Source organism: Zingiber officinale, chromosome 5B (genome assembly GCF_018446385.1).
Source record: "Zingiber officinale cultivar Zhangliang chromosome 5B, Zo_v1.1, whole genome shotgun sequence".
NCBI lineage: Eukaryota > Viridiplantae > Streptophyta > Magnoliopsida > Zingiberales > Zingiberaceae > Zingiber > Zingiber officinale.
Genome location: NC_055995.1, coordinates 120,256,407 through 120,328,495, shown reverse-complemented (window position 1 = coordinate 120,328,495; position 72,089 = coordinate 120,256,407). Strand labels below are relative to the sequence as shown.

General features: G+C 36.8%; 5 protein-coding genes across 6 annotated transcripts in view; 2 read left to right on the top strand and 3 right to left on the bottom strand.

Moving 5' to 3' along the window:
• Positions 1 to 24,843: 24,843 nt before the first annotated feature.
• LOC121985621 (transcription factor EGL1-like) lies at positions 24,844 to 28,373 on the top strand. The gene is made up of 10 exons (XM_042539192.1): positions 24,844 to 25,073; positions 25,235 to 25,381; positions 25,621 to 25,875; positions 25,981 to 26,077; positions 26,237 to 26,251; positions 26,352 to 26,408; positions 26,492 to 27,088; positions 27,177 to 27,482; positions 27,611 to 28,003; positions 28,082 to 28,373. The coding sequence occupies exons 2-10, from the start codon at positions 25,242 to 25,244 to the stop codon at positions 28,154 to 28,156; spliced, it is 1,935 nt and encodes a 644-aa protein (XP_042395126.1). The 5' UTR covers positions 24,844 to 25,073; positions 25,235 to 25,241; the 3' UTR covers positions 28,157 to 28,373.
• A 946-nt stretch (positions 28,374 to 29,319) lies between these two features.
• On the top strand, positions 29,320 to 29,786 carry LOC121986991 (actin-depolymerizing factor 1-like). Its single transcript, XM_042540910.1, has 2 exons — positions 29,320 to 29,567; positions 29,636 to 29,786. The coding sequence occupies exons 1-2, from the start codon at positions 29,320 to 29,322 to the stop codon at positions 29,784 to 29,786; spliced, it is 399 nt and encodes a 132-aa protein (XP_042396844.1).
• A 5,864-nt stretch (positions 29,787 to 35,650) lies between these two features.
• LOC121985620 (E3 ubiquitin-protein ligase AIRP2-like) lies at positions 35,651 to 39,087 on the bottom strand. The gene is made up of 5 exons (XM_042539191.1): positions 38,764 to 39,087; positions 38,169 to 38,319; positions 37,991 to 38,057; positions 37,656 to 37,890; positions 35,651 to 36,143 (listed from the first exon to the last, which is right to left on the bottom strand). The coding sequence occupies exons 1-5, from the start codon at positions 38,844 to 38,846 to the stop codon at positions 35,933 to 35,935; spliced, it is 747 nt and encodes a 248-aa protein (XP_042395125.1). The 5' UTR covers positions 38,847 to 39,087; the 3' UTR covers positions 35,651 to 35,932.
• Positions 39,088 to 40,293: 1,206 nt separating this feature from the next.
• On the bottom strand, positions 40,294 to 42,087 carry LOC121985619 (CBS domain-containing protein CBSX5-like). The gene is made up of 2 exons (XM_042539190.1): positions 41,675 to 42,087; positions 40,294 to 41,350 (listed from the first exon to the last, which is right to left on the bottom strand). Exons 1-2 carry the CDS (start codon positions 41,998 to 42,000, stop codon positions 40,522 to 40,524), a joined length of 1,155 nt encoding a protein of 384 aa, XP_042395124.1. The 5' UTR covers positions 42,001 to 42,087; the 3' UTR covers positions 40,294 to 40,521.
• Positions 42,088 to 68,387: 26,300 nt separating this feature from the next.
• Positions 68,388 to 72,089, bottom strand: part of LOC121985618 (mediator of RNA polymerase II transcription subunit 16-like) — a 20,699-nt gene continuing 16,997 nt past the window's right edge. For both annotated transcript variants that reach the window (XM_042539188.1, XM_042539189.1), the window contains exons 14-16: positions 69,399 to 69,575; positions 68,699 to 69,082; positions 68,388 to 68,629 (exon numbers count right to left, since the gene is read on the bottom strand). In XM_042539188.1, coding sequence (XP_042395122.1) covers positions 68,459 to 68,629; positions 68,699 to 69,082; positions 69,399 to 69,575 — 732 coding nt within the window. In that variant the 3' untranslated portion in view covers positions 68,388 to 68,458. The remainder of the gene's footprint in view (positions 68,630 to 68,698; positions 69,083 to 69,398; positions 69,576 to 72,089) is intronic.

Sequence of the window (72,089 nt, the reverse complement as noted above, 5' to 3'; positions counted from 1 at the left end):
GAGCGGGTTAAACCCAGTCAAACAGGTTACGGGGTGGGTCTAAATCCGTTGACCAGGTTTATGAGCAGGTTTGGGGCGGGTTACGAGTTTCAATGAATCCGCCCCGAACCCGTCCAGTATATATATATATATATATATATATATAATGTTTTATATTTAGATTATATAATATAAAAATATACAATAATAATAATTTTTTTTAAGCTTAGCGAGTTGGCGGGTCCAACACGCTATGACTCATCGGGTTTTGAACGGAGTTGGGGTGAGGCGGGTTGAAAAATTAAGTGGAGCGGGTTCGGATTCGGGTCCATTTTTTTCTAGTGGGGCGGATTTTGAGATTGGTCAAACTCGGCTTGAACCCGCCCCGTTGTCATCCCTAACTCTTCGTAAGCCCACATAAACCTTTTCTTTCCCTACTCCCCTTTGATTCTCTCTTTCGAGTCCCATTATGAATGTTCTTGGCATGTGGTACACCTATCTTACCTCGAATTTCAACGAGAAAGATTTGGATTACCTTCAGTTCACTTATGAAATCCCTGATTCTCTGCACATGATTATATCTACTTGTTGGTTCTGTGCGGCCGGCTAGGAGGGTGAATAGCCCTATAATAAAATAGAACAATCTTTTACTTTTTGAACTTAGCAAGTATATAAGTCAGTTATGTACAAGCAATTAATTTTAAAGAAATAATAATAACTTAAAAGAAAAGTGATGCAATAGTTACTTAGTTACAACTTAGGTGGTTGTTAATCCAAGGCGGTTGAAAAATCAAAGAACATCTCCTTTGTTGAAGGTGGAGAAGCCTCTTACACTCTTTGAAAGCTCAGAAATAAACTAGAATTGATTATAGAAGTTGTTGAATTCCTAGGTCTAGAGGTCTTTTATAAGGTCATATGACCTTTTTAAATGAGATGCATAATGAAAAAGTCGTTGGACCAAATGATATTTCAATAGAGGTATGGAAGTGCCTAGGGAAATAAGGTATTTAATGACTTATAACATTATTTAACATGATATTAAAAATATAAAAAATACTTGATTAATAGAGGATAAGTACTCTAGTTCCCTTATATAAGAATAAGGAAGATGTCTGTATAAAATTGTGCAAACTATAGGGGTATTAAACTAATGGATCATACTATGAAACTTTTAAAAAAAAATTAATAGAAAAAAGATTAAGGAAGAAGACTACGGTGACCGAAAATCAATTTGGGTTCATACTTAGAAGGTTGACAATAAAATCTATATATCTTCTTAAACAATTAATTGAAAAATATCAAAAGTAAAAGAAAGTTCTACACATGGTATTCATTAACTTAGAAAAAGCTTATGATAGAGTCCCAAGAGAAATTTTATGGAGAATTCTAGATAAAAGAGGTGTTAGCGTAATATATATTGAACTAATTAAGGATATGTACGATGATGTAACGACTAAAGTAAAGACTGTTGGTTGCTACTCGGAAAGCCTATAGGTTCCACTGTACAAAAATTTTGTACAAAGATCTGAACCTTTTCCTAGCTACCATGTGTTCTTTTAAATTAAATTTTGGATCTCCTGCGGAACTTAACACGTTTGATCCAAAACTTAATCTATTTGTTCTTTTAGGTTTTGACTTGGATCTCCTGCGGAACTTAACACGTTCGACCCAAGTCTCCTTAAGTTATTAATTCCATTAAATATTAATTTCCATAAAAGGTTCCCAGTACTGACGTGGCGAGGCACATGGCCTTCTTGGATATGGGAGCAACCACCACCGACTAGACAAAACCTTTAATAGAAAGCTAATATTTAATTTCCTAAAATAACTTTAGGTTAACCAAAGAGAACAATCAAATCACAAGGAAAAGAAAGAAACAAAAGAACACAACTTCGAAAAAACATATTCGAAATACTAGAACGTAAGCCTCTTGTATTTGGTATTATTTCCATAAATAACTAGCATGATGCGGAAATAGAAATTACTAGTTATACCTTGTAGAAAAAACCTCTTGATCTTCTACCGTATTCCTCTTCTAACCTCGGACGTTGTGTGGGCAACGATCTACCAAGATGAGAAACCACCAACCACCTTCTTCTCCTCCAAGCAAGGTTCGGCCACAAAGGAAGAACTTTACCAAAGAAGAAAATCAAAATACTAACCAAGCTCCAAGAGATGCTAGCTTTCTCTCCTTCTTCTTCTTCTTCTCCAAGTAGTATCCGCCACCACAAGAACTCCAAGAAGATGAAGTATTCGGCCACCACAAGAGGAAGAGAGGGAGAGGGTAATGGCCACACCAAGGAAAAAGGTAGAGAAAACAATAGAGGTTGTATCTCATGAAGGCATCCCTACCCCTTCTTTTATATTCCTTGGCCTAGGCAAATTAGGAAATTTATTTACAATAAAATTTCCTTAATTTCCTTGACATGATTTATTTGAGAAAAATAAAATAAAATTTCCCAAATAAACTCTAATGGCCGGCCACATCAAGAGGAAGCAAATTGGACAAGTTTCAATCAACAATTAAAACTTTCCTTATTTGTTTCCGGAAATTTTAAAAAATAAAATTTCTCTTTAAAAATCTCTTCATGGTTAATAAAAGGAAATATCTATAATTTTAATTTTATTAACATGTGAATAATTTTAAAGAGAAAATAAAACATCTCTCCAATCTACAAATAAGGAAAGAGATCTAATCTCTTTCTTTAATCTTTTGTAAATCTTTTACAAGAGAGATATTTTAATTTTAATTCTCTTTTAAATTAAATCTTCCACATAATAATAAACATTAAAATTAAATTTTCTTTTTAATTAATTATGGCCGGCCCTACTAGCTTGGGTTCAAGCTAGGGCCGGCCACCTTAAACCCAAGCTTAGGCCCTAGCTTGGTTCCCAAGCTAGCTTGGCCGGCCCCCTTTAGGTGGGTATAGAAGGTGGATATATGTGGGTATAGTAGTCTATAAATAAGAGGCGACGAGAGGGACCGAGAGGAGGAATTGGTTTTGGTCTCCGATAAAATTAAGCATCCCATGTTCCCGAACACACAACTTAATTTTATCAATAATAATTCATTCCACTAGAGAACTATCATTGAACTACCGCACCAATCCCAAATTACATTTTTGGGCTCCTTCTTATTATGAGTGTGTTAGTCTCCCTGTGTTTAAGATATCGAATGTCCACTAATTAAGTGAGTTACTGATAACTCATTTAATTAATATCTAAGTCCAAGAGTAGTACCACTCAACCTTATTATCATGTCGGACTAAGTCCACCTGCAGGGTTTAACATGACAATCTTTATGAGCTCCTCTTGAGGACATTATCAACCTAGTATCACTAGGACACAGTTTCCTTCTATAATCAACAACACACACTATGAGTGATATCATTTCCCAATTTATCGGGTTTATTGATTCATCGAACTAAATCTCACCCATTGATAAATTAAAGAAATAAATATCAAACATATGTGCTTGTTATTATATTAGCATTAAGAGCACACACTTCCATAATAACTGAGGTCTTTGTTCCTTTATAAAGTCAGTATAAAAGGAACGACCTCAAATGGTCCTACTCAATACACTCTGAGTGTACTAGTGTAATTATATAGTCAAGATAAACTAATACCTAATTACACTGCGACCTTCTAATGGTTTGTTCCTTTCCATTCTGGTCGTGAGCTACTGTTTATAATTTATAAGGTACTGATAACATCATCTTTTGTATGTGACACCACATACTATGTTATCTACAATATAAATTAAATGAACAACTACAAACAAATGTAGATAATTAGACCAAATGTGAATCTTTATTCATAATGAATGTTTACAAAGCTTAGGCTTCGATATACACTCCAACAATCTCCCACTTATACTAATGACTAAGCCATATCTTCTACCATACATCTGATTCCCATTCCTCCACATGCCGATCGAAAGCTTTGTGGAAGGGCCTTAGTGAAAGGATCGCGGGTTATCCGTGATGCAATCTTGGCGATGACAACTTCTCCTCGCTTCACGATATCTCGTATCGGTGGTACTTGCGCTCTATATGTTTACTCGCCTTATGAGCTCGTGGTTCCTTCGAGTTCAACTGCACGCTATTATCACAATAAATTGTGATGATCTTGGCCAAACGAGGAATCACATCTAAGTCCATTAGAAAGTTCCCGAGCCATACTGCTTCTTTAGCCCTCAGAGGCTTCACATACTCGACTTCCATGGTTGAGTCCGAAGCGCATTTCTTAACACTCCTCCATGAAATGGCTCCACCTCCTAAAGTAAACACATAGCCCGATGTAGACTTACTATTGTCCCTATCGATTGAAAATCAAAATATGTAACCCAGGGAGCAAATCATCGCTTGGTAAACTAGCATATAATCCCTAGTCCTTCTCGGTACTTTAATATATGCTTTACATGATCCAATGTCCTTGTCCAGGTTACTCGATATCTGCTGACCATGCCTACGGCAAAGCAGATATCGGTCTCGTACATAACATTGCATACATTAGGCTTCCCTCAACCGAGCATAAGGAGCTGCTTTCATGTCCTCTATCTCTTTTGATGTCTTTGGAGACATCTCTTTAGATAGAGCTACTCCATGTCTAAAGGTAAGAAACCTTTCTTGGAGTCTTGCATGCTAAAACGAGCAAGGATTGTATCTATATATGAAGCTTGGGATAGACACAACATTCTTTTCTTGCGATCCCTTATAACTTTGATCCCAAGAATGTGTGCACATTCTCCTAAGTCCTTCATATCAAATTGTTTGGACAACCATACCCTTACGTCTGATAATACCTTGACATTGTTGCCAATTAACAAAATATCATCTACGTATAGTACAAGAAATACCACCACGTTTCCGTTACACTTCTTATATACACAAGACTCATCCGGACTTTGAATAAATCCATATGACTGGATTACTTCATTAAACCGGATGTTCCAAGACCTTGAAGCTTGCTTTGATCCATAAATGGACCGATTGATCTTGCACACTAGATGATCTTTGCCTTTTTCAATAAATCCTTCTGGTTGCTTCATATGGATGTTCTCTTCAAGACTTCCATTAAGGAAAGCTGTCTTGACATCCATTTGCCAAATCTCATAATCCATATGAGCAGCGATGGATAAGAGTATCCGGATAGACTTAAGCATGGCTACCGGTGAAAAGGTTTCCTCATAATCGATTCCCTCTTTCTGAGTGTACCCTTTCGCAACAAGCCTAGCTTTGAAGGTTTCTACCTTCCCGTCTGTCCCTCTTTTCCTTTTGTAGATCCACTTGCATCCAACGGCTTTTACACCATCAGGTGGTTCTACAAGCTCCCAGACCTTATTAGAGTACATGGACTCTATTTCAGAATTCATTGCCTTTTGCCAAGATGCTGCATCTATATCTTGGAGTGCTTCGTCATATGACCGGGGATCAGGTTCATGTTTACCCGGGATCAAGTCCGAAGACTCTTCCAAAAACATGAATCTTTCAGGCTGCCTCACAACCCTCCCACTACGACGAGGCACTGTCTGTGGTTGTGTATCATGTGTGACACGCGTTGCAGTCTCTTGTGGTACTTCATCTTGTACTGTTGGTACTGAAGTAGACATGTCCTCTCTAAGTTCTTCTAAAACGACTTTACTACTGGGCTTGTGATCCATTATATAATCTTCTTCTAAAAACTGGGCATTGGTGCTAACAATGACCTTCTGGTCTTTAGGACTATAAAATAAACCACTTTTCATTCCTTTGGGATATCCTACAAACACGCGAACTTCTGTACGAGATTCTAACTTATCAGCATCTGGTTTCAGCACATGTCTTGGACTACCCCAAATCCGAATATGTCTTAGACGGGTTTCGCCCATTCCACAATTCTATGGGAGTAGAAGAAACGATTTAGAAGGTACTAAGTTCGGAACATATCATCTGTTTCCAGAGCATATCCCAAAACGAATTTGGTAATTCGAATAACTCATCATCGATCTAACTATCTCCATAAGAGTCCTATTCCTTCGTTCTGCTACACCACTGTTGGGGTGTTCCGGTGCAGACAATTGGGATTGAATCGCACCTCGATAAGTAATTCCTAAACTCTCCTAAGAGGTATTCGCCACCACGATCAGATCGTAGTGTCTTGATACTTTTACCTAATCGTTTCTCCACATCAGCCTTGTATTCTTTGAACTTGTCAAAGCATTCGGACTTGTGGCGCATTAGGTAAATGTATCCATATCTTGAATAATCGTCTATGAAAGAGACAAAATATTCAAAACCTCCTCTTGCCTGGACAGACATAGGACCACACAAATCAGAGTGAACCAACTCTAACACTTCTTTGGCTCTATACCCCTTGGCCTTGAACGGCCTCTTGGTCATTTTACCTTCTAAGCAAGATTCACAAGTTGGAAAATTTTCCAACTCTAATGAACTTAAAAGTCCATCGGCTATAAGCCTCTGAATCCTACTTAAGTTAATATGACCAAGCCTTAGATGCCAAAGATATGCTTGGTTCATTTCTGAAGGTTCTTTTCTCTTATTAGAATTAGAAGATGAATTATAAATTTCCATGTTTTACTTTGTGGAAGAATTTGGATTTAAAATATACAAATTGCCAACTAATGCACCAGAACAGATAATCACTTTATTTCTTTTAATAACTACATCGTTACTGAAAGAAACTGAATATCCATCTAAAAACAATTTAGAAACTGAAATTAAATTCTTTCTAAAACTGGGTACATAAAGACAATTTCTTAAAACCAAATTTCTATTTCTACTAAAAGATAAGTAGACGTCTCCCACTGCAACAGCTGCCACCTTAGTAGCATTGCCCATGTAGACAGTAATCTCCCCTTCAGATAGTCGTCGGGTTTCTGGAACCCCTGCAAGGAATTGCAGACATGATCGATGGCTCCGTATCTACACACCAGGTGCTGGTAGATAACACTGCTAAACATGTTTCAACAACTAGAGTATGAGATATACCTTTGTTTTGGTTCTTACGAGGACAGTCAGCTTGTCCATCTCCTTGCAGATGAAGCACTTGCCCTTGGCTTCTTCATTCCACTTTAAATCCCGTACTCCGAGATTTATTCACTTTCTTTCCTGAAACAGTTTGTTTCTTCTTCTTCTTACCTTTCGCTTTAGAAGTAGAACCATTTTAGCATAGTGAATTTGAGCATTGTGACGAAATAACCCTTCCGCTGCTTTCAGTAGTTCCCCTAATGAATAAATCCTTTTATTCATATTATAGTTCAGGCGGAACTGCTCAAAACTTCTAGGTAGGGTTTGGAGGATCATATCGATCTGAGTTTCCCCATCAATTTCTCCTCCAAGGATCTGTATTTCGTTCAGATAAGCCATCATGTTTAGGATATGATCCCTTACAGGAGTACCCTCTTGCATGGTGGCTGTCATTATCTTTCTCATAGCTTCTTGTCTAGAAGCCCTATCCTGATGACCAAAGAGTTCCTTGAGATTGTTCATAATATCATAAGCTGTTGGTAAATCTTTATGCTGATGTTGCAATACATTTGACATTGAAGCCAAAATGTAACACCGCGCCATCTCATCTGCTTTTACCCATTTCCTATGATATTCAATCTTCTCTTGGGTAGATTCTGTTAGAGTGTATACTAAAAGCCTAGCTTTTGGTATAAATATTTATCTAGAAATAAGAATCACATTGGTCAAATGTCTACATTTATGATAAATGAAGTTGTTCAATTAATTTATATTGTAGATAACATGGTGTGTGGTGTCACACACAGAGGATCATGTTATCAGTACCTTATAAATTATAAATAGTAGCTCACGACCATAATGGAAAGGAACAAACCATTGGAAGGTCGTAGTGTAATTAGGTATTAGTTTATCTTAACTATATAATTACACTAGTACACTAAGAGTGTATTGAGTAGGACCATTAGAGGTCGTTTCTTTTATACTGACTTTATAAAGAAACAAAGACCTCAGTTATTATGGAAGTGTGTGCTCTTAATCCTAATATAATAACAAGCACATATATTTGATATTTATTTCTTTAATTTATCAATGGGTGAGATTTAGTTCGATAAATCAATAAGCCCGATAAGTTGGGAAATGATATCACTTATAGTGTGTGTTGTTGATTATAGAAGGAAACTGTGTCCTAGTGATCTAGGTTGAGAATGTCCCCAAGAGGAGCTCATAAGGATTGTCATGTTAAACCCTGCAGGTGGACATAGTCCGACATGATGATGAAGTTGAGTGGTACTACTCTTGGAGCTAGATATTAATTAAGTGAGTTGTCAGTAACTTACTTAATTAGTGGACATTTGTTATCTTAAACACAGGGAGACTAACACACTCATAATAAGAAGGAGCCCAAAATGTAATTTGGGATTGGTGCGGTAGTTCAATAATAGTTCTTTAGTGGAATGAATTATTATTGATGAAATTAAGTTGTGTGTTCGGGGCGAACACGGGATGCTTAATTTCATCGGGAGACCAAAACCAATTCCTCCTCTCGGTCCCTATCGTAGCCTCTAGTATATAGAGATTTATACCCACCGCATACCCACCTTCTTACCCATCCAATGGGGTCGGCCAAGCTAGCTTGGAACCCAAGCTAGGGCCGGCCAAGACCAAGTGGATGAGTCAAGTAGGTGGTCGGCCAAAGCTTGGGTCCCAAGCTTAGGTGGCCGGCCACTAGAATATTAAAAGGATTTTTATTAAAATTATTTCTTATGTAGATATCATGATTTTAAAAGAGAGTTTAAAAATTAAAAATTTCCTTTTATAACTTTCTACAAAAGATTAAGAGAAGAGATTAATCTCTTTCCTTATTTGTAGATTAAAAGGATGGTTTTAATTTTTGGTAAAAACTTTCCTTATTTGTAAATCATCTACATGTTTAAAAGAGAGTTTAATATTTGAAATCTTTTCTTATTTGTTGATTAAAGGAGGATTTTAAATTTTAAGAAAACTTTCCTTTTTAACCACGTTCATGATTTAAAAGAAAGTTTAAAAATTAATAATTCTCTTTTATTAGTTTCTACAAAAGATTGAGAAAAGATTTGATATCTTTCCTTATTTGTAGATTAAAAGAGATTTTAATTTTTAGAGATAACTTTCTTTTTATCCACATGTTTAAAAGAAAGATTTTAATTTATTAAATTTCCTTTTTATAAACCAATCATGAAGGGATTAAATTATTGAAGAAATTTTATAAATTTCTGGAGACAAATTAGGAAGTTTTAATTAATTAAAACTCTCCTTGTTTGTAGCTTTGGTGTGGCCGGCCATGTAAATTGAGAAAAGGAAAATTGTTTTAATTAAATAAATTTTTCCTTTTCATGGCAAAAAAATTAAGGAAGTTTTTAATTAAATTTCCTTATTTGCCAAGACCAAGGATTATAAAAGAGGGGGTAGAGAAGGCTTCATGGGGAACAACCTCTATTATTTCTCTCCCTCTTTTCCTTAGTGTTGTGGCCGGCCAACCTCTCTTCCTCTCTTCCTCTTGGTGGTGGCCTAACCTTCTCTATTGGCTTGGAGCTCTTGTGGTGGCCGGATACTACTTGGAGAAGAAGAAGAAGAAGGAGAGAAAGCTTGTATCCCTTGGAGCTTGGATGGTGTTTTGTTCTTCGTCCTTGGTGAAGCTTCTTTGTGTTGGCCGAACCTAGCTAGGAGGAGAAGAAGGTTCTTGGTGGTTTCTCATCTCGGAAGATCGTTGCCCACACAACGTCCGAGGTTAGAAGAGGAATACGGTAGAAGATCAAGAGGTCTTTCTAAAAGGTATAACTAGTAATTTTTCTTTCCGCATCATGCTAGTTATTTATGGAAATAATACCAAATACAAGAGGCTTACGATTCTAGTATTTGAATATGTTTTCGAAGTTGTGTTCTTTTGTTTTATTTTTCCTTGTGATTTGATTGTTCTTTTCGGTTAACCTAAAGTTATTTTAGGAAATTAAATATTAGATTTCTATAAAAGGTTTTGTCTAGTCGGTGGTGGTTGCTCCCATATCCAAGAAGGCCATGTGCCTCGCTACGTCAGTACTGGGAACCAATTATGGAAATTAATATTTAATGGAATTAATAACTTAAGGTGATTTGGGTCGAACGTGTTAAGTTCCGCAGGAGATCCAAGTCAAAACCTAAAAGAACAAATAGATTAAGTTTTGGATCAAACGTGTTAAGTTCCGCAAGCGATCCAAAATTTAATTTAAAAGAACACATGGTAGCTAGGAAAAGGTTCAGACCTTTGTACAAAATTTTTGTACAGTGGAACCTATAGGCTTTCCGAGTAGCAACCAACAGATTCACCAGTGGGTGCATCAGGGCAATGCTCAGTCAGTACAAATTTATAGCTTTCAGCAGTAAGAACAATATCCAGGTTTCTTTTCCAATCTATGTAATTTGGTCCAGTAAGTCTATTTTGTTGAAGTATGATGGACAGTGGGTTGAAAGTCATCCTAAGAATCACAAATAACTTTTGGTCAGAAGTCTAAATTTAGAATAATATTGATTCCTCAAACAATACTATTTTAAATTAACCAACACCTTAAAACACCGTGAATTTTGTATGCCACGTTAGTGTGGACGTATACAAATTCAACATTTGTAAAAGGAGGGTTTTAACCCATTAATTTTATTATCTTGTCAACCTAACTTTTTGACAAATAAAATTAATAGTTGGTATTATTTGGTCACACAAATAATAGCAGTGACTCCGTTGGGGAGGATACTATTAGATGTGTCTAAGTGTACACCATTACTTGACACTAAGTCCATTAATAAGATTATGCCCCTTCCGTTGGGGAAGATCACACGCTCTTAATTAACTTCCTATAGTCATCCAAAATGGAAGTCTATTCTAGTGATCCATAAACAAGCTCATCCGTTATGGAGGAAGGCACTCAGAGCCAACGCGCAAGCTTGTTTGCATCACTTACAAACCAGTAATGGAGACCATGGGATTTACTTAAAAATCCCTCTCCCACTTAGTTATTTATAAATGAGGAATTTTAACTATGCTAGCCTACTAAACTTGTAAACTAACATGCACACACAGCACAATATAAAAGCAATAAATAGAAAATCTAATTTTCAACTATTATGGCTTTTATCTTTAATTGTCCTCCGTGTGTTGTCATCCAAAGCTGCTGCCATATTTGGCCACCGCCACCGGGTCTAACTGTCGCATCCATCTTGCTCCGAGTTTCGCTGCGCCTCTGGTCCTTAGAAGGTTCCACGCTTTGCAAGATTCGATCCGCGACATAAATAGAATTTTACATTTTGATCCTATATTCCATAAAACGAATGTACATGTATCTAGATCAAAAATAAAATCCTAATAAAACTAAATACAGCTCCTGTGTATTTTAATACAATCATGCACACACATATAAATTGCCCTTGACATGTCCAAGGGTCCAATCACACACATAATTAACTAAAAGCCATAATAGTTGGATCCTGCATCCATAGAGTTAGCACATCCTACTATTAACCTGCCTAAATTATGTATGACATGTGCATAATTAAACTAAATACCAAATACAGGAGGCAAAACCCTAGCTCGATACCAATTGTTGGTTGCTACTCGGAAAGCCTATAGGTTCCACATAAAAATTTTGTACAAAGATCTGAACCTTTTCTAGCTACCATGTGTTCTTTTAAATTAAATTTTGGATCTCTTGCGGAACTTAACACGTTTGATCCAAAACTTAATCTATTTGTTCTTTTAGGTTTTGACTTGGATCTCTGAACTTAACACGTTCGACCCAAGTCTCCTTAAGTTATTAATTCCATTAAATATTAATTTCCATAAAAGGTTCCCGATCTGACGTGGCGAGGCACATGGCCTTCTTGGATATGGGAGCAACCACCACCGACTAGACAAAACCTTTAATAGAAAGCTAATATTTAATTTCCTAAAATAACTTTAGGTTAACCAAAGAGAACAATCAAATCACAAGGAAAAGAAAGAAACAAAGAACACAACTTGAAAAACATATTCGAAATACTAGAACGTAAGCCTCTTGTATTTGGTATTATTTCCATAAATAACTAGCATGATGCGGAAATAGAAATTACTAGTTATACCTTGTAGAAAACCTCTTGATCTTCTACCGTATTCCTCTTCTAACCTCGGACGTTGTGTGGGCAGCGATCTACCAAGATGAGAAACCACCAACCACCTTCTTCTCCTCCTAGCAAGGTTCCGCCACAAGGGAAGAACTTTACCAAAGAAGAATGTCAAAATACTACCTAAGCACCAAGAGAGGCTAGCTTTCTCGTCTTCTTCTTCTTCTTCTCCAAGTAGTATCCGCCACCACAAGAACTCCAAGAAAGATGAAGTATTCGGCCACCACAAGAGGAAGAGAGGGAGGGTAATGGCCGGCCACACCAAGGAAAAAGGGAGAGAAAACAATAGAGGTTGTGTCTCATGAAGGCACCCCTAACCCTTCTTTTATATTCCTTGGCCTAGGCAAATTAGGAAATTTATTTACAATAAAATTTCCTTAATTTCCTTGACATGATTTATTTGAGAAAATAAAATAAAATTTCCCAAATAAACTCTAATGGCCGGCCACATCAAGAGGAAGCAAATTGGACAAGTTTCAATCAACAATTAAAACTTTCCTTATTTGTTTCCGGAAATTTTAAAAAATAAAATTTCTCTTAAAAATCTCTTCATGGTTAATAAAAGGAAATATCTATAATTTTAATTTTATTAACATGTGAATAATTTTAAAGAGAAAATAAAACATCTCTCCAATCTACAAATAAGGAAAGAGATCTAATCTCTTTCTTTAATCTTTTGTAAATCTTTTACAAGAGAGATATTTTAATTTTAATTCTCTTTTAAATTAAATCTTCCACATAATAATAAACATTAAAATTAAATTTTCTTTTTAATTAATTATGGCCGGCCCTACTAGCTTGGGTTCAAGCTAGGGCCGACCACCTTAAACCCAAGCTTAGGCCGGCCCTAGCTTGGTTCCCAAGCTAGCTTGGCCGGCCCCCTTTAGGTGGGTATAGAAGGTGGGTATATGTGGGTATAGTACTCTATAAATAAGAGGCTACGATAGGGACCGAGAGGAGGAATTGGTTTTGGTCTCCCGATAAAATTAAGCATCCCATGTTCGCCCCGAACACACAACTTAATTTTATCAATGATAATTCATTCCACTAGAGAACTATCATTGAACTACCGCACCAATCCCAAATTACATTTTGGGCTCCTTCTTATTATGAGTGTGTTAGTCTCCGTGTTTAAGATATCGAATGTCCACTAATTAAGTGAGTTCCGACAACTCATTTAATTAATATCTAAGTCCAAGAGTAGTACCACTCAACCTTATTATCATGTCGGACTAAGTCCACCTGCAGGGTTTAACATGACAATCTTTATGAGCTCCTCTTGAGGACATTATCAACCTAGTATCACTAGGACACAGTTTCCTTCTATAATCAACAACACACACTATGAGTGATATCATTTCCCAATTTATCGGGTTTATTGATTCATCGAACTAAATCTCACCCATTGATAAATTAAAGAAATAAATATCAAACATATGTGCTTGTTATTATATTAGGATTAAGAGCACACTTCCATAATAATCGAGGTCTTTGTTCCTTTATAAAGTCAGTATAAAAGGAACGACCTCAAATGGTCCTACTCAATACACTCTGAGTGTACTAGTGTAATTATATAGTCAAGATAAACTAATACCTAATTACACTACGACCTTCTAATGGTTTGTTCCTTTCCATTCTGGTCGTGAGCTACTGTTTATAATTTATAAGGTATTGATAACATCATCTTTTGTATGTGACACCACATACTATGTTATCTACAATATAAATTAAATGAACAACTACAAACAAATGTAGATAATTAGACCAAATGTGATTCTTTATTCATAATGAATGTTTACAAAGCTTAGGCTTTCAGTATACACTCCAACAAAGACTTCAGGTGGAGTAACTGAAGCATTTACAATAAAGATAGGGTTACATCAATGATTAGCTTTAAGTCCTTATCTTTTTACACTAATTATGGATGAACTTACTGCACACATTCAAAACACAGTACCGTGATATATATTGTTTGCAGATGATATTATTTTGGTAGATGAAACATATGAAGGAGTAAATTCTAAACTAGAATTTTGGTGAAAATACTAGAAGAGAAAGGTTTTATGCTTAGTAGAATAAAGATAGAATATATGAAATTTAAATTTAGTAATATTAGACATAATGAGACAATTGTTAAGATAGGGGATGACAAGTTGCTGAAACTGAGAGTTTTAGATATTTTGGATTATTTTTACAAAATGATGGAGTGATTGAGAAAGATATCTTACACAAAATACAAGTAGGATGGTTGAAATCGAGGAGAACGTCAGGTATTTTTTGTGATCATAAAGTACCTCTAAAACTTAAAGAAAAATTCTATAGAATCGCAGTTAGACCTACTATATTATATAGAGCTGAATGTTGGGTTATGACTCGAGTATATGAGTAGAAGATGAGAGCTGTAGAGATGAAGATGTTAAGATGGATGTATAGACATACGAGAATGGATAGAATAAGAAATGAAAGCATTAGAGAGAAAATTGAAGTTGCATCCATTGAAGGAAAACTTTGAGAGACATGTTTAAGATGGTACGAGCATTTACTTAGACGACTAATAAATACTCCTGTTATGCGATATGAAACTATGACAAACATGCATATCAAACAAGAAAGAGGAAGATCAAAAAAGACTTGGTTAGCAATAATAAAATAAGATAAAATTTATTTTAGTATATATAATGATATAATAGGAGATAGAGTTCAATGATGTCAAAGGATCCATATAGCCGATCCCACCTAGTGGGATAAGACTTGGTTGTTGTTGTTGTTGAATTATTTTTTGAATTCATTCATTGCATACATGATATTATTGACTATTCCAATGAGTGTTACATTTGCAGAAAGAAGTTTTTCTAAATTGAAGTTGTTGAAATCTTGTTTAAGATAATGATGACTCAAACAAGATTGAATGCATTAACTATGATTTCATTTGAGAGTGAGTTTCTACAAAAACTTAATTATGAAATATTGATCGATGACTTTGCATATAAAAATACAAGAACATTAATTTTTCATAGTTAATTGTAATAATTCTTTTTCATTTTCTATGATATAATGATATTAATCATTAGCAATGTGGAATATAATGTTTTTCATTATTATAAATCTCAATTGATGTATTTTGTTAATGAAATTATTTTTGTAGCATCAATTTTATTTTTTTATATAAATAGAGGGTCCATTTTTTTTTTCATCGGACCCTTCAAAATCTAGGACCGGTCTACATATTACCTCTCGATCCACTCAAAACATACCATATCAATGTAATTATTATAATATAATATTGACCCAGATAAACAGTCTAGCAATTACGATACATAATACTGCAACATAATAGTGTGATCAAATAAAGATATTTTTTTTAGAACAATAATGGACTAAGACAAAATGAGATACTACTTTATTTTCTTTGACGATTGTAGTTTTATATAGGGGGTATTTCATCTCAAACAATTTAGTATCTTTTGGTCCATGGTAAAATATAGGTAGATAAATTATAGAAGACATTTTCCCCTAGTGCAATGATCCTTCACATTGGGAAGATCAGACACTCGTAATCAAAGAAAAAAAGATGAATTCTTCTCTTTCTCAGATGCAAATAACTCGATTAGTGTTTCTACATTGATACTTTTTTATTCATCCCTTAGCTCTTTTTCAAAATTTTTAATATCTCTTTCTGTGCAACTTACCCACCTAGGCCCTCTATACTCTATCTCTAATAACCGCATTTGTTGACTAGTTGACACATTGACCTCTGAAAATTGTTAAGTCAATGCTTTCTTTACTACCGAAATATTATGATGTGAGAGTAATAAATGCACCTTTGAAGGAATCGAGAGTGGATGATTATGACTTTTCATGAAATTAGTAACAATCCAATTATGTCTAATTTGTTCCTTAACAAGTAAAATCTTTGACATACAACTAGTTGTAACTTCACCGCGTGTTCTAACACTTGTCCATTGATTACCTTTTGGATATTTATTTCACCGTATTTGATTTGCATGTCATTCTTTAAAACATACAAATATTTTCTAGACAACTTTACTTGTCCTCTAATTTTTCTTACTATTGTTTATCCTTGCCCTAAATTCGACTTCTCATACATATTGGTTATAGAATGGAATGCATCTTCTATTAATGAGAATTCTATTCCAATTTTTAGCTTTCGATCATCTGTAATTTGGGGAATCTATGGCTACCCTTCGCTGCCATTTTCTTCCATTGCTGGGGAATGTCAAATTTTTCAATTATCTGAAGTTCTCAACTAGGTTTTTTTGAACACAAAGATTCAAACTTGTTAAGAAGAGTAGAGGTTCTATTCTAGATTACCAATCTGCTCATTACATGGTAATAGGTAACTCAAAAATAACGTATCTAATATATTGTACAAGTTATCAGAAATTAAAGATATTGCTTAAGCATTATAATTTAAAGAATTTAAAATCTGATCCAATAATTCTTCCAAAAGTAATTTTCTCTAGTAGTATTATAAATGGATATGCTAACCAGAACATTATAGCAGCTACAAAATTGTAGCTGGTATAACGTGGTTAGATCATAACATTGTAGTATCTATAAAATTGTAATTGTTACAATATGGTAGGACCACAAATAAGAACATTGTGTTGGAGCAATCTAGGTGACCTAGGTTTTGATGTTTGGACAAAGGTTTAAGTTAGGTTTATTGTTGTATTTGATATGCATTGTGAGTGTGCAGGATATAGATACAACAAGGAAAGTCCAAGTGTGATCTTGGCAAAGGAGGAAAGTCCAAGGATGAGTCTTGGCGGTGTAAGTTCAAGCATGTAGTCTTGACAACGTAAGTCCAAGTGTGACTTGGCAATGGATGAAGTCCCGGAGGCGCGACCTCTTGGCAAAGGAAGACCCGATAACAATGACAAGGCCGATGAAAGCTCCAGAAGACAAGACGTGAAGGATGGGGAGACATCCGAGGGACGCGAGGCTGATGGAGGAGGCTAGAAGGCTAGGTCTAGGTTGGTCGGGCGAGGACGAGTGCTAAGTGATTGTACTCAGGAGAAAAATCTTATGGTTTTAGGTTTCACTGTAGCAGTACTATAGCGACACTGTAGTAGTAATGTAGGGACACTATAGCAACACTGTTGTGACACTGTAGTAGTACTGTAGCAGTCGACTGATACACCGTAACAGTCAACTGGTAGTCGACCGTTGGGTAACAGTCAGCTTCACTTAAAGGACCAGTCGACTGGTGCATACACCAGTCGACTGGTAGCGGGAAAATAACTTAGTGTTTTCCTCTCGAGCTATATTTAATAGAGCTCGGGGTGCTTGGGTATGGTTGACGAAATAGACTTGGTTAAAGCCTATTAGAGTCTCCCAAGCCTTCATGTGATCGGTGTGCTTGTATTCAAGTGTTTGTGGCGAGATTTCTCCATCGACAAGGAGCTTGAGCTAGCCGGAGGTTTTCCGGGGACTAATCCACCGACGATTGAGGGATCGTCCACCTTACGGACACGCCGTGGAGTATGAGCAAGTTATCTCTGAACCACGTAAACGAACGTGTTAGCGGTTTGCATCTCTTCCTTTGTATTTAGCTTTCATATTTGTATTCGTGGTTGTATTCTTTGTTTTCCGCTGTGCACTGACGAATACGTAGGAAGCGATCGATTTGGGTGAGATGCTATTCACCCCCCCCCCCCTCTAGCTACATTTCGGTCCTAACACATTGTAGTAGCTATGATTTTGTAACTGGTACAACATTGTATCTACTACAAAACTGTAGCATTTGGATAGAGGAAGAGGATGTTTAGGGCATGTACATGTGGGAACACACTGCAAATGAACGGCGGCAGGGAGGCGAGGTGATGCGGCACCGAGGGAGTTGATTGACAAAGATTGTGATTGGCGGTGGGGCGAGGCGAGGCGGTGTCAAAGGAGTTGATCGGTGAAGACTGTTAAATGTTGGGACCTTGATGTCCGCTAGAGCGGGGGTGAATAGCGTCTCATCCAAATCGATCATTTTTTCCTACACTTGTTAGTTACGCAGCGGAAATACAAACAAACAAGTAGAAAGCTAATCTAAATACAAGACAAGAAATGCAAACCAAGCTATACGATCATTTAACGTGGTTCAGAGATTATGGCTCCTACTCCACGGCTATTCGTAAGGTGGACGATCCCGATCCATCAATGGATGACTCCCCGGCAAACTCCGGCTAGCTCATATAGCTCCTTGTGGGTGGAGAAAGCTCACCACAACTCTCACAAGAACACTTGAGACACTAGGGTGCAAGTAGACTACTAATAGGGGTTAACCACCTCTATTTCGTCAACCTCAACCAAGCTCCCAAGTGTTGGTTATATAGGCCACGGGTTGGAAAATTTCGCCTACCAGTTGACTGCCAAAGCCATCAGTCAACTACCCTATGTGGAAATTCGACCGTTACTGCCCAACGGCTTGATACCAGCCCTCTGTTTGCTCCCAGTCGATTGCACCAGTCGACTGCTACAGTAACGCTACATTACTGCTACAGTAACCCCTAATCCTAGGATTTAACCTCCCGAGTACATTCACTCAGCACTCGTCCTCGCCCGACCAACCTAGACCTAGCCTTCTAGCCTCCTCCATCAGCCTTGCGTCTCTCGGATATCTCCCCATCCTTCACGTCTTGCCTTCTGGAGCTTCCATCGACCTTGTCATTATTGTCGGGTCTTCCTTTGCCAAGAGGTCGCGCCTCCAGGACTTCATCCATTGCCAAGTCACACTTGGACTTACGTTGCCAAGACTACGTGGTTGGACTTACACCGCCAAGACTCATCCTTGGACTTTCGTTCTTTGCCAATATCACACTTGGACTTTCTTTGTTGTACATGTATCCTGCACACTCACAATGCATATCAAATACAACAATAAACCTAACTTAAACCTTTGCCCAAACATCAAAACCTAGGGTCACTAGATTGCTCCAATAATCTCACCCTTTTTGATGTTTGGCAACCCGTTTAAGTTAGGGAAACAATATAGCAATAATAATGCAAATAAGCATGCAATCTACACATTCATAAATCATGGAACCTAATCCTAGCTAGGCTCCCCCTTCACCTAAACTCCCCCTTGAGTTAGGATTTCTTGCAAAGGTAAACTTCTCCCCCTTTGCTAATGAGTGAGCAATCGCTCCCCCTTCACCTAAGCTCCCCCTTGAGCTAGGATTTCTTTCAAAAGTGTATAGGTTTCCCACTTAAACCTAAATTTCTCCCCCTTTGCCATACATCAAAAAGAGCTACAACAATATCCCAATTATTGGACTTTTTGACCTCTAATGACCATAAACATCATGTATTAATCCCCCATAAGATTACATATATGTTCACCACTCTTTTGGTCATTTTCTAATGCAAAAAAATATTTTCAGACCATATCAGTCGACTGCTATAAGTCTCAGTTGACTGTCATCGTCAAAATGATCTTACAGAGACATTCTGTGCTCATGAACAGTGTTACCAGTCGACTGGTATAAACCCCAATCGACTGTCATCGTCAAAATGAGCTTACAGAGGTCTTCTATGCTCAAAATTACTGTTACCAGTCAACTGGTAACTGTACCAGTCAACTGGTACTCTATGTTGGCAAAAATCAGCTTTTTGACCCACTTTCAGAAATGCGCCAAAAATTCCACAGACCTCCAAAAAATTCCAAATTTTGTGGAGACGTCTATTTTATCCATGTATACTTGGAAAAAATATATATAAAAATATATTTATCACAGATACCAAGATTGACATAAAATTTAAAACATATCTAAATAGTTTAATTGAACCTTGACCTAAAGTCCTAGTTTTGGCTTCCTCTTGATGTATCTGCCCATACTAAACCATAATGCATCCCTAGCATTAGTTTATATGGCATCTATATATCAAAAACTAATTTTCATGCAATATAAACTCAATTCATATTTCCATGCATGAAACACATCCCAATTGTGTCAACCCACTAGGTTAGAGACTCAAGTTTGTCTCCTAACTACTTTGCACATTTGATAACCCATCTACCATGTGTCCCAAAGGCTCTTCCTAACCTTAGAAATCTTAACCTTAGTCACCTTCCTTGGTGACTCATTTACTATGGCTAGGCCACTTCGGTGCACCTCGGGTGACACTTGACCTACAAAACTCACCTTCTTAACCTTAGGCACCTTGTCTTTGGTTAGTTTCTTCTTGTCCTTAATCTTGGACACCTCATCCTTGCTATAATTATATGTCACCCTAACATATTCCTTTTTATTAGCCTTGGATGACTTTCCCTTGTCCTTGGTCACTCCTCCCTTACCAATGTCATGTGCCACCTTAGTACTTGACCTCCTTTTGGTCTTGGAGGAACCCAATTTGGCATTTTTGGATCTTTGACCGCTCAAATACATGTCAAGTCCTTTAGGTCCAATAATGAACCTCTCTAGGACTTTCTCCATTTCCTCAAGCTTTGCCTTCAAGGCTTGATTTTCTAATTCTAGGGTTCTAACCCTAGAATCAACATGCCCATCATGGACATTCCTAGACCTACCCTTCCTAGGCATGTGCCTCCCCTTCTTGGGATTAATGCTTAGGTTTTCACCCACTTTCCTTCCCTTAGGCAAAGTGGTTTGGGTCTTATTAGGTTTACCCTTAGTGTATGATTTCTTAGGGTTATCTACCATGTTAACCCTATTTCTATCATTATACCTAAATCCATCATTATGCTTAGGTAAATAATCTACATTATTTCTAATAAGCATATAAGAATTAGAGCTTGGATTAAACTTCAAAATAGGGATTACCTTCCCTTTTACCTTTGAAGCTCCCTCTTGACTTGTGCTTTTCTTCTTTTCTCATTTCTTCAAGTGCGCCAATTTCTTGAGCTCTCATCTCCTTGGGCACTTTGTGTGGTAATGACCCCACTCACCACATGTAAAGCACCTAATATGTTTCTTATTCTTCTTCTTCCTACGACTCACATTAGTTTCTAAATTAACTTTAGTGAGTTTAGGGTTTACCTCCTTTACCTTCTTGAGCGAAGGATATCTACTCTTGCAGTGACCCATCTTACCACACTCGAAGCATTTGATGTGGTCCTTTGTGCTCTTCTTGGTAGTTGAGGTGGAGGGTTGAGCTTCCAAGATCTCCTCTTCCTTGGATTGCTCTTCTTCCTCTTCACTTGAAGATGTGGATGGTTCCACATCTTGATACCACTTGCTGGGACCTTGACGTCTGCTAGAGCGGGGGTGAATAACGTCTCACCCAAATCGATCGCTTCTTCCTACACTTGTTAGTTACACAGCGAAAATACAAACAAACAAGTAGAAAGCTAATCTAAATACAAGACAAGAAATGTTAACCAAGCTACACGATCATTTAACGTGGTTCAGAGATTATGGCTCCTACTCCACGACTGTCCGTAAGGTAGACGATCCCGATCCATCGGTGGATGACTCCCCGGCAAACTCCGGCTAGCTCACGTAGCTCCTTGTGGGTGGAGAAACCTCACCACTACTCTCACAAGAACACTTGAGACGCTAGGGCACAGGTAGACTACTAATAGGGGTTAACCACCTCTATTTCGTCAACCTCAACAAGCTCCCAAGTGTTGATTATATAGGCCACGGGTTCGAAAATCTCGCCTACCAGTCGACTGCCAAAACCATCAATCAACTGTCCTATGTGGAAATTCGATCGTTATAGCCCAACGGCTTGATACCAGCCCTCTGTTCGCTCCCAGTCGACTGCACCAGTCGATTGATGAAACCACCAGTCGATTGCTACAGTACTGCTACAGTAACGCTACAGTGCTGCTACGGTGAACCCTAATCCTAGGATTTAACCCCCGAGTACATTCACTCAGCACTCGTCCTCGCCCGACCAACCTAGACCTAGCCTTCTAGCCTCCTCCATCAGCCTTGCGTCCCTCGGATGTCTCCTCATCCTTCACGTCTTGTCTTCTGGAGCTTCTATCGGCCTTGTCATTGTTATCGGGTCTTCCTTTGCCAAGAGGTCGCGCCTCCGGGACTTCATCCATTGCCAAGTCACACTTGGACTTACGTTGTCAAGACTACATGCTTGAACTTACACCGCCAAGACTCATCCTTGGACTTTCCTCCTTTGCCAAGATCACACTTGAACTTTCCTTGTTGTACTTGTATCCTGCACACTCACAATGCATATCAAATACAATAATAAACTTAACTTAAACCTTTGCCCAAACATCAAAACCTAGGGTCACTAGATTGCTCCAACATTAAAATCGGAATGAGGGAGTTCAAATGAGGAGTGCTCGAAATGTTTGAGTTTTTAGAGGGAAATGAGATAGAAGACAAAAGTTTTTTTTTAAAATTCTGATGGGACATTATTACTGTAGAAAAAATTTTTAAAAAAATTAACAAAACACTACTATAGTAAAAATCGTACATAGTCGTGCAGCGAGAGTATATGAGAATATCAACTCTGTTTATATATATATATATATATATATATATACTACTCATCTTATGTACTTCTAATGTATTTTTTTTTTCGCTTCCTAAAAATTAAATACTATAACTTAAATCCTAAGTTAAAAAAAAAATACACTAAATGTGTAAGGATGTGTAATATAAAATGGACATCATAATTCATTTGTGCATGACACTCGTTGATGACTGAATGATCGAGATGTCGTAAAATAATTCGAGCACAGTTACTCGGGATGCCCATATCATTTCCGCATACACCGATCACCCAGTCACCTGTGAACACCATGCACAGATGAGTATTCTGATGGGGACGTACTCAGCCGCACTGTTGATTTTTATCCTTTTTATTTTTCGCTACGAGTATCTTGAATCCGTGAAGTGAGAATCTCACCGCACCTCGTGCAAATAGATAAAATAAAATAAAATATAGAATTCAAATGACAAAAACTGGCAACCTTCATGTTGCTTTTTGAGAAAACAAAAAACAAAAACAAAAAATAAAAAATAAAAAATAAAAAACCAATTGCCCTGTCGTTTCCTTGCTATGGCTACGCTTCACGTTCTGATGTTGGAAAGTAAGTTTTAGCGCGTTAACTGGTTGGTGGATTAATCACTTGTTGGATGGACTGTTATGCACGACGGTTCACATCCTTCATCCTGCAGCGGGTTGTTGGCGGTGGTCCCCTTAATGGAGCTAGCTTTGTTTTATGTTTTCGTTCATAAACTTATTTTTGTCGCGTACCAAATTATTATGAAATCTTTAATTAGATATCGGTCTCTTCATGCCAATCAAAATACGCGACATCATTATTATCGTACACTATTTAAGTTGATTCTAATTTGAATATAGACACTGACACATGGGCATTGGGCAAGTGTGTCAGTTAACTTTAGGTGGCTGTTATGGTTCTTTTCCAAAGTGACATGGAGGAGGAAACTATCCATGAATGGTGAATGAACCTAAAGGAGCCGCGTGTCACTCGGAGAAGCATGGAATAGGTATTGATTTTTATGACATTGTGGAGTATATATTTGTTCAATTGATCCTGTTCCAACCATCAGCACGTGTTCATAGCCTTGCCAGAGATATATCACTGCACTAGCTAGGATATTTACTTTCCTAATGATTGAGGATTAAAATTTAGTATGATTTTTTTATATCTTAGTTATCTTAACTAGTGGATAATAGTTATTTTTTATCTATCTATTCCGTATTGGTTTAAGAACGAGCTGATGAAGATATTAAGATGAGTGAATAGTGATATAGTAAGATCATTCTAAGTCCTCTTAGAGTGGTGTAATAATTGAGACATAGGATATTATTATATGGGATCTTGAGATCAAAACTCGATCCGTCCGAGTATACCTCTCCCCATGCCTCGGTCACTTATATTAATGATTAGTAGTCATCTATAATTTATCTCCTCTATATTAACTTAAGAATGAGTTGATGGAGTGTTAGGAGCGAGCGAATTACTTTTTTGTCACATAAGGTGATTCTAAAAGATCATTATGATGACTATTTTTATCTTTTGATGTAATAAGTGATCTTATTATTATCTCTGGGTGTAATAATTACAGGAACTATGATATTAAGTAATAAGATAGTAAAATATCTTTTTAATTTTTTAAACATTTAATAATCGAATTTCAAATATAAAGAATTAACGAATAATATGTTTTTTTTTTTGGTAAGTTGATATAAAAATGTTGAGCGAGCACTTTCTAATTTAATTTGATGGTTCGTAAAAGAATTTTATAGGACTGAATCGATCATTTTCAATTATTATCATAAAAAATTATATCAATTATTTGTCTATCGAGACATGAGCTCTCATACAATGAGAATTCAAAATGTCCATGGCATTCCACTCACTCATGATACGGGATACTGACCATCTAACACCTGGGGCTATGGTGCATGACAGGATATCTAAGTTCTCATCCAGATATTCACGGTTAGATTTTCAACTATAATAAAAAATTTTCTTTCAAATAAGACACGTAATTAAAAAATATTAGATTTTTTTCCTAATTTACTCTAGTTAGAGTATTCTATAAAATTAAACTGATCATCCTATAGTTAATCAATTAAAATAATTAGATTTATTAGTTTTTTTTAATAATATTGACCATCTATCGAATTTAGGTTGATGGTCGTTAAAAAAACTTACGTCGGACCAAATCAGTTAACAGAATTAATCGAAGAGCTGGTGCTGGGATAACGTTAATTAGCTGTCAAACACTGCGATGTAGATCGTTCCACGACTTTGTTGAAATATTGAAGAACAGAGCCACCTTAATTAGAGTAAGACCACATCACAAGGCTGTGTTCAATGTTCCATGGAGCTTAACAGCTGATGCGGAAAGTTTTCCCTTCTCTATCTTCTCATTGATTGACCCCAGAGCCGCGAGGCCGTCACCCGTGATCAACAAAAAGCACCAGAAAATTCCCCCTCGATTGTGGTCTCTCGTTTGCCGCTGCGCACTTGCCTTGGTACGCTTTCCTTGGCCTTGCAGGACCAACGTCCTTGCTTCTGCACCTTGGACACTCTCTTTCTAGATGTGCAGGGGATTGCTGTGCAGTGATCAATAATAGAGCACCTCAGGAAGATCTGAGTTTTACTATCAGATTAAACTCCCAAGGCCTTTCTTTAGGTTATGTATGTGTCGTGCAATGGAGGCAGACCCCCAGATTCATGGAGAATCCAGAGAGAAGCAGCTCAGGAAGCAGCTCGCTGCCACTGTGAGGAAGATCCAGTGGAGTTACGCAATCTTTTGGTCCATCTCCAGCAGCCAACCAGGGTAGAGTAGCTTCTCCAAGTTTCTCTCATTTTGATCCATCCATTAGCTAAAAAATCTCTCTCTGTGTGTCCTAGCTACTTGTTCATCTTGCTAAAGTTTGTTAGGTATATCAAACAACCATGAACAAGTTTTTACAACCTAGCAGATTTGACTTGTTTTGATTCAGATTCCGACAGTTTGGTTCTGAATGCAAGTTTTGAGGTTATTTAAACTTCCTACTTTGTTGCTTGTTGATTTAGGGTCTTGGCGTGGACTGATGGATACTACAATGGTGAAATCAAGACAAGGAAGACTACGCAGCCCGCCGAGCTAAATTCAGAACATATTGCCCTCCAGAGGAGTGAAGAGTTGAGAGAATTATATGAATCACTTTCGGCGGACGATAGAAATCATCACACAAGAAGGCCTTCAGCTTCATTGTCTCCTGAGGATCTCACTGATACAGAGTGGTATTACTTGGTTTGCATGTCCTTCACCTTCATTGCAGGACAAGGGTGCATTTTCTTACATTTCAGCTTGTTTTCTTTGCTAAAATTCACTTATTTGTCATCTTCATGTCAACCATTCCTCCCTCCATTTTAACTTCTGTTGCTGTTCAGATTGCCAGGCAAAGCCTATGCGAACGATCAGTATGTGTGGTTGAACAATGCTCAATTCACGGATAGCAAGATCTTCTCGCGCTCGCTACTTGCAATGGTGAACAGCATTAGACTACTTACTGATGAAGCTTTTTTTGAAGTTTTAGTTTAGTTAGTTCCATATCCATAGACTACTTGTAAAGTTAATATTTGGTTACTCTTCGATTGCTGATATGCTCTTACTGTTTCTTCGACCGGTCTGTCCTACTCGATCCAGAGTGCATCTATTCAGGTACAACAATACTTCATTCTTTCAAATTTTCACCACATTGATTGAGTTATAACTTCAATCTTTTCTCCAAATTCATTTGCATCTTTGCCTCTTTTTACAGACTGTATTATGCATCCCTTTCATGAATGGTGGGCTGGAGTTTGGCACAACTGAATTGGTGAGTTTCTATTTAGCGTTTCGTTGGATAATTTTGAGCTGATCTTTCCGATCGAATGAGTTCTTTAACACTTTTGCTGAAAGATTTTGGAGGATCCAGCTTTTGCTAAGCAAATCACAAGTCTCTTGTGGGAGCTACCAGTTCCGGTTTGCTCCGAGCAATCTGTATCCACTCCTGAAATGGCTGAAATGGCCGTTAACGATCAAGTGATTCAAAATCAAAATCTCGGTGACGATATAGACAATTCTATGGCCTTGGAGGATGAAACTTGGGACATGGAAAGCCAAAACCTACTGGAGATTAGCCCGGCGCAGTTTCCTTTCACTCTTTGCTCATATGCAGCTACCAAAGACGAGGCAGAGAAGTTCCATTTTGATATCAGCGAAGAACTAAACACTGGTTCTCCCGGTGATGGTTCAAATGAGTGCTTCCAAACTCCACAAGTCGACGATCTGTTAGAAATGAATGGGCTAAATTGCATGTCTCAGGCTGAAAACGAACATTTTGTGCATGATGAACTCAGTAATTGCCTCCATGGTTCTCTAAACTCGAACGAGTGTGCATCATTGTCCTTCGTTGATGCCCAACGGCTTCTCTCTTCGGCGACCAACGGGGTTCAAGATGGCGACGACTTACACTATGCGAGGACACTTGTTAGAGTTTTATGCAACTCAAAACAGGTAAAATCTTGGAGCTAGCCAGCCTCCTTAACATCTCAATGAATGCAAGGAAAATTCATTGTCGATTGCGTTATGGTTATCCAAACAGGTAAAACCAGCCCCATGCTTCTCAAAGCTTTCTAACAAATCGAGTTTTATTGCCTGGAGAAGTGGCTCGAACAACACGAAGCCATTCAACGCCGAGCCACAAAAGCTGTTGAAGAAGATTATAATCAATGGAGAATGGTTGCTCAATGGCTGCTTTCTAAATTGCCAAGAAGAACATGGTTTACCGGAGAATTTGTCAAAGGAAGGATGGCCAGGCGCAACCCGTGCTTTGTCGGAGAGAAAGAGAAGGGAGAAGTTGAACGAGAAATTTGTGGCTTTGCAATCACTGATTCCTTCCATTAGCAAGGTGAATGCCTTACCCAAAGAACATTTATAATCTTCATCAATTTACATTGTCGATGCTAACTGATGAGATTACTCTTGAAGCTCGATATCCTTGAACAATTAAATTGTTACTCCATCTTTCTCCATCAGCTTGACAAGGCATCCATCCTTGGTGACACAATTGATTACCTGAAATATCTCGAGAAAAGAGTGCAGGAGCTGGAATCCTGCAACAAGTCGGACGATCTTGATATAACTGAGAGAACATCCGACAACTATGGCAACAAAGCCATCACCATCGGCAGGAAGGCCTTGGCACACAAGCGCAAAGCTTCAAATTTCCTCGAAGCAGAAGCTGAACATGGCCCGATCGGTGTCAATGTCACCTTCAATGAAAAAGAGGTCAAGGTAGTGATGCATTGCCCGTGGAGAGAATGCCTGTTGCTCAAGATTGTAGAATCTATGGGAAACTTCCATTTGGATCCTGTATCAATGCAGTCTTCAATCGTCGACGATGTTCTTGCACTGACTATAACATCCAAGGTTCGGTCAGTTAAATCATTCGAGCATTTTGTAGTCTTCACTTAGATTACTAATTGTTGCTGTTGGCGTTCAATGCAGTTCAGAGGCACCACTGTGGCCTCACCAGGTATGATAAAGAGATCACTGCAGAGTGTAATTTGTACACGCTTGTGATGGAGCTGCAGTTAGATCTGTAATGGTGAATTGAGTTTTGCAGCATAGCCAAATCTTTGACAGGTTAAATCATTCCATTTGTATTAGCTAGGCATCAGTTTCATCACTAGATTCAATCCGCAATGTAGAGATGTTTGTATAAATGCTGCCTGTGTACATTAATTCCTTGGCTTTTCTGTTAGTTCTTTCTTAATAAAAAAGCTATTTAGGGTTTCAATCCTCACACTTCCATGAATATTATCATGTTTTTTAAAGCTTTATTAACTGGTTTACATACTATTTCTTACACTAGAATATACTTCTTGCTGACTCTATGAACTAGCTAAATTCAATTTATTCATATTAATATTTCCATTTGGTGAAGTTTTATAAATCTTAGAAAAAGAAAATGAGTAAACCTATAATGATGAATTTTCAGATTAAAAAAAAATCATGCAAGGGCGAAGCATTTTAATTTTTCATATTTTTTTTTCAGACAATAGTTTGAAAACGTATTTCATAGTTATTTTCTTTGAAATACATTTCTAAAATATGCAAAGATCAAAATTCCTCTATTTAATTATTTTGTAATATATAAATGACTATACCATATAACATATCATATTAAGTGCACAACATTATATATGATTTAATAATATTATTTCATCATATTTTCCCCATATTCTTCATTTCTATGAAATGAAAAGATATATTACTCATTTATTGGATGTTATTTAACTTTGACTAAATCACATTGAAAGAAATTTATATTTTGTTTTCTTAATCTTAATCTTAATCTTAATCTTGATAAGGAAATAATCAAGCACTTCCAAAACGTGGCACCATGCAAGAAGCATGAACCTCCCTCCCTCCACCAATTCCTCCTACAAATTCTCTCCTCCCTCCTTCCCTTTTCCCTCTTCCCCACCTTCAATAGCTCATAAAGGAACCCTTCCTTCATTCCTTCCTCCTCTCCCCCCTTTTAATCCTTTCTGGATCTCGATCGGGCTCCTTGTTCTTCCCACGACACAAGCCATGGTGAGCCAACCACCTCTTTCTATAGGTTTCATAAACCTTTTGTTATATGTTTTTGTTTTGTGGATGATCTCTGTGTTTTTGATGTTTTTTCCCCCTTTCTTCTTGGAATCACAATGCAAAACACCTAGGCGAATTCAGCCTCCGGAATGGCGGTGCACGATGATTGTAAGCTCAAATTTTTGGAGCTAAAGGCAAAGAGGAACTTCAGGTTCATTATATTCAAAATCGACGAGAGGATTCAACAAGTGATTGTAGAGAAGCTGGGCCAACCAGATGAGAGCTACAATGACTTCACTTCATCCTTCCCGGCCGATGAGTGTCGCTACGCTGTCTTTGACTTTGATTTCATCACAGATGAGAATTGTCAAAAGAGCAAGATCTTCTTCATATCTTGGTATGGAAAATCACTCAGACATATCAACATACTTTAGACTTATAAGGCATCATTGTTCATCTCTATAGGGCACCTGATTCGTCAAAGGTGAGAAGCAAGATGTTATATGCAAGTTCGAAAGACAGATTCAAGAGGGAGCTTGACGGGATCCAAGTCGAGCTCCAAGCAACCGATCCAAGTGAGATGAGCTTCGACATTGTCAAAAGCCGAGCTATATAAGACTATCTATCCTCACATCCCCTTCCAATTTAAGTTATGTCTTGATTACTTGATTATGATTATTAAGTCATGGACTTTAATGCTATGTATTGAATTAGGTTACTAAACCATGTCAACGAATTCTATTTGCCCCATCATCTTATTTATTTCTTCATGGAATACACTGAGGCTTTTGAATGTCATTGCAAATTGGTTTTTTATTTGTAAACTAGAGATCAAGACACAAGATTTGATATCATTCTCCACCAATTCATCCTTTAATTTTAAGAGAATAATTACATGTCTTCTGGTGGATCAACAAAGTAAAGTCACCATTGGCCAGGGCCGGCTCAAGGCATAGGCCACTAAGGCTTATGCCTAGGGTCTCTATTATATTGGGCCCATATATATATATATATATATATATATTTTGAATTTGAATAGTAAATATTTTAAATTATGGTTAAAATAAATTTGAATCAAGATTTATTTTAATTGATAATTTTAATTTTTTTATTAATCAAATTAGATTTAGTCAATAATTTTTTTAAAAAAAATTTACTAGTTAAATTTAGATTGGATTAATAATTTAAATTTTTTACTTTAAAGTTAGATTTAGTTGTTAATTAATTTATTTATTTTATTATAATTTATTAGGAATTTTAAATTTTTTATTAATAAATATTTAATTTACTAACATAAATTAAGTTTGATTAATAAATTTAAAATATTTATTAGCTATACTTATTAGTAATTGATATATTTTTATAAAAATATTTTTAAAAGTCAAAAGCATATTTAATATTGTACTATTATTTCTCTATAAATTTTATTTTATTTTTCTTTCTTCTCCTTCATTATCATTTTTCTATTGTTTCCATTATGGTCCATCTACAAGTTATGCACTTTTTTTTTTTTAATTCATCATCAATGCTTACTCGCTAAATTTTCTGGCTAAATAAATTTGATTGATAATTTTTCAAAATAAAATTGATAAAAGACAGCTCGATGCATAAAGTTTCAGCTAATATAGAATCCAAGGAAATGATCTATCATAAACAGTGTTTATATTTACTACTCAAATATGTTATCTCTAGTTTTATACAATTAAAATTTAGTTTTATTACTTTCCTTCGTCAAAATTAAAATTGATAGATAAAATTTTTTAAGATAACCATTAAAATGTATATTAATAGTATTATTATAATTTATTACTCGTTTTAGTATTTTTTTTTAACATTTTATTGATGAAATTTAATTTTATTTATTTAATAAAAATATTTATTAGATAAATATATATTTTTTTAATAAATTATGTTGGAAAGTTTAATATAAAAGAATTTTTATTTTTTAAATTTTACTACACCTAATTAGTAACATAACTGTTTCAGATTGTGAAAATAACTTTTTACAATGTATAAATTATCCTTTTAAATTTTACTAATAAAATTAAATATCTTTAATAATATTTTATAAAAAATTAATATTTATTAAAAAAGATATTTATTTTTTAAAAATATTATTTATTTTAAAAAATATTAATGGTTTAAAAAAAAAATCTGCCTAGGGCCTCCAGAATCGTTGAGACGGCCTTGCCATTGGCCAATACCAAGTAGAAGCAACAATTGGAGAAATGGATATAGAAGAACAAGGGATTTTGAATTAGTTGATGACAAACGATCAGTTTTAACGATCGCTCATCTGGACAGGAAACCAATATGATCAACGGAGCTTAAGCGAAATCTTTTTCTTCTTCTTCCTTTAAGATTACCAGATTGATTTCAATTTTTTTGATCTAATTTGGAGCGCAAACATCATATAGGGAAACTTTTTCTAGGAGGCATCTTGCTTCAGACAAGATCTAGCAACAAAAAATCACAAGCAAAAAAGCCACAGAATGAATAAAAAGACGAAGAACTTACATAGAGGCTTTCTTTCATAGCAAATGTAATATTTCGATGATCGTCAGGTTCAAAAGATCAAGATTTTAGGGCAAATAGAGATCCACACATCGGAACATGGAACCAAAATGTAAGATAGCAGAAAAGCATGGAGACTAACTCTTACAGGAACCGATCGATTTGAAGGATTTAGGGGTACTCACGGCATGAAGATGGGCACAGATCGTGGAGGCAGATCAGAGTAGGGAGGGTTTGGGATCCTCGTCGTCGTGGAGAACGGGCTTGGTAAGCACGAGGGGGCGTTCCTTCGCCTCCTCGAGCTCGTCGGAGTCGTACTCGGTGGTGCTGAGGTTGATGCAAGAGCAGCGCTCTAGGGAGGCGAAGAAGGCGGACACGACGCTGGCCCCGACCCAGCTCGCGATCCCTCCAAGCCGCTCGTAGGTCGTCCCCATCTCTCCGGAATTCTCCTCCGTCGCCATACCCTGATTCGGCTGCGAAACGCTGATAAATACAAACGGCGAGCTTCTTTTTTTTACTTCGCCCTTCGTATTTTATCGATTTACAAAATGACGTCATCCTCACCCACAAAAAATACGACGGAGGACAAAAGTACAAAAGCGTCTATTATTTACCTTTTTCTATTAAAATGAATTGGGTGCCTTTACTTGTTGAAAGTAAAAAATCTGAAATACCTTAATTCATTTTAATTTTAGGATTTAAATTACGGTAATTTATCAAAGGGTACGTGTAGAGATCTAAATTTACTAAAAAAATATACGTTACTTTAATATTTACCAAATAATATACATTTTTAAGTGTATTTCCTATTTTATTCTTCTGATAAATCTGATAATCTATCTTTTTTTTTCCCATGTGTACATGCATAACATAGGCATGATATATAAATCATATCAGACCCGTAACGTTTAGAGTTTAGTTGATTTTTTGATAATATTTTAATATATTTGGAATAATCAATAGATGACATATTTGAATTCTTTGCAACCCTATAAATCAACAAAAATTGATCCATTATTTATTTCGGCTTCTACAGAAGTGTAAAATTATAATAATGATGAATGGGCGAAAATCCTCATCCGTGGGCCTGATATAAATCATATCAGGCCCAACGTATGAGATTATTTTGTTGATTATTTCTTATTATATTTTAACATCTTTTAGAAGTTGAAATAAATAATAGATAGTATATTTGAACTGCTTGCAATACCAGAAATCTACAGAAACTGAAATGGATGCAATCGAAGCTCTCTAGGTCCATCAGTGGGTTTTGACCGAAATCCACTGATTGACCTAGAGACTCAGATTGCAGCCATTAATAATCAATAGATGACATATTTGAATTCTTTGCAACCTCATAAATCAGCAAAAATTGATCCATTATTTATTTCGGCTTCTACGGAAGTGTAAAATTATAATAATGATGAATTGGCAAAAATCCTCATGCGTGGACCTGATATAAATCATATCAGGCCCGGATTATTTTGTTGATCCCTTTTTATTATATTTTAACATTTTTTAGAAGTTGAAATAAATAATAGATAGTGTATTTGAACTGCTTGCAATACCAGAAACCTACAGAAACTTAAATGGGTGCAATCGGAGCTCTCTAGGCCCATCAGTGGATTTTGACCGAAACCCACTTATTGACCTAGAGACTCAGATTGCAGTCATTTCAAGTCCTGTGGATTTCTAAAATTGCAAGGACTCCAAATATGATCTCCATTGTTATTTGTTGTATTCCTAGTGATGGACTAGGGGTTTTAAAAAACCTAAATCTCTCTCCTTTTTTTTTCTATTGTTAGGCCTGATATCTCCTCATATCAGGCCCACATTTGGGCCTGATATGGGGAGATATCAGACCCAATAACAAAAAGAAAAAAGGGAAAAAAAAATATTTATATTTTTCAAAATCTTTGGCTCACCACTAGGAATGTCGAAAATAATAATGGAGAGTATATTTGGACTCCTTATAATTTTAGAAATCCACAGGATCTGAAATGGGTGCAATTTGAGATCTCTAAGTCGATCAGTGAGTTTCGGTTAAAATCTACTGATGGACGTAGAGAGCTCCGATTGCACTCATTTCAGTTCCTATGGATTTCTGATATTGCAAGGAGTTTAAATATGCTCTCCATTGTTATTTTCGGCATTCCTAGTGATCAACCAGAGGTTTTAAAAAATATAAATCTCTCTTTCTTTCTTTTTTTCCCTTTTTCTGTTGTTAGGCCTGATATCTCCCCATTTCAGGCCTATATTGGGCATGATATGGGGAGATATTAAGCTCAACGTGGACCTAATATCTCTTCATATCAGGCCCAACAACAGAAAAAAAAAAGAAAAGGAAAAAAATAGAAAGAGAGAGATTTAGGGGGCGTTTGGTACGTGCGTTTTTCATTTTCATTTTCTGGAAAACGCGCGTTTTCTGAAAAATGGTGTTTGGTTTGCGTTTTTCGCGCGCGTTTTCTAAAAAATTGGCTACCGTTTTCTAGAAAAACAGAGAATGACAAAAAGTCGTTTTCTGTTTTCTAGAAAACGCGCGTTTTTCAGAAAATGAAAATGAAAACGGTGCAAACCAAACGCACCCTTAGTTTTTGCAAAAACTCCGATCTGCTATTAGGAATGCCAAAAATAATAAATGAAAAATATATTTGTACTTCTTGTAATTTTAGAGATCCATAGGACCTGAAATGACTGTAATTTGAAATCTCTAGGTTGATCAGTAGATTTCGGTCAAAACCCACTTATCGACCTAGATATCTTAGATTGTAATCATTTGAGGTCCTGCAGATTTCTAAAATTGCAAGGAATCTAAATATGCTCTCCATTGTTATGTTCGACATTCCTAGTGGTGACTAGAGGTTTTAAAAAATCTAAATATCTTTTTCTTTTTTTCCCCTTTTTCTTTTTTCCCCTGTTGTTAGGCCTTGGGTCTGATATGAGAAGATATTAGATCCAACGTGGGTCTGATCTCCTATAACATGTTTGAGGAAAAAAAAAAGAGAAGATAAAAAAAGGACGGGAAAGAGAATATATGTTGCATGCCTAGTAGGAAAGGGAAGAAAGAGAAATAACAAAGAAAATAAAAAAGAAATCAGTTAAATTTATCAGGAGGATAGAATAGAAAGACTAAAAAGGTGCGCCCTTTAGTTAATACTAAAGTAGTATGCATTTTTTGGTAAATTTAAAAATTTAAGTACGTCTTTTGATAAATTACCTAATTTTAAATTATAAACATTGACGATTAATTTTATAACATATAGAAATTGACTGCTAACTGTTACAAGAGTGTAATTAACGAGAACAAATCCTTTGGAAGAGTGTAATTAACGAGAGCATATTCTTTTTGCGATTTAAATGATGGACCATTTCATTCATTGATCCATTTAGATGAATCATATTTCTTAAACAAGCAGAATCTATTTACATAGATCAATCATCGTTTATGATTTATAAAGTACGGATGAAAGGATCCTGTCTCTTAATTAACTTATTTGAAAATGATAATATAATTAAAACAATATTTTAATGAATAAAATAAACTAAAAAAATTCATCACACCGGATAATATTACACAGCACTCGATCAAGTGATGTAACGGCTTATTGCTAACTTCTACCGGAAAAGTATTACACGGTACTCGATCAAGGGATGTAACGGCTTATTGCTAACTTTTAGACATTAATTGTCATATGATAGTTTTTAAAATGGGTACAAGCTACTGGCTAACTGTTTTTCCAACAGTGAAAAACCACGCTAAAAGAGCCACAGAAATGACAGTTTGATAATAACTACAACTATTTTAAAATTATTTTAATTAATTTAACATGATTTTCATAAAACTAATAAAAAATTATTTTAATATAACAATTTACAGAATTTAAAATTTATTAAATAAACAATGCACATGGAATATTTCATTAATTAAAAATAAAAGAGTATTTATATGTATATGGCTAGTAGATGTAAGAATTCATCAAGCAATGTCATTTGCACCAAATAACGTTTACTGTTTGACACCGAGATAGATATGTATTTACAAACAGACTTCGTCAATATTTTTTACAAAGTGCCGGAGACGCTCCAATTGAGCTATCGAAGTTGATCAGCTGCTTAAAAAGTAGCAGCAGCTTCTCCCAGACTCAAATTGGAATGACCTCCAAAGCACAAGATCAAATGACCTAATTGACCAGACCGCCACTAGCAAATGTCATTGCTGGAAATTTGGCACTGCGTTGTTTGAAACAGTCACCTAATGTGAGAATCGTATGAATCGAAGACAGAATCTGGAAAAACTATGGGCAGCTTCTTTATGTACAAGATCAACTGCCTAATGTTTTGCTGCGTCACAGTTTCCATGTCAACTGTATCTCGGTTTCCGATGAACACCCATAGATCACCGGAGTTCACTCTCTTGAGGTTCCCACGGCAGAAGGGGCACAACTGTGAGCGTGAGTTCCTGAAATGAAAGAAACACAAGTATTAAAATACAGAACGTAGGCTATCACAGAGGTTTTCTAAACAGATTAAGTTGAACCAGTAGGCTTATCAAACTCAGTCATATGGAGTTGTTGAGCATGGTGTTAAGACAAAAAAAGGTATGTAGGCCATTACAGAGGTTGATTTACAAGCTTGTTGACCTTGGTTTGTATGTAAATGCTTCTATGAACTTGGCTGGCTTGGTTTTTTAAGAAAGTGCAATGCATACAGATGATCTAATATATAGATTTCTAAAATTCTAGACAAGTACCACAGTTTTGATCTCTTGATGATTAATTGAATGAGATTATGAAAAAGCATATGAACAATGAATATTTGCTCACTTCTACAATATAAGAATAGTATTAAACTAGTTACAGTCGAAGAAAAGAACACCCAAAGTGAGTGGTAGTTTTTATTTGTTCCAAGCTTCTTATCTCATAGGTGCTGTAACTAAAAAAAGATTGTGGGAGGGTCTTTCAGGGGACGAAAACAAATGATCCAAAGATCTCGATATATGAATAAAAAAAATAGCTTTGGGTTAGTTACCAAAGTTGCTGATTCATTCATAAAGAAATAGGGGAATGTTGCAAGAGTCTAAGGGACAGCAACCGCCCTCACAAGCAAGGTGTTGTCAGACTATGACTATCATTGTTGTATGTCACACGAACAAGGTACCACGATCAAGTTAGAGAAGATTATCCTTATCTAAGCATTGATCTCTCTGAGAACATCAGATTCCTTCATATGGCCTCTAGACCAACCATGTAACGATATTTCCATTGTAATCATCTCCCTCCCCTTCCCTACTGAAAGCTACAAGGACAGTTGAAGCTTGAAGTCGCAACCATGACATGCTTAGACTTGGGACTGAGACTAGAATTGGGATGTGGTCTCCTATTTGAGATGATTAGCGAGTCTCCATGACTATGCCGTAACTCATTCTCTACCTGGAAGCATACAACTTACAGCCTTGCTTGAAGCAAGGGCAGAGGTTAACAATCAATAAATACCTCTCATCAGGGCGTCAAGGTTAGCAGTGACAAACAAGTGTGTTACCAACAACACAAATGACAAGGAAATAGTGAAATTATTTGTGGTGTCAATGGCCTAAATACACCTGTCACAGTGACAAAAGCCAAGATGAGAGGATGAGTCTTAAAACAAATAAACACAGCACTATGAACCATGCCAAGATAGTAGAGAGGGTAAAATTATGAAGGATACTGAGACAAATCATCTTTTGAAGTAGAACATTGGGTGCCAGATAATCAACCTCACTTGCAAATGACTTGAATATTGTGGGAAACAAGCAATTTTCACAACCTCACTCAGTGCATCTTGTGAAGCTATGTTTGCAAACATGGAGTCTACAGGATATTAAGGGTTTTCACTTCCAGTCTAAGTTGTCATCCCAAGGTTTGTCACAAAAATTTGTATCTCAAGACAAGAACCTGCAGAAGCGAAAGAAAAAAAAAACAAATACTTTTACCATTCTTTGTAACATTTCATGCACATTGCATGGCAGCAATTGGGCAACACAATTTTGCTGTTCAACTCCATGCAAATCCCACATTCCTCTTCTCTTTCAGCATCTATTTCAGAGAAGCATTTCCTTTCTTCCTCATATTTTCGCCTAAATCGTTCCATGCATGCTGCCTTTTGCTTTTTGTCTTCCATATCAGTGATACCATTTTGTAGTTGAAGCAAAGAAGGGAAAATCACAGCTGCAAATAAGCACCAAAATGATTAAAAGTACGTAGGCACTCATCGAGAATAGAAAAAGTCTCTCAAACATCAATCAGTAAGATGCAGTGGTGCACTCACCGTAAAACTCTCTAATGGTAGCTTTTCTTTCACAAGTTAACATGGTTGTGGAGCCATCAGCGTGAACCTGTACAACATGAGTTCTTTGATGAAGAACACAGATCAAAAGGTGAGGTAATTAATTGGGAATATGAAAGCATTTTCAAATCTTGTAAAGCAATGCAGCAGAATTTGAGACCTTGTATATCATAATTCTCAAGAGTCCAAGTGCCCCAGCCAGGCTACAATCTGTCCATTGCACTAGAAAAAGAAATAAATGTGCAGTTGGACTGTATGACATACGCATTTGAAGACATGCACCATCATACTCTGTTGGAAAATCTGAAGCCCTGCGAATTGAAAGAAGCATAAGAAGAATGTAGGCAAGTGAAAAGGAATTTTCCCTCTCCCCATAAAGGTCGAGAAGGTAGTCATTGCATTTAATACAAGCAAAGATTGACAAATTTAAAAAGGACAAAGCAGTATAGCAATAGCAGCTCAAAGAATACTGAACGTCATCGACAAATGGCGGGAACACAAGCCTGATAAACTTGTCTTCCATGCTCACAGCTTATCATATTTCAACAAACACCATCAAGGGCTAAAGAAGACTAGATATGCCTAATTCAACTGGCTTCGTTTGAATTCTGAGGAAAACAACAGGAGTAGCACATAAAAAGAGCAAAAATATTACTAGAAAACTACACAAAAAATCAAACGCCGCAGTTAACCCTAACCGACACCAAAAACAGACTGAGAAAGAAACAAATATTAGCAGCCATAGAAGAACATACAAAGTGTTCGCGTGCTGAATATCGGCTTCGAGAACCTTCAGCGAGTCCTTGAACGATTTACGCATAGTTCCTCCTGGCAACATCTTCTCTCTCCCCAATCATCCAAAGGAAATCAAAGCACCAAAGGCGGGCCTCCGTCGTCAACAAGTCCCAAAGTCAACCTCTTCTTCCCCAGCGCCAACTACACTCTTCCCTCCAATAACCCTAGCAGAAGAGCCGCCTGCTTCTGCACTTTCTCTCGCTCGCTTTGATCTCACGGTTGATGATCGGAAAAGGTCTAACCTTGAGTGGAACAAAGACAGATAGAAGAGGGTCAGCACAAAACACAAAAAAAACAACAAACAAAAAAAAAAAAAAAAAAAGGCGGAAAACAGAAGGAACCCAGGTGGACGGCTGCGGATGCTCCCGGTGCATCACGATTCGGGATTTAAAGATAAGCTCAAGCGGGAGGCGCGCGCTCGACGAGACGGCCGCGCGGCGCGGACCCACTTCGTACCTTCGAGTGGCTCAGTGGGACCCGCCAAGTTGGTGCCAGTGGGGCCCGTATGGGTGCCCAACCCTTATCCACTACGTGTAGATATTTCAACTCCACGTCACATCTCACTTCTCGCTGACTTTCTTTAGAGACTTTAAAACACCCTCTTCCACCCACCCACTATTCAACCTTTTCTTTCATTAGACACACATTTCGGGCCCACGATAAAGACCGGTAGACTCATCAGAAGAGCGATAGGATCAAGGGAAAGCCTGGAAGCTGGTTCGGAGATGTGACCGGTTCTGATGCAAAGAACCTTAACAAATAAAGGATATACTAATTTAACGGGCTTCAGACTTATTTGGGCCTCTGTCATCGAATTGGCCCATTTTTCTAAATATTTTTTTCTATGATCAATTTTAGTGCCATTTTGATAAATAAAAATAATATCACTTTTATTTCATTTGGAGGAAAGCTTGTTTGCCTAGAGAATGTACAGGAGAAATTTTTATTGTTTCAGTATCAGCATTAAGTGCTAAATTTTTATGGCCTCGTGATGCAATGATATATCTTGCGCCAAAGTAATCAAATCAGTTACACAAATGATAAATCTTGTGCATCATTGAAATCCTTCAATCTTAATTGTGCCTAGTAGGTATCTTTGCAGCTATGCATGCATTATGTGGATTGTTCAAATGCACAGAGTATCCCATCCCTATCGATTCTTTCTGGCTCAGTCTCTCTACTGGTTCAACAATTCAGAGGTGGCTATTTTCACAGCATTTTGAACTTTGAGCAGAGGCAGCTCCATCAATGTCAATCAGCAGTCTTATAAAACTGAAAAGGAACACAAAGAGTAGTGTGTGCTTTCAGATCTGTCTTCTTTTTTTCTCTTGTCACTTTGCTGCCTTTTGCATAATGACAGTGAGGGCTATGGCATGGTTCCCAGCTGACAAATGTGCCTGCTGCATGTGGTAGAAAGCTATCCTGTAATCAAACTATCAGAGTGGCTCCAACAAAATAGCAGTCCAAAGTTAAGTTGTTGGGCAGATCAGTTCAACATAACACAGATATCAATAATACATAACAGACAAGGGTTTTGAAATACATATTTATGAGATGGTAGATGATAAGTGGATATGAACCCCAAGAACTTTTGGAATGCGAGGAAACCTGAAGAAGAGACAGATCAGTGGAAACACCACACTAGAAAAAACTGAAGGGTGGAAGAGCGAAGCAATGTTTGGGAATGGATAACTCTTTGCCATGCCAAAAAGGCTGGGTCATGGCAGAAGCTGCTCCCTGAAGACCCTGAGCATATCAGAGAAGTTGACGACACCGATAAGACCGTAGTTATCTTCGTCGACGACCCACAGGTAGCTCACTCGATGAGCCAGGGCCTGAGCCATTGCAGCCACCAGGGAGCTTCCTGGGTGGCACACCTCCGGCTCTTCGGATCTTCTCGCCGTGGACAAGCTCCTTGATTTGATCCTCCGCAGCCGCTTTCCCCCAGTAGACTCCTCGTCGGAGGACGAGGAGGTGGTGGAAGGCGAGGATGAGTTTGAGTAGGAGGACAACTCGTCTTCTATTAGTTCGAGCATCTCCTGCAGGCCCTGCTCTTTGAGTCTGGCTTTGATTGCGCGCACAAGGTACTCGGGTGGGGAGCCGTAGTAATCGATGAAGACCATGAGGTCGCTCGCCGTGAGGGTGGCAATGGCCGCGGCCGCGGTGAGCGTCGCGTCGCAGGCGGAGAGAGCGGAGGGGGAGATCTCGCCCAGAAGGCGGCCATTGTCGGTGACGACCGCGACGGCTTCCTGGTCGGAGAGGGCGCGGCGGATGAGGGGGAGGATGGAGAGGCCAGGCTCGTCATTGCGTAAGGAGAGTGCGTCGGCCGGGCGGACGAGGCCGAGTGCGTCGATGGAGAGAGCGGCGATGTGTGAGAAGAGGGCGATCGAATTGAGGAAGTATCGAACGAAGTCCTCATGTGTCAGCCAACAGAAGTCGGAGGCGCCGCCACCACCGCTAGAATGGATTTTCCTTCTGCCGGCGTAGCGAATGGGGACAACAAGGTTCTGCGCCCCGTCAAGTATCAGATCAACAGCTTCCAACAATCTGCCCCAAAAAGCAAGAACAATGAATCTTTCAGTACTTAATTTGAAAAAAAAAAAGAAAGAAAGAAAGAAAGAAAGAAAGAAAGGTGATACGACCAAATCAGATCGAGAAGGGCAAAACCAAGTGCACAAATTCAAGGTTCAGCATCTGAATGAAAACGAAGGATGATGATCATCCAAAAGCAACATTTTCGATTAACGAAAGTTCTTTTTTCGGATTTCACGACAATGTAGTTCTAGTCGATCCATTTCCTTTCTCCTTTTTTTCCAAAAAAAAAAAAAGAAAACACGTTTTTACCAAATCATCGACGAGGAAAAAGAATACCCAGAATGCGGCTCGACATGCCAAACAAAGCCGGCGTCCTCGGAAAGAAGGGCGGAGACGGGCCGCTCGAGAGCGGCTGCCGGCGACGCTAGGTTTCCGTCCGAACAGAGGTAGCAGATGATGTCGGCGACGGAGATCTTCCCAAAAACGGTCTTCTTCTCCACAACGTCCCCGCCTCCACCGAACACACCGAGCTGGCGTTCGCCAGATCTTCTGAGTGCGATTAGGGCTTCTCCGACGGTGATCGCCGATAGCGGCAGCGTTCTCAGCGCTGGCTTCCCGATGCAGAGGTCCGACACCTCATTCGACACCAATCCCACTGCCATGCACCGGAGAAACTCGAAAAATAAAATCCCAAACAGCAAGAGAGAGAGAGAGGGCAGCGAGCGAACGAACGAGAGAGAGAGAGAGAGACTGACGGAGGAAGACGACGCACCTTCGGGGTATAAATAGATAGGCGATCAAAAGAGCAATTTCTCGATATAGCGAGCAAATTTCAATTTGCCTTACAAAATTTATACAATTTGCCAATTCGTCCTGGATGGTTGTTAAGATAAATTTTTTCCTAAAAATATATTTTCATAAATTTAAAATTATTTTAAAAGCCCTTTTAAAAATATTCTAAGATTTCTATTATACCAAAATGTAACTATTTTTTATTATTAAAATGTCTCAGGGACATTTTTGAGGATAAAATAATATTTGATATGAGAAAAATTTTAAAGAGTTTTTTTGTGTTTTTTTAATATTAATTAACTTATCGAATTTAGCTCATTAAATAAAAATTAATCATTCCCGTTGGTTCTTAGTCTGTGCTATTAATTTGTTGGCTTTGTGGTAGATAACCATTGATTAATTCGATCTTGCCCATAACGGTACTGCCCTCACCCCTCTGGAGATCTGTGGGGCCCACCCCCATGATCTCCTTGTGAGGGGTGAGGGCAGCGCCCTTAGACTATCTTCAATCGGGTTAATTCGACCCTGTCTTTACAAGCATTGTCCCAACTTTTTATATTGGGATGGTGGGATCCACACTTAAGTAGTAAGTCTCACCATCTCATTGTGAGAGGTTGGGACAGTGCTTGTACAGGCAGGGTGAAATTTACCCTTTCGGTGCTTTTTTATATCATTTTGATATAAAAAGATATCAAATCTTTTTGGATGAAGATCTTAAAATTTACATTAAAATAGTACAAGTACAAATTTTTTAAATATGATATATTATAATATTAGATTTATATTTAAAATATTCTTAAATATTTTAAATTAATATTATTTAATTTAATTTATTATGTAAATTTTATATATTATAAATTTATATTAGTTATTAACTTAAATAATTAATATTTAAAATATTTGTTATATTACTAAGATTATAAATATATTAAAATTTATAATATTGGTAATTTCATAACAAACACACAATTAAAGTTCATAATAATGTATTATTAATGAAGTGTTATTTGTCTTATGAAAATATTTTAAAAAAATTATCTAAATTATTTATGATAGTGTATTATCTTTAAATATTAAATATTAGTATGTTTATTAAATTATTTCTAACAAAATTATAAAATACTAATTTTAATTTTCTTTAACTAAAAACATAATATCATAAAAATTAGTTATCATGTATAATAAATTTTTAAATTTTAATAGTAATTATTATCTAATAAAAATATTTAACAAATTAATATGTATTTTAAATAATAAATTATAAGATGGAAAAATAGAATATTCTAAAGAATATTTTTTTTATATAGGAAATGGATTGTATTGGTTGGAGTTGAAAAAATTTTTGATGCTCAAATGATATCAAATTGATATTGAAAGTGTACCAAAATAGGTTTTGTGATTGAAGATGATCTTAAGGGCAGGGTCGAATTAATCGATGACGATTTAATTAAGAGGTTAACTTTTAATTATTTGTATTTAAATTTATCTCAATTTTCATAACTTTTATTCAAATATATATTTATAATTTTATTAACAAAAATCAATCAATAAAGGAGCAAATTCGGTGCACTTGAATTTTTCGACATTTTTACTAAACCTCATATATAGATTTTGGATTTTTTTTTATTATGCACACCTAAATTTTATAATATCGAAATCATACCATGCATTTACATTATACCCTTCTTTTTTTCATTCAAATATTCATTATTCTCAATTTATCAGTCAAATATAAATACGAGGACATATATACATTAAGGAAGCTTTCCTAGCATATTAATTTTGATTTGAAAGCTTTCATAGGATCCATAAAAGAGAAAACTTAAAATTTTAAAAGTAATATTTTTTTAATTAAGAGAATTTTAGGAATATATAGGTCTTGTTATTAGTAAGTATCATTTTCTTAAGAGTTATAATAAGCTTGTGATAAATTGTATTATGTCTTTATAAGTTTAAAATTCCATTACTTTTAATTTATACTGTCTAATTCAGATATATAGGGGTACAAATATATTAAGAAGACTTCTAATAATAAATTAATTATGATTTAAAGTAATTCGAAAATAATAAGATTGTGATAAATTTTATCATGTCTTTATAAATTATTACTTTCCATATAAAGGTATAAATATATTAAGAAGACTTTTAATAATAAATTAATCTTCATAAATATATTAAGAAGATTTTTAATAATAAAATTAATTTTAATTCGAGATGATCCGTCAGTTTAGTCGGAAACTGATTAATAGAATTGCTATGCTGCGGACAAAGTCTGTGCGGATCGCTGCGGACATGCTTCCTGATCGGTCTGGTGATCGATCAGGAAGCATGTCCGCAACGGTCCGCAAGGACTTTGTCCGCAGCATAGCAATTCTGTATATATATATATATATATATATATAACCGTGATATCCTGTGCACGACTGTGCGCGTGGATATCAACAGGTTTTTTTTTCTCATTTTTTTAATATTTTAAATTAAAAAAATTAACATTTCTTTATATAAATTTATAATATATTAATATATCCCCTCAACATATTACAATACTCAATAAATACTTAAATTAATTTTATTTTATTTTTTTAAAACCAAACACTATAATCTAATTGGGAAGCCTGAACTCAGAGGTAAAATCTAAAAAAAAAATAGCTTTGATACTATAACCCAAAGCCTGAACCTAGAGGTAAAATCTAAAAAAAAATAGCTTTGATATTATAATCCAAAGCTTGAACCCTAAAGGTAAAATCTAAAAAAAAATATCTTTGATACTATAACCCAAAGCCTGAATCCTAAATAGCTTTGATACTATAACCCAAAGCCTAAATCCTAGAAGTAAAATCGAAAAAAAAAAATAGCTTTGATACTATAACACAAAGCCTGAACCCTAAAAATAAAATTTTAAAAAAATAATTTAATTATTTATTTTAATTCAATTTTTTTTAAAAAAAAAACTAAAACCTGATATCTTCTGCACGCGCACAATTACGTACTGTGTGGACGCACAGGATATCAGAATTATATATATATATATATATATATATATATATATATATATATATATATATATATATATATATATATATAAAAGAATTCTCAATCATTTTAAATTAAAATTAATATATTTTTAAAAGTCTCTTCTATTTATTTTAGAATTTCATAAATTAAGAATAGTAAAATTTGTTTAATAGAAAAAAAAACAGGAAACATATAATGGAAATGCGTTACAAAACCTACGTGCGCGATGTAGTAAAATTCAGTTTTTTTAATAAAAAAAAATACCACTTTGATATATATGATAATTAAGGGTGCTTTCTTGAATTTATCCGTAAGAAGTCAAGCCACTGCCTGAGATGCCACATGCGGACGGCGTGCGAAGTCATTTGCAGTAAATGGGCAGTAGGTGGCGCGACTGGACCCACCATGTGATCCAAAGCGAGCTCGTCAGCAGTAGCGTGTACGGAGAGTGACACTTATTCAATAAAAATAAATTAAACAAAGAAAAATCATGCCCGTGTTTGATAAGATAAGACCCAAGTACGTATCAGTTTATACGCAAACAAACAAATCAAGATCGAGACAAAATTGCATTGACCAATTAATGGAATAATGATTAATGATAATAGTGCTAAACAAATCACCTTACGCACTCGCTTTCCGATTTTCATAGACACCACAAAAATGATCGTAAATAGTAACAATTGGTTTTAACTTTTATAAAAATGTTTCAATCGATGTTCTCTCTTGCATTCGAATCATCAATCTTTTGGGAATAAAATCCTCCTACTTAAAAAAGGTCGATAATTACTCCCTTTTAATCGCCATGGCCTATGAGAGTCTCTCACGTTCCCTAATAATGGCTCTTGACCAAGGGAACCCACAAGATCTATTTTTTTTTTAATGGATTTGCTCATCTTTCACTCAAAGTAGTATAAATTCAGTCAAAATAAACGTGGTTTGCGCTCGATCCGTGATTATTTTCACAAATTAGAGAGGCATTGACCACGTTTTCATCAAAAGAAATACAATATGATAAATTAGATTTGAATTTATATATATATATATAATGTTATCAAAATGTTGATTGACTTTATAAATTTAATTATAATATAAAAATTTGTTGCTCATGCTGCTTCAGTTAAAAAAAAGGACAAGTAAAAGCACATTGGCCATGGCATTGCTCAAGAAGCATTTTGTTTCATTTGTCATACACATATATTTAGAGAAGTTTACTCTACTATCTTTACATAAACAGATCAGAACTCTCCGATACAGTTTATCTGCTGGAATAAATTAATATTGGACTATCAAACTGTTGCGCAAAAAAAGGACAATACCTCTCAATCTCTAAATCACGGAAGAAGAGGAAGAGAGAAAAGAGATCGTACGGAGTAACAAGACAAAGATACATAAAAGGAGAGCAAACACAAGGAAAGAGAAGAAAAAGAAAGAAAAGGAGTTATTGTGGTTCGGTGACGTGCCTACTCCACAAAAACGGCCGAACCTTTATTAGAATTCTCTCTACACAAGAGAATCACATCTAATGATTCTTGTGTTTGTTGTTGTACAATAAGTTTATAATGATCCCTATAAATAATACTAAACTCCAGACCCGGTAAAATCGTAACATAATTTTGTTATAAAAAATCACAACAAAATTCTATTATATAAAATCTTAACAAAATTTTATTACGAAAAATCTTAAAAGATTTTTCTTTCATAACATCTCTCATATTAACCTTAATATAAATATGAGACATCCGTCAACAATCTCCACCTTGGCGAATATTCACCCCTTCAAAGAACACGAGTATCTGAATAAAGCTCCACCTGGATCTCTGGATCTGAACTTCCTTCCTTTAGCATTTAGAGATATGGATTAAGTTCAAGCAATGCTTAAATTTTTCTGTGGTCACTGGCTTTGTCAGCATATCTGCAGTGTAAACCTTCTCAAGTTGAATTTCCCCGGAAGCAATCAACTCTCTGATCTTGTGAAATCTCATATCAATGTGCTTGGTTCTCGCATGATACACTTGATTTTTGGCCAAATAGATAGCACTCTGACTATCACATAACAACTTGACTCCACCTTGCTGAACACTCAGTTCTTTGACTAACCATGTAAACCATAAAGCTTCCTTCGCTGCTTCAGCTGCTGCCATGTACTCGGACTCCATAGTAGACAATGCAACAATAGATTGAATCATAGATTTCCAACAAATAGGTCCTCTTGCCACAGTGAACACGTATCCTATAGTAGACTTCCTGTTATTTAAATCTCCTGCATAGTCCGTATCTACATATCCAATAAGGATCTTCCGGTTGTCTACTGAACATGATGTCATAATCAATTATATTTCTCAAGTATCTGAAAATCCATTTTGCTGTATCCCAATGTGGTCAACCAAGATTTAAGAAAAACTTGCTTACCATACTAATTGCTTGCGCCAAGTCTGGTCTCGTGCAAACCATGACATACATCAGACAACCAACTGCACTGGTATAAGGAACCTTTGACATCTCTTGGATCTCGTCATTCGTCTTTGGACACTGTGTACTGGATAACTTGAAGTGATGTGTCAGGGGTGTGCTCACCGACTTTGCATTTTTCATGTTGAACCTATCCAGTACCTTCTCCACATAACTACGTTGAGACAGCCATAATCTCCCTGCAGCTCTATCCCTGTGAATCTCCATCCCAAGAATTTTCTTGGACTCTCTCAAATCTTTCATGTCAAATTCCTTCCTCAGTAGTCTCTTCAATTTGTCAACCTCTTTCATCTTTTTCGCAACAATGAGCATGTCATTTACGTATAATAGTAAGAAAACCAGTGATTCATCTTCAAGGCTCTTTACATATATGTAGCAGTCATACTCACATCTCCTATATCCGTTTTGAATTATATATGAATCAAAATATTTGTACAATTGCCTAGGAGATTGTTTCAATTCATAGAGTGATTTCTTCAACTTGCAAACCAACCGCTCTTGTCCGAGCTGACTAAATCCCTCGGGTTGTAATATAAAAATCTGCTCCTCCAAATTTCCATGAAGAAATGACGTCTTTACATCCATTTGCTCAAGCTGCAAATTGTGATGTGCCACTAAAGCCAATACCTCTCTAATTGACGTATGTCTTACCACCGGAGAGAAAATTTCTTCATAATCAATCTCCTTTCTCTGTAAATACTCCTTTGCTACCAACCGAGCCTTGAACTTCACTTCTTCTTCCTCTGACATTGCTTCTTTCTTCTTGAATATCCACTTACACCCTATAGCTTTCTCTCCTTCAGGAAGTTCCACTAGATCTCACGTTTGGTTCTTATTCAACGACTTCATCTCCTCTGCCATAGTACCCGTCCACCTGTCCTTCTCAGAACTATGTATCATCTCCTGAAAAGATATAGGATCCGCTACTAGTGATAAGCGCATAAAATACCAAGTCTTCGAATTCATATCTGGTGGGTGGTTTTATGACTCGCCTCGTTCTACCACTAGGTATAGTGCGATGCTCTGTGTGCTCTGAGATAGAATCATCAGAGTCATGAGTCTCTAGCTCCACTTGCACAATATTTTTCTTCATGTTGCTCTTTGGTATTTCCTTTCCTTCTTCCTGAGTACGCTGTAACATAGCTTTCTCGTCAAACACCACATCTCTGCTGATCACCATCTTGTTTGCCTTAGGATCTCAAAGCTTGAAGCCTTTAACTATACTTTATGATATCCCAGAAAAATATATTGCTTTGACTTCACATCCAACTTTAATCTTTCCTCACTAGATATGTGCATATAGGCTGAACATCCAAAAACTCGAATATGAGAGTAATCTACTTGATTCCTTGTCCATACTTCCTCTGATACTTTGCCTTCTAGTGCTACCCTTGGTGATCTATTAATGAGATAACATGTCATGTTAACCGCTTCCGCCTAAAAATTCTTTGCAAGTCCTGCATTCAGCCTGAGACATCTTGTCTTCTCAATGATTGTCCTATTCAATCTTTCCTCTACCTCATTCTGTTGAGGTGTCCTGCGAATCGAGAAATGCCTCATTATCCCATGTTGCTTACAAAATTCCTGAAAGTTTGAATCCATGTACTTAGTCCCATTGTCTGACCTAAGGCATTTGATCTTTCTTCCGGTCTGGTTCTCTACTTCAGTTTCCCACAATTTAAACTTTGCAAAAGTTTCCAACTTATGACGCATAAAGTATACTCAGACCTTTCATGAGAAATCATCAGTAAAACTCACAAAATACAAGTGCCCTCCATGTGATGCTATAATGGCTGGTCCCCAGAGATCCATATGTATGTAGTCTAGAATCCCCTCTGTCTTGTTTGCTGCCGTCTTGAATTGCACTTTGCTTTGTTTCCCAAGAACACAGAATTTGCATAATTCAAGCTTGCACGTCTTGACACCCTTCAACAAATCTCTCTTGTGAAGTTCTAGCATCCCACGTTCACGCATATGCCTTAGCCGCATATGCCACAAGACAGAACTGTCTGATTCAGACTCCACTGAGGCGGCTCCACCTACAACTGTTGGAGTGTATACTAAAATCCTAGCTTTTGTAAACATTTAATTTTTTGAAATAAAAGAATCACATTGGTCAATATCTGCATTTATTTGTTAAATGTAATTGTTCAATTAATTTATATAGTAGATAACATAGAGTGTGGTGTCACACTCAGAAAATCATGTTGTCGGTTCTCTATAAATATAAATAGTTGTTCACGACTAAGATAAAAAGGAACAAACTATCAGAATAGTCGTAGTGTAATTAAGTATTAGTTTATCTTGACTAAAAAATTACACTGATACACTTTAAGTGTATTGAGTAGGATCATTTAGGAAAGTTCTTTTTGTACTGACTGAGTAAAAGAATGTAACTAAACCTTGGTTATTATGGAAGTGTGTGCTCTTAATCCTAATATAATAACAAGCACATATATTTAATATTTATTTCTTTGACTTATCAAAGGGTGAGGTTTAGCTCGATAAATCAATATGCCCGATAAGTTGAGAAATGATATTACTTATAGTGTGTATTATTGATTATAGAAGGAATCTGTGTCCTAGTTATCTAGGTTGAAAATGTCCCCAAGAGGAGCTCATAAGGATTGTCATGTTAAACCCTGCAGGTGGACTTAGTCCGACATGACAATAAAGTTGAGTGGTACTACTCTTGAAGCTAGATATTAATTAAGTGAGTTATCAGTAACTTACTTAATTAGTGGGCATTTGTAATCTTAAACACAGAGAGACTAACACACTCATAATAAAAAGGAGCCCATAATGTAATTTGGGATTGGTGCGATAGTGCGGTAATAACTCTCTAGTGGAATGAGTTATTATCGATGAACTTGAGTTGTGTGTTCGGGGCGAGCACGGGATACTCAAGCTCATCGGAAGGCCAAAACCAATTTCTCCTCTAGGTCTCTGTCGTAGCCTCATTAGAGCCTCAAGTCCATCTAAAGAAAGACATATCTTGGTGTCCAAGAAGGGGGTCGGTCCATTACTTGGTGACCAAGCAATGGCCGGCCACATCTCCTCTTAAAAGGCCGGCCCTATTGCTTGGTGACCAAGCTAGTAGGGGCCGGCCACAATATTCAAACATGGAGGATTGTTTTTGAATTTTTAAAATCTTCTCTTTGTAGAAAACTATAAGTTTTAAAAGAGAGATTTTAATTTTAAAAACTTTCCTTATTTGAATTTGGTCACATGTTTTAATAGAGAGTTTTAAAAGTTTTAAAACTTTCTTTTTTTTAAACCATCCTCATGGTTTAAGAAAAAAAGGAAGATAAGTTTTAAAATTAAAATTTTTTATCATCATGTTAAAAAAGGAAATTCTATAAGAGAAGTTTTAAATTTTAAAACTTTGTTTTAATTTTTAAAACTTTGTAAGAATTCTAAATACAAGAGACAATTAGATCTAATTTTTCGAATAAGTTTTTCGAGTTTGTGTTTCTTCTTTTTCGAATTTGTGATTCAATTGTTCTTTTTGGTTAACCTAGAGTTATTTAAGAAAATTAAATATTAGCTTTCCTTAAAAGGCTTTGACTAGGCGGTGGTTGCTCCCATATCCAAGAAGGTCATGTGCCTCGCCATGCAGTCCTGGAAGCCAATTTTGGAAATTAATATTTAATAGAATTAATAACATAGGTGGATTTGAATCAATAGTGTTAAGTTCCGCTTGTGATTCAAATCTAAACCATTAAGAACAGATAAGTTAAATTTGGAATCAATGATGTTAAGTTCCGTCTGCGATTCCTAATTTAACTTCTTAAGAATACAATAGGTTATTTAAGGAAAGGTTCGACACTTGTACAAAAAATTTTATACAGTGGAACCGGTACGTTTTCCTAAGACTAACCAACAACAACTGTAGTCCCTATCAATTTGTAGATGTTTCCTGCTACCTTTTATCTTTTTATTACCATCAGAGCTTCCTTGCTGACCTTTATCACCTTGCTCAGTGATTTGTAATTGCAACCAATACCATCCAATGTGCCTAGTGAGATCAAGTTCTTTCTTAGCTCTGGTATATATCTGACATCACACAAAGTTCTGATCACACCATCAAATATCTTGATTCTGGCGTTCCCTATGCCGATAACTTTGCATGGCGCATCGTTTCCCATCAATGCTGAACTAGAATCCATTGCCCTATAGGTGTCAAACCAATCCTTGTTTGGAGTCATGTGAAATGAACATGCAAAGTCTAAAATCCATGCATCCGTCAGCTGCTCCGAACTTGACATATCTGATAGCATATTTGTTAGATCAGATAAATGCGATAGAGGGGGGGGGGGGGGAGGGTGAATATCACGCTCTTTTAAAACTTTTCTTTTTCTTTTAAAATCAGAATCGTGCAGCGAAAATTAAAATAAAAGACAAGTTCGTTTACTTCATTCAGAGTCTAGTTCGACTCCTACTCGAAGGCTCGCGGTCCTTGACCGCACCGATGGGCAATCCACTATAACTCTTCTTTCCGAAATCTTCGGAAAGAAGCAGATCGTACAAATGAGCAAGATAGTAACAATCATACTATCTTACTAATGAAATAATACAATGCAAGCTAAAATTTCATATACCGACTAAATGTAGAATTTGAAGCTCGGTCGATACTTTCGGATGAAGTAGTTTGAAGAGTTGTAGTGAGCTTGCAGTACGAACAACTTGCGCAGAGGTGAGCCTTTTTGTAATCAGAAAAGTTGTATTTGCCTCAAACCTCGAGCCCCTTTTTATAAGTGCCTTTGAGATTTGGTCGATCGATCCCTCTGTTTGGTCGACCGAACCAGCTCCCTTCCTTCCTAGCTGGAGTCTGACGTTGGCTCGATCTTTTGTATTAACTGCTCATTAAGGGTTCGGTTGACCAATCTCTCTTTTCAGTCGACCGAACATGCTCCTTCCCTCTTCGTCGAGATTTGCCAAGATCCTCATTTAATGGTCCTTTAATGTTGATTGATTCAGTCGACCGATCCATGTGTTCGGTCGACCGATCATCTCTTTTTCCTTTTGCTTTTGATCGATGCTGATGAACTAGCCTGTGCTGAGTCATCATGGTTTGATCGATCGATCCCTATGTTCGATCGACCGATCCGGCCGAATCTGCAATACAGAGTTAGACAAAGTATCCCTGTAACACAAAGGTTAACACAATAATATTAAAATGCAGAAGTAATATAAAAGACAGTAGAACTATCTTGATCTCAACTTGGAAACCTTCCCAGTTTCTTCAGTTGGATCAGCGACCTAAGGTTGTTCCCTTAGGGAACCCGACCTCACTGTCGCTCCTCCAGTTGTTTACCTCAACCTACCTGCCAAACTTAGATCCTCCAGATCTAGTTTGGACTTTTCACTTAGCTTTGATCGGCTCGCCAGAACTTTTCTCTTGATCTTCAATCCTCCAGACCTCTCAATCACACCGCCAAGCGTCAGGTCCCCTCGACCCACTTGGACTTTCACCTGGGTTCCACGATCTGGTAAGATTTTTCCTGCCTAGCCTCCAACTAGGTCTTTCCCGGTTGAGTAAACAGCCTGCACACTCAATCAACTTGTTAGATCACAATAAGACTTAACTTGAACCTTTGATAACATCAAAACTTAGGTTTGATTTTGATGTCGTTTGCACCAACAATCTCCCCCTTTTTGATGTTTGGCAATCAAGGTTCAAAGTTAAGTTAAAATATGCAAAAATTAAATAAACAAGCAATTTAACTTTTAACTCTCCCCCTGAGTTAACTAACTCTCCATGAATTTACTATCTCTCCCTCTTTGACACACATCAAAAATAGGGGAAGACCTCAAAATCAAGGAAAAATAATAAAGGTCTTTCAAAAAATATTTCAAAAATAAAAAGGAAAAATTTTGAAAATTTGTAAGAAAGACTTTTAAAAATATAATCAAAGCTCTCCCTAAAATTGACAACAACCTAAAAGTCCAAGCATGGTTAGAAAAACTAAGGAAATGTCCTTATGGTGAAATGTCCATCCTTTGTTCAAGGCTAACTACTACAAGATAATAGCTATTGACTCGGGTTGGTCAATTTGAGTATTTAGGGCTAACTAAGTTGTTACTAGCTAGTTAACTCAAATTGATCCATGTATGCTGTTTAAAGCCCAGATTTATAGAGATGCACTGACATAAGAATCTGAAATCTTAAGCTAGGTCCTAAGCATCTCACCCATTCTAAGTTATCAAGCAAGGGATCCTATTGTGCTTGTGAGATGTCGGCTCCTAGAATTATAGGATCATGCAATTCTATGGTAGGACCTAGGCTACTCTAGAAAATGAAAATATTTTGAAAGAGTTTGAAAAATCAAAATTTTACAAAAGGAATTTTTACAAAAATAATTTTGAAAAATAAACTAAGTAATAATGTTTTGAAAGCATTTTAAGAAACCTATTCTATAAAACATACCAAAAACTACTAAAGAAGTTCATAACTTAAAAGTACTTAAGATCATACTTAGTCATAATCCAAGGTAGTTAATAAATACAACAAGTCAGAAATAATAAACCCTAAAATCACTCCTCCTCATCCTCACCATCTCAAAAATAGTCAAACATCCTTCGCTGCTCCTTTTCTAAAGCAGCAGTACGATCCATCATCTCTTGACGAAAGTCTGCAATTTGACCCTGAAGGGAGCTATACTGATCATCCATCTTCGTCTCTAAGGAGGTAAATTGACTAAAAATATCATCACGAAGACGGGTAAAGAAGTCACTAGTCGGAGGAGGAGGTGCATAGGAACTGCTCTAAGCAAAGTCAAAGTAAGACGTCATGGCAAATCCTGGATCAATAAACACCAGAGGAGGTGCAGTAACTGGGATCAAATCCTCTTCAGCAATAGGTTCATTGACAGCCGGTGGAACGTAATGTGGATGAGTTCGTTTATACACAAGGTCCTCGGCGCTAGTCCTAATCCCAACCAAAGACAACTGCCTAATACCAATAAGATCAAAATCAGATAACTCAATCAGTTCACCACGGTGAACTCCGACCCCTAAATAAGCAATGTATGCAATGAGGAAATGACACTGGATCATGTGGACTTTATTCGAGGTTGTTAGAGTGTATACTGAAAGCCTAAGCTTTTGTAGACATTTGTTTTGAATAAAGAATCACATTTGGTCAAATTATCTACATTTGTTTGTAGTTGTTCAATTAATTTATATTGTAGATAACATAGTATGCGGTGTCACATACAGAAGATAATGTTATCAGTACCTTATAAATTATAAACAGATAAATTATAAACAGTAGCTCACGACCAAGATGGAAAGGAACAAACCATTGGTAGGTCATAGTGTAATTAGGTATTAGTTTATCTTAACTATATAATTACACTAGTACACTTATAGTGTATTGAGTAGGACCATTAGAGGTCGTTTCTTTTATACTGACTTTATAAAGGAACAAAGACCTCAGTTATTATGGAAGTGTGTGCTCTTAATCCTAATATAATAATAAGCACATATATTTGATATTTATTTCTTTAATTTGTCAATGGGTGAGATTTAGTTCGATAAATCAATAAGCCCGATAAGTTGGAAAATGATATCACTTATAGTGTGTGTTGTTGATTATAGAAGGAAACTGTGTCCTAGTGATCTAGGTTGATAATGTCCCCAAGAGGAGCTCATAAGAATTGTCATGTTAAACCCTGCAGGTGGACTTAGTCCGACATGATGATAAGGTTGAGTGGTACTACTATTGGACTAAGATATTAATTAAATGAGTTGTCAGTAACTCACTTAATTAGTGGACATTCGACATCTTAAACACAGAGAGACTAACACACTCATAATAAGAAGGAGCCCAAAAATGTAATTTGGGATTGATGCGGTAGTTCAATAATAGTTCTCTAGTGGAATGAATTATTATTGATAAAATTAAGTTGTGTGTTCGGGGCGAACACGGGATGCTTAATTTTATCGGGAGACCAAAATCAATTCCTCCTTTCGGTCCCTATCGTAGCCTCTTAGTTATAGAGTACTATACCCACCTATACCCACCTTCATACCCATGTTATAGGGGCCGGCCAAGCTAGCTTGGGGACCAAGCTAGGGCCGGCCAACCCTTGGTCCATGGGTGGCCGGCCCTAGCTTGAACCCAAGTCTAGGTGGTCGGTCATTAAAAATACAAAAGGAATTTTAATTTTAAATTTTTTCTTATGTGGAATACATGATTTAAAAGAGAGTTTAAAAATTAAAATATTTCTTTTATAAGATTCTACAAAAGATTAAGAGAAGAGTTAAATCTCTTTCCTTATTTGTAGATTAAAAGGTTAATTTTAATTTTGGTAAAAACTTTACTTATTTATCATCCACATGTTGAAAAATTAAATTTTAAAATTATAGAAATTTCCTTTTATAGCATCAATCATGAAAGGATTATTAAAGATAAATTTTATTTTAAAATTTCTCCGGAAGCAAATTAGGAAGCTTTAATTTTTCTAGCGAAAAATTTCCTTGTTTGCTTATTTGATGTAGCCGACCATATACACTAAGAAAAGGATTTTAATTTTAATTAATTAAAATTTTCTTTTTCAATGGCAATAGAGTTAAGGAAGTTTTTATTAAATTTTCCTTATTTGCCAAGGCTAAAGGATTATAAAAGAGGGGGTTTGGGCGCCTTCAAGGTGAACAACCTCTATTATTTTTCTCCCTCTTTTCTTCCTTGGTGTGGCTGGCCTCTTCCCTTTCTCTTCTCTCCATCTTTGTGGCCGAACCTCTTCATGCTCTTGGAGTCTTATTTGGTGGTCGGATCTTAGCTTGGAGAAGAAGGAGAGAAAGCTTACATCCCTTGGAGTTTGGTTGGTGGAAAAAGATCTTCATCCTTTGGAAGTCTTGCTTGGACGAAACTTGAAGGAAGAAGAAGAAGGTGCTAGGTGGTTCTCGTCTCGGAAGATCGTTGCCCACACAACGTCTGAGATTAGAAGAGGAATACGGTAGAAGATCAAGAGGTCATTATCTACTAAGAAAGGTATAACTAATATTATTTTTCGCATCATGTTAGTTTTATCTCCATATAAAAATACCAAATACAAGAGACATGCGATTCTAGTTTTTCGAATTAGTTTTCGAAATTGTGTTCTTTTGTTTTTATTTTCTTGTGATTTGATTGTTCTTAGAGGTTAACCTAGGGTTACTATGGGAAGGTTAAATATTTAATTTCCTTAAAAGACTTTGTCTAGTCGGTGGTGGTTGCTCCCATATTCAAGAAGGTCATGTGCCTCGCCATGAAGTACTGGAAGCCGATTTTGGAAATAGATATTTAATTATCTTCGTGACCTAGGTGATTTGGATCGAACGTGTTAAGTTCCGCAGAAGATCCAAGTCTAAACCTAAAAGAACAAATAAATTAAACTTAGGATCAAACATGTTAAGTTCCGCAGACGATCCAAGTTTAATTTAAAAAAACACATGGTAGCTAGGAAAATGTTCAGACCTTTGTACAAAATTTTTGTACAGTGGAATCGTTAGGTTTTCCGAGTAGCAACCAACAGAGGTGTTGTACCACGAATAGTAGATAATAGAACGGTAAACCTAGTATCCTAAGTCAAAGTCAAGATGGTGTCATAGTGCATACATTAAAAAGAGATGAACAGGACGCAGAACCCCTTGATCCCTAGACGATAAAGGATGAATACATGAAACAACCATTTTATAAAGGGCATTATCAGTTGGATTTAATGGTACAGTAGACATCTTCTTTGGACGAGCTCCCTCAAAAAAATCGGCATACATAAGATCAAGAGTAAGATGAGCAAAAGGAGCAGGTAATGGGTCTGGAAGAGAAGCACTGAAAAATATACGGTTCATCGAAGGTCGGATCCGTAAAAATCGAAGAAACATATCTAGATCAAACAGCATCTCTCTGGTGGCTACTCTAGTCCTATAGTGATGGTGGTCAAGTTCACACAGGTTGTGATAAAATTCGGAACAGAGAATGAGATTGTAAGCATGTCGACAAAAGGCAATGCTATCCAACTGAAAGTATCGGTTGATCTTTATGGCTTCAAGACAATAAGTTTGATAGAATTAAAGATCAAGACAACGGGTACCTATCACTTTAAATTTTTTATTTGGAAAAGATTGACGTAATTCCTCGGATGAAAACCTAGGGTCCTGACTGGGATTAAAAGAGCTAGCCTCTCATTGCACAATTGCTCTACTTTTTTCACTATCATAAAAATAATAAAAAAAATTAGCAATATGGAAATAAAGAGGAAAAGAATAATAGGAGAATACCGAGGCATTGTCGCACACCAAAGGATGCTAGAACCGGCGAAATAGCTTCGAAGGTAAGGAGGAGAAGAGGATAGAAGGGGTTGGTGCGAGACCTGTGTTATGCCCGAACACATATATATAGAGGTTGATCGGTCGACCGATCCAGGGTTCGGTCGGCCGATACCTTTAACGTGGTGACCAGGTTAGTAGATGTTCGGTCGACCGGACACTTGTTCGGTCGATCGATAAATTTACGCCAGTAGACAAACAAGTTAGGTGAACGGTCAAAACTTTATTATGATTTACTATATCGGTCGACCGATAAAAGTATTCGGTCGACCGAAACATTAAAAATAATATTCTCGTTAGGTCGATCGAACCATGTTTTTGGTCGACGGAACACCCGATTTTTTTTTAAAAAAAATAATTTTAATAATTAAGTTTTTAAAAATAATTTAAGTTTTTTTAAAAAATAATTTTAATTAAGTTTTTAAAATAATTTTAATTAAGTTTTTTTCAAAAAATAATTTTAATGATTTTAATTAAGTTTTTTTAAAAATAGTTTTAATTAAATTTTTAAAATAAGTTTAATAAAGTTTTAAAATAATTTTAATTAAGTTTTAAAATAATTTTAATTAAGTTTTTTAAAAATAATTAAGTTTTTAAAATAATTTTAATTAAGTTTCAAAATAATTGAGTTTTTAAAATAATTAAGTTTTTTTAATAATTAAGTTTTTAAAAATAATTAAGTTTTTAAAATAATTAAGATTTTAAAATAATTAAGTTTTTTAAAATAATTAAGTTTTTTAAAATAATTAATTTTTTAAAATAATTAAGATTTTTAAAATAATTAAGTTTTTATAATAATTAAGATTTTAAAATAATTAAGTTTTTTAAAATAATTAAGTTTTTTAAAATAATTAAGTTTTCAAAATAATTAAGATTTAAAAATATTTAAGTTTTTATAATAATTAAGATTTTAAAATAATTAAGTTTAAGATTAATTTGAAAAAGGTTATTGAACTCATGTTAGATTCAAACTTAGCTTTGGATTAATCAAGTAGACTTCCTAAGGATAAGTTTTCAGTTCAGTAACGAAGCATATGGCCTTCTTGTATATCAACGGTGGACCACTTGCTGAAGACTTTCCAAACTGTTCCCACTCAAAAAAATATAATACTAAATTTTGGTCTAACTAGCCCATGTTTGACTAGTGTAGCTTCGGTCAGATATACTAAGTCTAGTGTACCAAGTAGAATACACAAGATTCAGTCTAGACATGCCTTCGACAAAGCTTCCTTGACATACTATCATCCCAATCCATTCCGATGCTATGTTGTAGGGTTTGGTAAACATTTTTTATCTAACCATTCTAAACAAAAAGTAAACCTAATCCTAAGTGTATGAGTTTGATTAATCATGTTGGTTGGATTGTCTTTCTAGTTGCTCCCCCTGAGTCATAGCTTAGATAAGGTTTATCTAAGTAATAAACTTGACTCTTAGGGATTAAGTATAGGTTTGGTTTAATTGGTTTGATTAAATGTTTTGTTTGGACCCATGCTTGGACTTGACTTCTAACATTTTGACTAATTAATGACAAGTATGATTTGTTTGTTTGTTTAGGATTGTAACCAAGTCCTGATTTGTTGTACACGACTCGTTGTGATCCAAGTACCATGTTTAGACACTTGAACACCAGTTCAAACTTTTCCAACATTTTTTTGAGTCGCTCGACTTGACCTTTCAAGTTGGAATTTTCTTCCTCAAGTTTTTCAACTTGAGTTGAAGTTCCGACTTGAACTTGGTTAGTCGAGTCACTCAAGCTAACTTGCTGCTTAAGGTGGTCTATTTCTTTAAGTAACAAGTTATTTTATTTTTCATATTTTGACAATTTTTTAAACAAGCATTTAACTACTTTAAGCAAATTAGACTTAGAATAAATCGTTACCATATTTTGATCTTTTGATCTGTGGTTTCTATCTGACTCGATGTCGATCTCGGACTCGTACTCTTCATTGAACTCGGAATCAGAATCTTTGTTTCTTGCCATAAATACAAGATGGCTCGGATGCTTTGTTTGCTCCATGTCAGATTCGTCGGAAGAGATCTCGTCCCATGTCGCTTGGAGGGCTTTCTTTTGTCTTGTCGATTTATGCCTTTCTTCCTTCCGATTTGGGCATTCGTTTTTGAAATGCCCATTTTTGTTGGATCCGTAACAAATCACTTCTGATTTGTTTTGGGTCTGGTTGAATGGTGTCTTCTTGGCACTTTTTCTGAATTTCTTCGTTAGCAATCTCCGGATCATGTTGACTAACTTTTCTTCATTTGTTAAGTCAGCATCTGACTCGCTTTCAGGCTCGATCTTTGTTTTTGATTTTATTTCCTTGCTTGGACCTGCATACAAGGCAACTCCTTTTTCGACATGACTTACGTTAGATTGCTCGTGTAATTCTAATTCACAGAATAACTCATCTAACTTAAGAATGGAAAGATCCTTAGAAACTTTGTGCGCATCTACAATTGATGCCCACAAAGAATTCCTCGGAAAAGCGTTTAACGCGTACCTTATTATGTCACGGTTTTCCAAGTTGTGTGCGATCAGATGGAGGTCATTGAGGATGTCCTTCAGTCGAGCGTGTAATTACGAGGTCGTCTCTCCGGGAAACATTTTAATATTAAATAAATTATTTAAAAGTAAGTCCCGTTTATTTACCTTAGACTCGTCAGTTCCTTCATGTAGTTTTACTAGGGAGTCCCATAGTTCCTTAGCATTGTTGTAGGGGTCGACTCGGTTCAACTCCTCCATTGTGAGCCCGCACTGGATGGTGTTGATCGCCTTATAGTTTAATTGTGCCTTCTTGATCATTGGAGGAGTCCAATCTTCAGGTTCTAGTGGCGTTCCATCTTTGGTCGGAGGTGTGTAGCCTTTCAGTATTGTGAACCAAACCTCAATGCCTGATTTCATATAGCACTCCATTCTGTTCTTCCAATAGCTAAAATTCTCCCCTTTGAAAAGAGGAGGTCGGACAATACTGTAACCTTCTTGATAGGAGTTCGACATCCTTGAATACAAGAAAATAACAAACTAATTTCCAAGACTTTCGTCTTGGGATTACTAGTGCTTGAAAAATAGAAATAATAAGAAAAATATTCTAAAAGACAATGAAAAAATTTTAAAAGATGCTTTGAAAAACAGTTAAGTAATTTCAGAGCTTACGAGCCTCCGATACCAATTGTTGGATCGGATAAGTGCGATAAAGGGGGGGGGGGGGGGGGAATATCGCGCTCTTTTAAAACTTTTCTTTTTCTTTTGAAATTAGAATCGTGCAGCAGAAATTAAAATAAAAGACAAATTCGTTTACTTCGTTCGGAGTCTAGGTCAACTCCTACTCGAAGGCCCGTGATCATTGACCGCACCGATGAGCAATCCACTATAATCCTTCTTTCCGAAATCTTCGAAAAAAAACAGATCGTACAAATGAGCAAGATAGTAACAATCCTACTATCTTACTAATGAAATAATACAATGCAAGCTAAAAATTCATATACCGACTAAATGTAGAATTTGAAGCTCGGTCGGTACTTCCGGATGAAGTAGTTTGAAGAGTTGCAGTGAGCTTGCAGTACGAACAGCTTGCGCAGAGGTGAGCCTTTTTGTAATCAGAAAAGTTGTATTTGCCTCAAACCTCGAGCCCCTTTTTATAAGTGCCTTTGAGGTTTGGCCGACCGATCTCTCTGTTCGATCAACCGAACCAGCTACCTTCCTTCCTGGCTAGAGTCTGACGCTGGCTCGATCTTTTGCATTAACTGCTTATTAAGGGTTCGGTCGACCGATCCCTCTTTTCAGTCGACCGAATAGGCTCCTTCCCTTTTCGTCGAGATTTGCCAAGATCCTCATTTAATGGTGCTTTAATGTTGATTGATTCGATCGACCGATCCATGGGTTCGATCAACTGATCAGCTCTTTTTCCTTTTGCTTCTGATCGATGTTGATGAACTGGCTTGTGTTGAATCATCATGGTTCGGTCGACCGATCCGGCCGAATCTGCAACACAGAATTAGACAAAATATCCCTGCAACACAAAGGTTAACACAATAATATTAAAATGCATGAGTAATATAAAAGACAGTAGAACTGTCTTGATCTCAACTTGGAAATCTTCCCAGTTTTTTCAGTTGGATCAACGACCTAAGGTTGTTCCCTTAGGGAACCCGACCTCACTGTCGCTCCTCCAGTTGTTTACCTCAACCTACCTGCCAAACTTAGATCCTCCAGATCTAGTTTGGACTTTTCACTTAGCTTTGATCGGCTCGCTAGTGTGGGTGCAGCGGAGGCCGGCAAGAGGGGGGGTGAATTGCTGCAAACAAAAATTAACTATACCCTCCTCGGATTTCAACTCAGAAAAGCAATAGTAAAATTAAAACAAGCAAGGAAATAGAAATTAAGTAGTAGACAGGATTTAACCTGGTTACAACCAAGGAGGTTATTAATCCAGGGCAATAGAAAAAGCTCAGTAGAAAAATCTCCTTTGATGAAGGCGGAGAAGCCTTTTACACTTTGGAAGCTTAGAACTATTGCTAGGAAAGAGTACACAGTTGATTGCTTGAGTTGTTATGTCTTTCCTAGCTCCAGGGCCCTTTATATAGGTCCTGGAAATCTTATCCCGAGAGTCCAAGGCGCCTCCAACTGGGTTCAAGGCGCCTCCAGCTTGGTCAGCGGATAAAACTTTATCCGCTGCGCAAACGGTCAACTTTGACTGTTGAAGGTGCCTTCAAGTTGAAGGCGCCTTCAAGACTGTTGAAGGCGCCTTGAGCTGGATTTTCCAGCACGGCTCCTTTTTCCAGCTCCTTTGCGTGGGCTTTCGATGCTCCGTTCTTTTGGGTGATTCCGGCCAACCGGAATAGGGCTCACCCGAACCTAATTCCCGGCCTTTTCCTCGAGCAGGCTTCCGTCCGGCTTCTCGTCCCTCGAACACTGCGCACGTTCTTCTCGCTCCACGGGAGTACTCTTCCACAGCTCTCTCGTCCTTCGGACGCACCGAGCCCGTCGGCTCCCTTCCCGTGTCGTCCTTCTCGCTAGCTGCGTCTTCCGCTCGACTTCCTGCGTTCCTAAGCTCCTGTACACTCAGACACAGGGATCAAACACAGCAGGACCTAACCAACTTGGTTGATCACATCAAAACATCACGGGGTCCAACAATCTCCCCCTTTTTGATGTGTATCAACCCAAGTTCAAGTTAGGGAACAAATAGACATAAAAAGTAATTTTAAAGAAAAATTACTAAACTAATCAGTTAAGCATAACTTTTGCAATAAATAAAATTGCAACATATTTAACAAAAAAATAAGTAAAATTTTAATTTTCCTAACTCCCCCTAAACTTGTACCTTTCTCTCCCCCTTTAATCACAGCAAAAATGGGGTACCAATAAGAGAATACTAAGCAAATTATTAAGGTAGAAAAAATTCTGAGTAAAAATGAATTTTTAGAAAAAAAAAATTCTAAGTTAAATTGAATTTTCAGAAAAATTTTCTAAGCAAAAGTGAATTTTTAGAATTTTACAAAAAAAAATTCTAAGTTAAACTTAATTTTTGAATGTTCCAAAAAAAAATCTAAGTCAAATGAAGTTTTCCAGGAAAAAAAAATTCTAACAAAAAAAAATTTTAAGTTAGAATTTCCAAGAAAAATTTCTAAGTAAAAGAAAATTTTTTGTTTATTTTTAAAAAATATTTGATAAACTTTCAAAGCATTATTTAATTCTTGTTTAATGCTTTTTAGAAAGTTAATTAAATATTTTCTTTCAATATTTTTGTTTCCAGGTCGTGGCGAGGCACTAGGTCTTCTTGGTTATTGGAGCAACAACCACTTCCTTAGACAAAGCTTTCATAAAGAATTTCAATGTTTAATTTTCTCACTGTAAGCTTTTAACTAAAAGAGAAATTTAAACCAGCAAAGATTTTGGAACCCAATAAAGGTTCCTTCCTACAGGATTAGTCAAAAACTTAGAGGGTATATAATTCTTAGAAATTTTCCTAAGTTGACCCTGATGCTTCCTTATATACCAGTTTAATTTTTCATAAATTTTAAGTTTTGATTTTGGAAAAACATTTATCTTTAAGCATGCATCAGATTTCAATTTTTCAATTTCCAATTTTAAATTTTCATTTTCTGATTTCAATTTTTCATTTTCTTTTTCTATTTTATCTAATTCTTTAGAAAGAGCTTTAATAAATTTAAAAAATTGAGTCGGGGTTAGATTGCGTACCTTACTTACCTGATCTGGTGACGCTCCCCCTTCACTGCTACTTTCTTCTTCTGATGTTCCTCCCCCTTCATCGATGCTCATCTCTGTGTTTGAGTCTTCTTCCGGCTGATGGTTCGCCATTAGCGCTAACCCCAAGAATTCTTCGATGTCTGACTCAGAGGATGACGAATCTGACCAAGTAGCTTTCAGGTTCTTGTGCTTAGAGGGTTCTGGTTTCTTGTATTTTGACTTTTCCCTTTCTTTCTCCTTTCTCTTTAGCTTTGGGCAGTCATCTTTGATGTGCTCCTCTTCGTTGCAGTTGTAGTAACGAACCGTCCTCTTCTTTCGATGATGTCTCTGCAATTTAAATTTATTAGTACTGAAAAACTTATTGAAGCGTCTTACCAGTGCCGCTTCGGATTTGTCGACTGAGGCTTCGGAGTCAAAACTGTTCATTTTTGCCTTTAAGGCAATGTTCTGACTGGTCTTCTCTACTTCATTGGGCTCTGAAACTCGAGATTCGTGAAATTCAAAAATGGAAAACAATTGTTCTAAAGTATTTACCTCGAGGTCCTTAGAGATGTAGTACGCATATACTAAGGAGGCCCACTCTGGAGTTCTGGGGAAGGCGTTAAGCGCGTACCGGATAGAGTCCCGGTTCGTTACCTCTTCTCCAAGATTGGTTAGTTGCGTGATCAGCTCTTTGATCCTTGCTTGGAGCTGCGCTACCTTCTCGCCTTGGTTCATCCGGAGGTTCGTCAACTGGTTCTGGAGGATGTCGCGCCTCGCTAGCTTCGCTTCGGAGGTACCTTCGTGGAGCTCCAGGAATTTTTCCCAGAGATCTTTCGCAGAGTCGTAGCTTCCGATTTGATTTACCTCCTGAGGTGGCAATACACTGAGTAGATGGAACTCAGCCTTTCCGTTGGCGACGAAATCGGCTTGCTCCTTCTTGCTCCATGTGTTTTCTTCTTTATCTTTTGGCGCTGCAAAACCATATTTCATTGTAATAAGAATATCAAAATCCGTTTTAAAGAATACCTCCATTTTGCGCTTCCATGTGGCGAAGTCTCCGTCGAACTTCGGAGGATTGATGTTTGCTTCGGTCATCGTCTTGATCGTAGTGCTTCAGTTGGCGGTTAGTCCTTCTGAGGCGATCAAGCTCTGATACCAATTGTGGGTGCAGCGGAGGCCGGCAAGAGGGGGGGTGAATTGCTGCAAACAAAAATTAACTATACCCTCCTCGGATTTCAACTCAGAAAAGCAATAGTAAAATTAAAACAAGCAAGGAAATAGAAATTAAGTAGTAGACAGGATTTAACCTGGTTACAACCAAGGAGGTTGTTAATCCAGGGCAGTAGAAAAAGCTCAGTAGAAAAATCTCCTTTGCTGAAGGCGGAGAAGCCTTTTACACTTTGGAATTCAACCATATTTCATTGTAATAAGAATATCAAAATCCGTTTTAAAGAATACCTCCATTTTGCGCTTCCATGTGGCGAAGTCTTCGTCGAACTTCGGGGGATGGATGTTTGCTCCGACCATTTGATCGTAGTGCTTCAGTTGGCGGTTAGTCCTTCTGAGGCGATCAGGCTCTGATACCAATTGTGGGTGGTGCAGTGGAGGCCGGCAAGAGGGGGGGTGAATTGCTGCAAACAAAAACTAACTATACCCTCCTCGGATTTCAACTCAGAAAAGCAATAGTAAAATTAAAACAAGCAAGGAAATAGAAATTAAGTAGTAGACAGGATTTAACCTGGTTACAACTAAGGAGGTTGTTAATCCAGGGCAGTAGAAAAAGCTCAGTAAAAAAATCTCCTTTGCTGAAGGCGGAGAAGCCTTTTACACTTTGGAAGCTTAGAACTATTGCTAGGAAAGAGTACACAGTTGATTGCTTGAGTTGTTATGTCTTTCCTAGCTCCAGGGCCCTTTATATAGGTCCTGGAAATCTTATCCCGAGAGTCCAAGGCGCCTCCAGCTTGGTCAGCGGATAAAACTTTATCCGCTGCACAAACGGTCAACTTTGACTGTTGAAGGCGCTTTGAACAAGCCTTGAAGGCGCCTTCAAGTTGAAGGCACCTTCAAGACTGTTGAAGGCGCCTTGAGCTGGATTTTCCGGCACAGCTCCTTTTTCCAGCTCCTTTGCGTGGGCTTCCGATGCTCCGTTCTTTGGGTGATTCCGGCCAACCGAAATATGGCTCACTCGAATCCAATTCCCGGCCTTCTCCTCGAGCAGGCTTCCATCCGGCTTCTCGTCCCTCAAACGCCGCACACGTTCTTCTCGATCCACCGGAGTACTCTTCCGCAGCTCTCTCGTCCTTCGGACGCACCGAGCCCATCGACTCCCTTCCTGTGTCGTCCTTCTCGCTAGCTGCGTCTTCCACTCGACTTCCTGCGCTCCTAAGCTCCTGCACACTCAGACACAGGGATCAAACATAGCAGAACCTAACCAACTTGGTTGATCACATCAAAACATCACGAGGTCCAACAGCTAGGACTTTTCTCTTGATCTTCGGTCCTCCAGACCTCTCGATCACACCGCCAAGCGTCAGGTCCCCTCGACCCACTTGTACTTTCACCTGAGTTCCATGATCTACTAAGATTTCTCCTGCCTAGCCTCCAACTAAGTCTTTCCCGATTGAGTAAACAACCTACACACTCAGTTAACTTGTTAGATCACAACAAGACTTAACTTGAACCTTTGACAACATCAAAACTTAGGTTTGATTCTGGTGTCGCTTGCACCAATAATATCTCCATCACCACTCTCTGAATTTTCTTCTTCAACTATGTTTGTAGACTTTGCTGAACTACCTTTGTTCTCTGCAACATGTTTCTTTATCTCTGGAAAATCTCTCTTGATATGACATTTGCCTCCATATTTGTAGCATGTGATCACCTCCTTCCTTCTCGATTTAGAACGAGTCTTGTTGTTATTACCCTATCAATGTCGAGATTTACTCCTACCACGCTCTTGGTTGTTATTTACCACAAGTCCTTCACCTTGAGAAACTTCATCGCTTATTTTCTTCCTTTGGTGAAAACCTAGTAATGCACCTGTGATCTCCTCCAATTTGAGAGTTTCCTTTCCCCACATCAAAGTAGTAACCAAATTCTCGTACGTAGGAGATGAAGGTAGAGAATTCAACAACATCAGCGTCTTATCTTCGTCTTCGATCTTCACATCAACCCGCTTCAGATCACTTACAATCTGGTTGAATACGTTGATGTGTTGGCTTAGATTGGTTCCTTCTGTCATCTTCAGCCCGAATAATTTCTGTTTAAGATACAGTTTGTTTGTCAATGACTTTGACATGTACCGGCTTTCCAACTTTTACCAAACTGCCACTAGTGACTCGTCGTCCATGACATGGTATATCACGTCATCCGTAAGACAAAGTTTGATTGTTGCTACTACCTTCGCCTGAAGTTCTTCCCAATCTGATCTCTCCATGCTTTCCGATTTTCTTTCTCCTAGTGCCTTCAGCATACTTTGTTGCACCAACAAGTCCTTGACCCTTCTCTGCCATAATCCAAAGTTTTTAGTTCCATCAAACTTCACCATATCATACTTCGCAGAAATTATCCCCGACATGTTGAATAAATCCGCCAAAACCTGTAGTTCTAATACCAATTATTGCGCAAAGAGAGGGCAACATCTCTTAACCTCTAAACCGCGGAAGAAGAGGAAGAGAGAAAAGAGATCACGCGGAGTAACAAAACAAAGATGTATAAAAGGAGAGCAAACACGAGGAAGGAGAAGAAAAAAAAAGAGTTACCGTAATTCGACAACGTGCCTACTTCATAAAAACAAACGAAACTTTATTAAAATTCTCTCAACACAAGAGAATCACATCTAATGATTCTTGTGTTTATTGTTGTACAATAAATTTACAATGATCCCTATAAATAATACTAAACCCTAGATCCAGTAAAATCGTAACAAAATTTTATTATGAAAAATCACAAAAAATTCTATAATATAAAATCTTAACAAAATTTTATTACGAAAAATCTTAACAAATTTTTTTTCATAACATACCTCATATTAATCTTCATCCAAAATGCTCAAGAAGCATTTTGTTTCATTTGTCATACATACATTTAGAGAAATTTGCCCTACTATCTTTACATAAACAGATCAGAACTCTCCAATACAGTTTATCTACTGGAATAAATTTATATCGGGCCACGAAACTAATCGAGGTAGTTGGAAGATCTTCCTCTCGGTTTCAAGTATACAATTACAAGCACTACGCGGGTCTAAACTGGGCTACGAGATTCTTGTTTGCATTTGGAACACTAGGATGAAGGAAGACCACCGAGGAAAATCTCGCACCGAATGATATCATACTCGCCTAGACTACTCGTACCCAAGAGCCACCGCACATAGGGCAGCCGTGAGCCCACCGACTGATCCACCATGCTTCGCGTTCATTTGCAGGATTTGAATCATGAACTTGTACATTTGCAGGATTTGAATCATGGAATTGTGCAAATGCACAAGTCTGGCGCAAACATCTTATACACTGCAAAGAAAGATTAAAATTTGACACCTGCATAATCTAATCGCCGACGAAACTACATGAAAATCGAACCTTGTACCAGACTCCTTCAAGACCAGTTTTCCAGACAGCTGCGATGACATCCCTGCGAGATCCCATAATGCCGAGATAGGATCCTAGACCCACAGAAGTCTTCAATCCAAATGCCGCATCCCTCTCGGAGAATCTACGCTTCCTTGGCCAGAGGCCTTGAGCTCCAGAGTAGTCATTATAGCGTTCTACTGAATTAGGTACTGAAGAAATCATAGATTCCCCCAGATTAGACTTATCTTTGTTATCCAAAGGACCAAAATCATCTGGATCTGACCAAGGACCACCAAACATATTTCGTCTGTGCCAGTCTTCAGATGGAGGATGCAACTCTAGCTCACGAAGTAAAAGCCCAGCAGCATCAGCTCCTCTAGGACGAGGCATATTCTGCAAGAAACAGGTCATAAGCATCCTAAAATGTGGAACTGTAGTACATAGAAAACACTATGTAGTTTTTATTGTAGAATTCGCGCATCTTTCAAATCTGGCTCATGGAATGCGAAGATAGGTCTAGCCTAGAGAATGAAAGCATTTAGTGCGTATTGTTCAACTAGAGTATGAATACTATAGATAGACAAAAAAGAACCTAATTTCCAAATCTTGCATCAAGAATGAAGCAATTGGTACATATCATCTAGCTAGAGTATGAATTGAATAGTACAGAAACAAAAAAAAAAACTAACTTCTTAATATTACATTATACCTGCATGTGCGGACTGAGTGATGCTTCCACAACTTCAGGTAGCACAGTGTAGCTGCCATCAATATAGTGCAATCGTATAATTATATTGCTGGAGCCAACCTGAGAAGCAGGTAATGGGTGCTGCAGAGGAGCTGTTCTCCGACAAAGATCTACCAGAATGAGGAAGAGAACCTTCACCTGCATCAAGTTATATTTATGAAAAAGTTTGACAGACCTTTTGTCTATTTGGAATCGACTACAAGATCTTGTTAGAGGTATTAGATTATTTTCTAAGATTAGAGTTTTATCATGAATCTATATCTCTTATCGTAGTGCAGGAATACATTATTGTTCATTTTTTCCAAATGCTATATGGTATCAGTGTCCCTCCCTGTGGTTAAGGGTTTTCCCAAAAAAAAAAAGTCACTCCATAGAGAGAGGCCTCCTCATCTCTTGGACCTCTCTTCTCTCCTTTTCCTTTCACGCCTCACTTTCCCATGTGATTTATTGTCAGGCTCACACGAGCTTGCTCACGACACCCGGCAACCACCTTAAAGTAAATCCCCTTCGTGTATCATGTATTCTTTCCTTCTAATGTCGTGACTCCACAACTTTGTGTGAGACCTATGACCTAAACAAATAGTAGCTTCAGCTGTCTTTCAGCATTCTATAGGTTCTTGGTACGTATTAGCAATGTTCTAGAACCATGTCACCTTTGAAACTCCTCCACTAGTTTGGTCAAGTGAGATCTTTTATATTGGTGAGTCCCTCCTGCATATGATGCTTCGCTGCAACATCTAGCGGCCCCAGGGCATAGCCGAGTTGGTTATCACATAGGAGGTTTGCAAAATTGAGCAAGGGTTGAATCCCGACAAAGACCAAGGAATTACCCTCCCATGTGATGGCTAACTTCGATTTCCTGATTTACTCCCTCCCAATGGTATGGGGCAGTCGTGAGTGGCCGCCAGAGTGATTGATTTCACCTTTTTGCAGAATTGGCTGCAACATCTAGCCATGAGTTTCACATCCACTTCCACAACAAAACAAGCAACAACCAATTGTTGTCGGACATGAGCACTTCTACTAGTAACTTTTTCTCATGACTTGATCACTTGTGTGCTTCATACCGAGTTGAATGTTCCTTATTTTATCATCATCATATCTAATTTATGATTTACTTATGAAATTTTTTCTAGCATATGAAACAAGCTGAACATAAAACATCTATGCACTAGCTTGAGAAGCAATCTTAGAGGTAATTAAATTAATAGGATTGTTAATCTAGTGGTCATAGTCCTAGTCCCAACTTATTAGTAGTCGGTTTAGGGTTTTATCAAGAGTCTACGTATGCATGTAATAGATAATACATTATAATGAAAACAATAAAGTATTTACAATGCTTAACCTCATGCTAAATAACCACATGGCTCTTAGCTATATGAAAGATAATAGACGATTTTCAAAGAGATTCATGAACATTTAAAAAAAAAAAAAACCAACTTGATGATGGCCACAACTATGAACTCTTCTAGGTTACAATCACATCCAACCACGCAATAATATAAGAAATTATTAACATTTAAAAAAAATGCAAAACAATAATCATATGTATATAAAATTGACATATAATTCATTGATTTTTTTAGATTATTCAATTAAACAGTAACAATGTTTTGAATTATTTTCATTAATTAACATCAACCAAGATTTAAAATCTCGACATGTGTCAAGGTTTCAGTCCCAAACCGGAATAATACAGTTTCGATATCGTATCGTGACGTGTCAATACGGTTTCAGTATGTTTTTGTTTATATCTAGTACTTATTAGATAAATATATTTATTGTTATAATTTAAAAATAAATAGTATATTAATTTTATATAAGTTCTCACTTATATCTTTTTACATTAATTATGGACGAACTCACTGCACACATTCAAGACATAGTACCGTGGTGCATGTTGTTTGCAGATGATATTATTTTGGTAGATGAGACACGTGAAGGAGTAAATGCTAAGCTAGAATCTTGGAGGGAAACACTAGAAGGGAAAGGTTTTAAGCTTAGTAGATTAAAGACGGAATATATGGAATTTAAGTTTAGCAATATTAGAAGTAATGAAACAATTGTTAAGATAGGAGAGGACGAGTTGCCTGGAACCGAGAAATTTAAATATTTAGGATCAATTGAGAGAGATGTCTTACATAGAATACAAGCAGGATGGGTGAAATGGAGGGGAGCGTCGAGTGTTTTATGTGACCGTAAAGTACCTCTTAAACTTAAAGGTAAGTTCTATAAAACAGCAGTTAGACCTGCTATGTTATATGGAGCTGAATGTTGGGCTATGACTCGAGAAAGATGAGAGTTGCAGAGATGAGGATGTTAAGGTGGATGTGTGGACATACGAGGATGGACAAAATAAGAAATGAGAGCATTAGAGAGAAAGTAGGAGTTGCATCTATTGAGGAAAAACTCAGAGAGACACGTTTAAGATGGTACGGACATGTACTTAGACGACCAATAAATGCTCCAGTTAGGCGATGTGAAACTATGATAAACATACATATAAAACGAGGAAGAGGAAGACCAAAAAAGACTTGGTTAGCAACAATAAAACAAGATAAAATTTATTTAAATATAGATGATGATATAATAGGAGATAGAGCTCAATGGCGTAAAAGGATTCATACAGCCGACCCCACTTAGTGGGAAAAG

Coding starts and splice junctions, on each gene's coding strand:
- LOC121986991 (XM_042540910.1), top strand. CDS start 29,320: ATGGCGGTGCACGATGATTGTAAGCTCAAATTTTTGGAGCTAAAGGCA. Junction 29,568..29,635: donor AAGATCTTCTTCATATCTTG/GTATGGAAAATC, acceptor TCATCTCTATAG/GGCACCTGATTCGTCAAAGG.
- LOC121985620 (XM_042539191.1), bottom strand. CDS start 38,846: ATGTTGCCAGGAGGAACTATGCGTAAATCGTTCAAGGACTCGCTGAAG. Junction 38,058..38,168: donor TGAGAATTATGATATACAAG/GTCTCAAATTCT, acceptor CATGTTGTACAG/GTTCACGCTGATGGCTCCAC. Junction 36,144..37,655: donor ATGAAATGTTACAAAGAATG/GTAAAAGTATTT, acceptor CTTTCATTTCAG/GAACTCACGCTCACAGTTGT.
- LOC121985621 (XM_042539192.1), top strand. CDS start 25,242: ATGTGTCGTGCAATGGAGGCAGACCCCCAGATTCATGGAGAATCCAGA. Junction 25,382..25,620: donor ATCTCCAGCAGCCAACCAGG/GTAGAGTAGCTT, acceptor TTGTTGATTTAG/GGTCTTGGCGTGGACTGATG. Junction 25,876..25,980: donor ACCTTCATTGCAGGACAAGG/GTGCATTTTCTT, acceptor GTTGCTGTTCAG/ATTGCCAGGCAAAGCCTATG.
- LOC121985619 (XM_042539190.1), bottom strand. CDS start 42,000: ATGGCAGTGGGATTGGTGTCGAATGAGGTGTCGGACCTCTGCATCGGG. Junction 41,351..41,674: donor CATGTCGAGCCGCATTCTGG/GTATTCTTTTTC, acceptor TTTTTGGGGCAG/ATTGTTGGAAGCTGTTGATC.